Source organism: Pelmatolapia mariae, linkage group LG5 (genome assembly GCF_036321145.2).
Source record: "Pelmatolapia mariae isolate MD_Pm_ZW linkage group LG5, Pm_UMD_F_2, whole genome shotgun sequence".
Classification (NCBI taxonomy): domain Eukaryota; kingdom Metazoa; phylum Chordata; class Actinopteri; order Cichliformes; family Cichlidae; genus Pelmatolapia; species Pelmatolapia mariae.
This window is the reverse complement of record NC_086231.1, coordinates 10,618,003-10,678,950: the sequence shown is the minus strand read 5'-3', so window position 1 is coordinate 10,678,950 and position 60,948 is coordinate 10,618,003. Positions and strand designations below refer to the sequence as shown.

At 37.5% G+C, this 60,948-nt stretch overlaps 7 protein-coding genes and 1 long non-coding RNA gene across 9 annotated transcripts; 7 read left to right on the top strand and 1 right to left on the bottom strand.

Annotated features, from left to right (window-relative positions):
* The first annotated feature begins 1,910 nt into the window (after nucleotides 1–1,910).
* Nucleotides 1,911–2,654, top strand: LOC134626979 (transcription factor HES-5-like). Its single transcript, XM_063472888.1, has 2 exons — nucleotides 1,911–2,033; nucleotides 2,144–2,654. The coding sequence occupies exons 1-2, from the start codon at nucleotides 1,911–1,913 to the stop codon at nucleotides 2,462–2,464; spliced, it is 444 nt and encodes a 147-aa protein (XP_063328958.1). The 3' UTR covers nucleotides 2,465–2,654.
* Nucleotides 2,655–6,367: 3,713 nt separating this feature from the next.
* On the top strand, nucleotides 6,368–7,069 carry LOC134626978 (protein hairy-like). Its single transcript, XM_063472887.1, has 2 exons — nucleotides 6,368–6,490; nucleotides 6,611–7,069. The coding sequence occupies exons 1-2, from the start codon at nucleotides 6,368–6,370 to the stop codon at nucleotides 6,935–6,937; spliced, it is 450 nt and encodes a 149-aa protein (XP_063328957.1). The 3' UTR covers nucleotides 6,938–7,069.
* Nucleotides 7,070–10,865: 3,796 nt separating this feature from the next.
* Nucleotides 10,866–11,484, top strand: LOC134626977 (transcription factor HES-5-like). Its single transcript, XM_063472886.1, has 2 exons — nucleotides 10,866–10,961; nucleotides 11,077–11,484. Exons 1-2 carry the CDS (start codon nucleotides 10,866–10,868, stop codon nucleotides 11,401–11,403), a joined length of 423 nt encoding a protein of 140 aa, XP_063328956.1. The 3' UTR covers nucleotides 11,404–11,484.
* Nucleotides 11,485–17,100: 5,616 nt separating this feature from the next.
* Nucleotides 17,101–18,533, top strand: LOC135932939 (uncharacterized). Its single transcript, XR_010573662.1, has 4 exons — nucleotides 17,101–17,249; nucleotides 17,367–17,399; nucleotides 17,702–17,886; nucleotides 18,358–18,533. It is a non-coding gene; the product is annotated as an uncharacterized LOC135932939 (long non-coding RNA).
* Nucleotides 18,534–24,649: 6,116 nt separating this feature from the next.
* On the top strand, nucleotides 24,650–25,204 carry LOC134626976 (enhancer of split mbeta protein-like). The gene is given in 3 exon segments (XM_063472885.1): nucleotides 24,650–24,671; nucleotides 24,674–24,753; nucleotides 24,884–25,204. Coding segments are annotated over 3 exon segments (423 nt in total).
* A 6,510-nt stretch (nucleotides 25,205–31,714) lies between these two features.
* On the bottom strand, nucleotides 31,715–32,479 carry LOC134626975 (transcription factor HES-5-like). The gene is made up of 2 exons (XM_063472884.1): nucleotides 32,357–32,479; nucleotides 31,715–32,242 (listed from the first exon to the last, which is right to left on the bottom strand). Exons 1-2 carry the CDS (start codon nucleotides 32,477–32,479, stop codon nucleotides 31,826–31,828), a joined length of 540 nt encoding a protein of 179 aa, XP_063328954.1. The 3' UTR covers nucleotides 31,715–31,825.
* A 2,843-nt stretch (nucleotides 32,480–35,322) lies between these two features.
* On the top strand, nucleotides 35,323–36,122 carry LOC134627713 (transcription factor HES-5-like). Its single transcript, XM_063474061.1, has 2 exons — nucleotides 35,323–35,570; nucleotides 35,679–36,122. Exons 1-2 carry the CDS (start codon nucleotides 35,457–35,459, stop codon nucleotides 36,120–36,122), a joined length of 558 nt encoding a protein of 185 aa, XP_063330131.1. The 5' UTR covers nucleotides 35,323–35,456.
* A 3,525-nt stretch (nucleotides 36,123–39,647) lies between these two features.
* Nucleotides 39,648–54,745, top strand: pank4 (pantothenate kinase 4 (inactive)). Of its 2 annotated transcripts, XM_063473628.1 has the most exons (19): nucleotides 39,648–39,779; nucleotides 40,228–40,310; nucleotides 41,021–41,229; nucleotides 41,854–42,037; nucleotides 42,466–42,558; nucleotides 42,666–42,819; nucleotides 45,685–45,866; nucleotides 46,001–46,082; nucleotides 46,824–46,924; nucleotides 47,986–48,141; nucleotides 49,037–49,149; nucleotides 49,554–49,641; nucleotides 49,966–50,117; nucleotides 50,301–50,356; nucleotides 51,056–51,105; nucleotides 51,639–51,743; nucleotides 51,825–51,925; nucleotides 52,403–52,471; nucleotides 53,365–54,745. In XM_063473628.1, exons 1-19 carry the CDS (start codon nucleotides 39,659–39,661, stop codon nucleotides 53,612–53,614), a joined length of 2,349 nt encoding a protein of 782 aa, XP_063329698.1. In that variant the 5' UTR covers nucleotides 39,648–39,658; the 3' UTR covers nucleotides 53,615–54,745. The 2 variants fall into 2 exon arrangements, with proteins under 2 accessions (XP_063329698.1, XP_063329700.1); XM_063473630.1 differs by lacking the exon at nucleotides 39,648–39,779 and having other exon boundaries at nucleotides 40,227–40,310; nucleotides 41,021–41,065; nucleotides 53,365–54,744.
* The last annotated feature ends 6,203 nt before the right edge of the window (nucleotides 54,746–60,948 follow it).

Sequence of the window (60,948 nt, the reverse complement as noted above, 5' to 3'; positions counted from 1 at the left end):
TGCCCTGAAAGAACAGAGCTTAAAACGTCTGTTCTTTTACGACAATCGGTTTAACATCAAGCCTTTGATTAAAACTGTTACTCTAGTTTTTTATATATCATACCACTATTTTGTTCACTAAACTGTTTCATTTGCAGAGTTTGAGACAGATCTTTATTTTGGGGGTCAAACTAGCTAAAACAATTTAGCAATACATTACAGTAATTTAAAAATTCAGTTACAACATTTTTTTTTTAATGACACAGCTGTAGTGGACCCGTTGTTGTTAAATTTGTTTTAACTACAAAGGTTCCAGAGCTCATAGTAAGCACAGCGGGTTAGAGTAAAGTTGAAGTGAGGTTAAGCATTACAAGATGAAGCTGTATCCTGTTACATTTAAGACTATGTGAGGTTTAAGTTAACGGGAAACAACTTCAGTTTCTAAATAATCTAATTCCACCCACAGGCTGCAGCTGTACATATTTTTTTCAGCTGCTGCAAAATCTGACCTTCTTGTTGCTTATGTAAACTCTGAGTGACAAAAAGTTGAAGGCCATCTAATACTGTTAATATTTTTGCTTAAGTTATTTATCTCAATTTTGACAGGGCATGACATTCAGTTTTTTGTTTTATTGTTTACATATTGATTAATAGGTAAATATTTTTAAAGATGATTCTATGGGAGAATTTTCAACCTGCAACAGGGCACAAGAGTTATTTTTTTTTTGATTATTATTATTTATTTATTTATGGTTAAGTGAATACTCTGGAGAAAAGAGTAGGACACACTCACCCCACCAGTTGTGAATTAATCCACCAGAAGCACTGGACACACTTCATGAAACTGCCACCACCATCCCCCACCCCCAGGACCCTAAGAGGTGAAATTTTGATGTAGTTGATGGTCAGTAATCAGTAATCATGATTAGCATTAGAGGTATAAAATGTGTAGCTGATTGCAAACTGAAAATAATACTTTCCAAATTGTGGTACCCTAATTTGATTACTTTAAGAATGTTTTTTTTTTATTATTATTATAAATTTGAATTGTAACAACTGTCCAAGACAGCCAATGGGATTCTTTCCCTCCAGGTGGTTGGTGATGTAACCTCACGTTTCTATGACAACCCACAGCATCTGCAACAGAAGTTCTTTTGTGGTTCATTGACAATAACACGGGTGTGGGAAACTGAAATTAACTTGCTACTCATGCTGACTATACGGCACGTGTCAAAAGACATGACTGCATCTGGTCAGCTACATGATTATTTTCTAGAGACATTATGATTTAATTAATTGGTACAACACCAAAATATATTCTTGCATTTGTAAAAAAAATAAAATAGATAGATAGATAGATAGATAGATAGATAGATAGATAGATAGATAGATAGATTTATCTATCTATCTATCTATCTATCTATATATATATATCAAAATTTGTAACTCTTTATACAATAGTATAAATGAAATTATCAGTTAAAATCAAATTGATGTTTACAGTTTCCCTTAAAATTAATCTCATTATAAACAACACATGCGAAATAAACCATTAATCCCATTATTTTATTTTTACCCATAATTTGTCATTAAAACATGAATTTTTTTCCCTGACGTGTGATGGGATAATCAGCGTGAGCTCGGTCAAAACCATTGATCCCAGTATCAGGCAGCAGATCTCCTTTCCCTACAGGGTCACCCCTTTCCCATAATCACACAGAGATCTGTTACACTCGCTTCGTTTACCCACAGTCTTCCACCTGTTCCCCTGAGACCTCACTATTATCCCCCAGGCATTAACGACAGCATGCTGCTGGCTCCACAAGCCTTATTGTCTCGCAGAGCACTCTGATTGGCTCAGACTGTGGGAAACCTCAACCAGACTAAGACCCACACATTCATATGGAGATGCTGGAGTATAAATGGGAGGGATGAAACCAGCAGAGATCAGATTCTCTCTACAGAGATCTCCACAGCACAGAGATCCAGGCATGGCACCTAAAATCCTTGCAGCACTTAGCAGTTCTGAGGAGCATCTGACTCTGACTCACAAGGTAAATCAAAATTAGTGGAACTTGTTTTCTATAAAATTTTATCAATTATATTTTGTTGCTAACACAAAACTCCCGAACAAGTTTATTAATTGCATTATTCTTCTTTGCAGCTCAGAAAGCCTCTGGTGGAGAAGTTACGCAGAGAGCGAATCAACACCTGCATTGAGCAGCTCAAGTCTCTTCTGGGTCCAGAGTTCCTCAAACAGCAGCCAGACTCCAAACTGGAGAAAGCAGACATCCTGGAGATGACCGTTTGCTTCCTGACACAGCTACAGCAGCAGAGAAACCTGCTGACCCACTCCAACAAGCTGCAGACTGCCTCTGATAAGAAGCTGAAAGAGGCTGACTTCTCTCCTCTGAGCTCCACAGTCCAGAACATGATCACCAAAAACAAATGTCCAATCAACAGCGCCCTCTGGAGGCCATGGTAGACACTACAAAGTGGAGTTAATACCAAGAAAAAAAAAAAGAGCATATTGGTCAAACGTGACAGGACTGAATTATTTGAACTTTGTGTTCTTGTGTGTCTGTAAGACGACATTTCCTGAGGAAATGACAGCAATAGAGCCTTTCGTGTTAAGGAAGAAAACATCTTGTCATGCATGTAGCATGAATGAAATCCGATTGCATCAGCGATTATTATCAATGCCTAATGTATGTGTTATAGTAACATAGTTGTATATATAGTACTATAGTTTTTGTCAGGTTTTTTTTCTGTGCAAGATGACATTTCCTGAGAAAATGACATCTTTCACATTAAGAAAGAAAACCTCATGTCATGCATGTTGCATGAACCAAATGTAGTATTTTGTTCGTTTGTTTTTGACCATTGTGATCTAGGATTTAAACGTCCTTTTTCTGGACTGATTGTAATAATGAACTTGACCTTCATTTAATATCAAAACAGATCTGTTCTAAGATCCAGTTGTTTATCCTTTTAATTATAAAAGGCTTGATATGGCAATTTTAACCCCTACTATTCACTGAGGATTAAACAGTATATTAATTGTACCTTTTGATAAACACTGATCACTTCATGATTACTGAAAACCAATCTGTTTTAAGATTAATATTTATCATTTTATTGAAAAATGTTTCACACTGTCAGCTTTTTTGTGATAGGTGTTTTTTTCTTTTGGGAACGTAAATGTGATCTGTTTGAAGGTCAATATTAATAGTTTTCATATTGATTAATGTGTTCTTAAATGCTGTAAATATTTTGTCTTTCACAAAGACTGTGTCCCTTCACTCTCTCTGAGTACAGTGTGCCTTGTAGAAATCTGCAAGTTGTCGTTGTGATGTATCATCACTTCCTGTTTAAAGCATTTATGCTTTATGTGACTCTTGTTAAATAAACAAACACTGCCAAGTGAAAACTTTATTTCCATGTTGTTGTTTGTTGTGGTTTTCATAAGTAATGGCAAAGATGTACTCCATTCACTTCCAATTTAAGGGGTGTTTATCACTGATCTTTGTTTAATTTACATATCCAATTAAAAAATGCTGCAGTCTAAAAACTATTTAGGTTAGAGCATACAAAAGAAAAACAAGGTTCAATCCTTTTTTTAATGAGGGGAACTTTCTGGATATGTGTGTGTGTTTAAAGTAAAAGCTCTCACTTCCATGAAACCGTCACAAATTAAATCTAATGACATGCAGACTAAGACACACTTCTATTGTTCCTGTAGTGAAAGCACTGAAAGGACGGACTGTGGGAAACCAGAAGAAACTCACTCACAGAGCCTCAGAGGAACAATAGATCCAGACCTTTGCCCTGAAGTGACAGGGGATAAAAGGGAGCCTGACTCCCTATTTCTAATCTTTTTGTTGTTGTCGTCTTTTTGGCCATGATTTTGTCCATTCCTTTTTTTACATAAAACAGTAACACCATTTTTTTTAAAATTGTCATTTCTTATTGTTAATCTCTATTTTAACTAGAGATCTTCGAAAGTGTCTTGTGTGGATTTAAATTAAAGACACGATCTGAAGAAACTCATAAAGAAAAATTATGAAAGAACAGTTTTGTTATTGACAGTACAAACTGCACAACGTGTCACACATTTAATTGTTGTTAATCTTTTTGGGTCTAAAATCTATTCGTCATAACGCCTATTGTAAGTTCAAGCCTAAATGAAGAAGCTCCCTGTCAGAGATGATTTCATAAGTATTTGCGGATCCAAGTTAAACTGAACAAACAAGAGGTCTTTAATTAAAAGTGCACATGCAAACTCTTTAAGCAGGCATATAAAAGTTATTCAAAATGAACTGCAAAAAGCCTGAAGTTTACTTCAGCATTTCTTCTCATTCATTCACTTGACCCTTTGCCAAGTCTGTAGACAGTCTTTCTCTCTCTTGTCATGTTTATGTCTTGTTGGTGCTCAAATCAAAACCGTTTCTTTCACAGGAATATATTTTTCAAGATAATATGAAACAGAAACCAGGTGAACATGTAACAGCTTGCCTCCATGCCCCTGACAGAAGGGAATCTTGCTCAACAGGACATACTGTTTCTAGAAACATGCTATAGATACAGCTTTACATTGGATGGATATCACTAATTCTTAGGTTCTGCAAGTTATCCGGCTAACATAGTGGATTTTATTAATACCCCACCTTTCTGAGAGAAAACATAAGCTAATATTTAAAACTCACAAATCACCACTTTAAAAAACAATGAAGGTCACTGGGGATTTCTAGAACACAGCTGTCTAATTAGATAGCTAGCTGGAAATTTATTGCAAAACACTGATGTTGTCTCAGTCTGCACAGGAGAAAATAAAGCTAGAGGATACAGAAAAGTTAAATAGGGGTAGTGATGGCATCCATTCATAACATCCTAATAGAGGGGACTACGTACAAATTCTGTACATAAAGGTCTCATGTTGGATTCAAACCACTGACCTTGTTAATATCACGTATCAGTGCTGACCACCACACCAGTGAGCTGCCCTGCAGTCTTAACATATACAGCATAAGGTTTTACAAAAGATTTAGCATCTCAGCAAAAGGCCAGATGATGAAGAAATACTCAAACATTACCCATTATTAGCCGCGGTTAACCTACTGTAGTTAAATTCACTTATTACAGATCTTGAACCTCTGTATGCTTCTTCGTATGCTGCAGTATCTGGCCTCCCCATTCCTGATTTAAAGCATTCTAAGTCCCTTTCCAATTTGTTGGAGTGATAATAATTTCAACTTTCACAAATTGGGTAATGGCTATGGGTAAATAATCTTCAAGATGAAAATTAACTTGTAAATCGGGGCATGCTTATTCTAGGCAAATGATAGGAGTGTGGGAAAACCCATGAGACAAGAGTTCAGTGGCAATCACTCCACCAGCAGCGTGTGAATTCTCCAAAGGGATTTGACACACTTCATGAAAATTCTGTCACCCAGGAAGGCTCCCACCATCACAATCCCAAAATTTCAATCCAGCTCTCAGTCAGTTATCAGTCACAAATATGAACCGAGGATCAAAATGTGTCAAAGATTAAAAAAGTTGAAATTATTTTCACATAATCTTTTCAGATTTTATTATCAGTCAGAGCCAACCAGTGGGATCCATTCCCACCAGATGGTTTGTGATGTAATTCACTGTCTCTATAACAACACATAACCAGCATCTGTGACAAAAATCCCTTTGTGGCTCAATGGCCACAGCACGGGGGTAAGTGTGGGAAACTGAGATCGACCTGCTACTCACAGTGGTTACAAGGCACGTGTCACAAGACACAGTGGCATCTGGATGGACTGAGTTTGTTTTGAGTATTTTAATGTATTATATTGAGTAGTTTAAATTAAATGTGTAGATACAGCATTCAAAGATCTTATGGTAGAGTTTTCAAAACGTGTGCGTTTTTGGATAAATAAAAAAAAGATATTTAAGCTCTATGATAGAAAATACAAATTACTAAATTGTCCATTAAAATCAACAGAAGCAGCAAACGCAGAAAAATTCACCTAGTCTACCACTTTTTTTGCTTATATGAAATTCATACATTACAGCTTTGTTATTCCCGCACATGTGCACTGGGATAATGAGCGTGTGCTCAGTCAGAATCATTGATCTCAGCATCTGGCAGCAGATCTTCTACAGGGTCACCACTTTCCCAGCTTCATACAGAGATCTGTGGGCATGTCTCAGTCTCCCCCCAGTCCTCCAGCTGTTCCCCTGAGACCTAACCATTATCCCCCAGGCATACAGGAGCATGTTGCTGCTCCACATGCCTTATTGTCTCGCAGAGCTCTCTGATTGGTTCAGACTGTGGGAAACCTCAACCAGAGTAAGACCCACACATTGATATGGAAATGTAGGACTATAAGTAGGAGCCATGAAGCCAGCAGAGATCAGATTCTCGCTACAGAGACTTCTGCAACACAGAGATCCAACCATGGCACCTACAATTGCTGCACCAATGACTACTTCAACGGATAATTTGACTCTAACCCACAAGGTAAATTGAACACTGCCTGGACTTAAATTATTATTAAGTTGACAGTGTTTCTTTTCTTTTTCTAACAATAAAACAAACAAACAAACAAGTTTATTAATGACTTTGTTCTTCTTTCTGCAGCTCAGAAAGCCTCTGGTGGAGAAGTTACGCAGAGAGCGAATCAACACCTGCATTGAACAGCTCAAGTCTCTTCTGGGTCCAGAGTTCCTCAAACAGCAGCCAGAATCCAAACTGGAGAAAGCAGACATCCTGGAGATGACCGTTTGCTTACTGACACAGCTACAGCTGCAGAGAAACCTGGTGACGCACTCCAACAAGCTGCAGACTGCCTCTGATGAGAAGCTAAGGGAAGTTGACCTTTGTCTTCTAGGCTCCACTGTTCAGACCAGCATCACCCAATGCTCTCTGGAGAGAAAAGACAACAGCGTCCTCTGGAGGCCGTGGTAGAAAACTCACACTGGAGTCCATACCAGACAAGCGAAACAGACCATATTGGTCAGACATGACTGGACTGAATTGTTTAAAATTCTGTGGACTTTTTCTTCTGTATGTACAGAAGGCTTTACTGTGTGTGTGTGTGTGTCAGATGACATTTCCTAAGGAAAGTGTAGTAACAATATCTTTCATGTTGAGAAAGAAAATTTCATGTCATGCATATTGCATGAATTGAATCTGATTGCATGAACAATTTTAATTGTTTCTTTCTGTACTTCATGTACTGATGATGTTATAGTAATACTTTTTACTATTATTGATTTTTTTCAATTGACATTTGTTACCTTTTGCTGGTTTTCGATTTTTGGGATCTAAATTTTAAATGTCCATTTTAAGGACTCATTGTGATTGTACATATTAATCACACAAAATTGATCTGTTATAAGATCCAAATGTTTAGTATTTCTTTCATAAAGATTTTCTAACTATACGACTCAATGTGGGCAAGTCATGTAATTGTGATGTTTGTACCTCTTGACTGTTACTGATCAGTTTAACATTAATCTAAATTCAAGGTTCAATTTGTTATAAGATCTACAACTTTTTTCTAAAAGGTTTTCTTAATATCAAAGTTTTCTTAGTCGGTAAAAACTTGACAGTGATATTGGTACTTCATGATCATTATTGATCAGTTTAATATCTTAATTGTTCTATGTGGACATTTAGATGACTTGTATCTCAGTGTATGTCATTACTAAAACTTGATCTGTTTTAAGATAAATATGTTTGTTTTACTGAAAACATTACTGTTTTTGTTAATGTCAGGTTTGAGAAGACAAAGTAATATTTACTTTGTGAGAAAAAATTGAATTCAGCAGTTAACAACAATATATTTTAAGGTCATTTGCTGTTTAGTGAGTGAAAGTGGAAAAAGAAATCAAATGTCACTGAGTACTGGGTTTTTGAATATTGTAAATTGATTGTCTTTCATAAAGACAGCTTTTCCTCTACTCTTTCTGAGTACAGTGTGTCTTGTAGAAATCTACAAGTTGTTGTTGTGATATATCATCACCTCCTGTTTGAGCTTTCGTCCTTGTTGAATAAATAAACACTGCCAGTGTAAAACATTGTGCTTTCATATAATTTTTATGCAGTTGATCTGTTATCTTTTTACATTGATGCTATTCAGACAGTGACTAACAAGTTTATTAGAACACCACCCAGTGTAAGTGCATTGACGCATGCTCAATCATCAAGCTAATGAAATCCCAAAAAGCCGATTCCGTTTATCTGGACGTAGCGTTTTCAGAATGAAGTCGTCCATGTAAGGTCTTTTTGGGGCACCCAATGTAAGGTTTACATTTGGTGGAACAGCTGCTATAATCTAACAGAATTGGTAATTGTGTAATTGTTAATCCACCAGTAGGCTCAAACTCATTATTTAAAATTATATTTTTAATGCTAAAATATAATTGTTATCAATACATTTTTTGTTTTTTTTACAAAAAAAGAAAAAGTAAAGCACGTTATTATTTTTGCTTAAGATACCAAATTACTTAATTGGATTCCAGAACAGAAAAAAAAATGTTTTAGTGATTGATTGTAATACTCAATTAACTTCTGACTTCTCAGAGGCATCCAGTGCGCCGGCTCAAATTTGTAATGTAATTTTTAGTTTCTAACAAGTTTTTGACAGATTTCTAAGATGTCTGTTTTATTGTTTTATGACAGGTGGTTCAATAAATTTGTTGAGCACTGTATGTTCTTCATTTTCTGTCATATGTATCTATCTTTGTCTCCATTTGCTGTAGACAAATACTTCAAACCTTTAGAACCCTATTATAATTGTTTATCCAAAATGCACATTCAGTGAACAGCCAACATTTGCAATGAGAAGGGTCATCAATGTTATTTCAATTTGCTCAGTTGGAAGTCAAATCTTTAAACTTAAAGGTCAAATATGCAGTGTCTTAACTTCTCTGGTAAAATCATCAGATTCACACGTTTTAATAATTGTTTCAAAGTTAATCATTTAAATCTTAAAAGATGATACACATTTTAGCTTATGTGATGCTCAATAAGGCACACTTCTATTGTTTCTCAAGTGACAGCACTGAAAGGACTAAGTGTTGGAAAGCAGAAGAAACTCATTCACAGAGCCCCAGTGGAACAATAGATCCAGACCTTTGCCCTGAAGGGACAGAGGATAAAAGGGACCGAGACTCCACAAACTGACACATGTTTAAATCATCATGATGGCTGCGCTTCCTTTAAATAAAGCAGCGGTACCATTTCCATCAGAAAACTTTCATATGATCTTCTTAAACTAGAAGCACTATTTAAACAAGGTGTTTGAGAACGATTCAGCTGTGGACTAGAATCAAAGAGGTGATGTGGAAAATCATTGTACAAACCTTGAAAAAGAATCATTCAGAAAAAGCTAAAGTTTTTTTGAATAACAGGAAGTCTACAGGAACTACAGGAAGTCACAGTAATTTTTTAATCTTCTTATTTTATATTTTTTAAGCATCCACCACCTGAAACCTGTCTTTTGCAGGTTGGGGATTCAGTGAAAAAGTTTTGCTATAACAATAAAGTAAAGCAAACATCAGAGGATGCTATATGCCATGTGTACCAGTTTAGCTTTAGTAGCAGACATGCAACTCTTATTTAAAACTAATTATCAGAAACCTGCAGCTGAGATCTGTTTTGTTTTTTTGTTTTTTGTTGTAAGATTATTGAATTTTAATTTTTCTCAAAAGGTTTGAACAACCAGTTTTTTGTTTTTTTTTTAAATAAACTGGCAAGATTTTTCAGGAGATTTCACAACCTTTGCAATAAAAAAAACATTATGTTAACTTACATACTGGCACATGTCAATTTTTTTACTAAAGTGTGGGAAAACTCTGGAGAACAGAGCTGAGAGTGAATAACGATCAGCCGACCAGCAGCCGGCTAATTCTCCTGAGGGATTTGGCACACTTCAGGAAACCTCCCACTCTCACAGTTAAAATATTGATTACTTTGATACTCAGTAGTGAGTGAGTGATTACCACCAAAGTTCAAAATGTATTATAGTGTTAGAAAACTTAAAATGTGACAGGTTTGAACATTCTGAGTTTAGTTTTGATAAACTTTTTAACAGCGGTTTTAAATTTAAACTGTCCTTCAGAGCCAACCAATGGGAACTTTTCCCTCCAGATGGTTGGTGATGTAATTCTTTCTTTGTATAACAACACACGGGCAGCATCTGTCACAGTAGTCCCTTTGTGGTTAATTGAACACAGCGCGGGGAGTCAGTGTGGGAAACTGAGATCAACTTGCTACTCACACTGGATATACGGCACGTGTCAAATGATGACTGCATGTGTTCAGCAGCATGATAATCGTGTTGAGTAATTTCAGTGAGAAAATCACAGGCTATTGCACTCAACCATGTTATTACAGGAAAAAATTAGGTTTTTTATTGAAAAAAGGTTTGATAAAAGTTTAAATAAAGTATCAAATGAAAGATCTTGATAAATTACAAATTAAATATAACAATACATTCAATACGCAATTCACTCTTCAGTTTTTTTGGCAGAAACAAGCAAAGAACTAATGTCATCTACCTATCAGTTAGTGCTATAATTCATTAATTAGATCAAGTAAACTTGCACTTTTTTGATAGGATGTTAAGGGTGTGCTGAGATATCAGTTCTGCTCACTACAGGGTCATCCCTTTCACAGATTCACAAAGCGCCCTCTTGCACTCTCTTTATCTCCTCCACCTGCTCCCCTGGGAGCTAACTATTATACGCTCGGCGGTAATGACAGAATGTTGCTGCCTCACATGCCTTATTGTCTCAAGGAGCTCTCTGTTTGGCTCAGACTGTGGGAAACCTCAACAAGACCAAGACTCACACATTCATATGGAGATGATGGAGTATAAATAGGAGGGATGAAGCCAGAAGGGATCAGATTCTCTCTACAGAGACCTCTACAGCATAGCGATCCAGCCATGACCAGTTCTCAGGATCTGACTCTGAACCACAAGGTAAACTGAAGGTTTTGATCATGTAAACTGTCAAATTGTAGAAAATATATTTTGTTGCTAACAAAAACAAAACTCCTGAACAAGTTTATTAATGACTTTGTTCTTCTTTCTGCAGCTCAGAAAGCCTCTGGTGGAGAAGTTACGCAGAGAGCGAATCAACACCTGCATTGAGCAGCTCAAGTCTCTCCTGGTTCCAGAGTTCCTCAAACAGCAGCCAGACTCCAACCTGGAGAAGGCAGACATCCTGGAGATGACCGTTTGCTTCCTGACACAGCTACAGCTGCAGAGAAACCTGCTGACGCACTCCAACAAGCTGCAGACTGCCTCTGATGAGAAGCTGAAAGAGGCTGACTTCTCTATTCTGAGCTCCACAGACCAGACCAGCATCACCCAATGCTCTCTGGAGACAAAAGACAACAGCGTCCTCTGGAGGCCGTGGTAGAACACTCACACTGGAGTCCATACCAGACAAGCTAAACAGACCATATTGGTCAGACATGACTGGACTGAATTGTTTAAAATTCTGTGGACTTTTTCTTCTGTATGTACAGAAGGCTTTACTTTGTGTGTTCTTGTGTATGTGCAAGATGACATTTCCTAAGGAAATGACATTAACAGTATCCTACATGTTAGGAAAGGAAACATAAGATGCATATCGCATGAATGAAATCTGATTGAATCTGCAATCATTATTATATCTTAGGTGTACTTCTTGTACTGATTATGTTATAGTAATACTTTTTTACCATTATTGATTTTTTAAATCTAAAATTGAAATGTCCTCTTTCTGACCAGGAAGGAGTAATGAACTTTACCTGAACTGGACTCACTACAACTCATTGTGGGTTGAGTTGTGTAATTGGGTTATTTATAGCTTTTTATCATCAGTGATAGTTTTTATTTTTATCCTTTGTGGATAAAACCTTCTTTTTGATCACGTTTACTTCAATGTAAGTGATTAATGAAAAGGGATCTGTTTTAAGATCAAAATAAATGTTTTGCAGAAAACATTACATTTAAGTCATTCTCAGATTTGAAGAGACAATGCAGTTTATTTTAATGGTTTTACCTGACCTGTTTTAAGGTCAATTTTTGTTAATTTTTGCTTTGTTTGAGGAAAGAATTGTCATGGCTTCCTAAATACTGCAAATCCATTGTCTTTCATAAAGACAGCTTTCCCATAATACTTTCTGAGTACAGTGTCTCTTGTAGAAAACTACAAGTTGTTGTTGTGATGGATCATCAGCTCCTGTTTGAGCCTTCGTTCATGCTGAATAAACAAACACCGTAAGATGAAAACACTGTGCTCTAATATTATTTTATGGCATAACTGACCTATCTGCTGAAAGATATGCATTCTTCATTTTCCTTCATTTTAAGTCTCCACTTTTTATAAATACCTAGAAAGTCCAGCACTCACTATAATTGTTTCCCAAAAAGACATGTAAAACAGAGGAAAATAAGGAAAATAAAGCACTAAAATCTGTGATGAAGAGTGTTATTTAATTTAGTTTAGGTGTTGGTCATATTGAACCAAATAACAACTGGGGAACTGTGGGAAACCAAAATAAAATCACTTACAGAGCCCCAGTGAAACAATAAATCCAGAACGATCAGATTATAAATGGGAGCGTGGCTCAAAGTGAAAACATGGTCTGAAAGTATTTTTAAAGACTGTGATCAATGCTGTTTTACATGATTCACTACAAAGTCAAGTGCCACCATAAACCTCACTACCCCGAATGTGTTAGCTGCCGGTTTGTGAGTCCTGATGAAGTTCTTTGAGATTAGTTTTTCTGGGGCTATAGCAACTCATCTAGTCAATGATAATGTTTTTCAACGGATGTTTTCACAGCGACACACTGAAAATTAAGTATTTAGCTCTAGCTGTGTATAGTCTAATTCACAGAATGAAAAGCTCATTTCAACTCAAGCCTTCAGGAGTAGACAGAAACCTACCACACAGGACTCAGGCGCAAAGAAGTTATTTAAAACAGAAATACCTCAGTATAAAAACCACCAGGCCAAAGATTAGTGAAAGTATTCTTGTAGTATTGGTTACTTACTTAAGAAACGCTGTACAAGCATACTTTGGAAAAAAAAAATACAAACTCCAAGACGTTAGAAACACAGTCCTAGCTTGTTAGCCAGCTAGCTACACAACTGAATTCATTAGTGACATTCTTACAACTCTGCATACAGTCAAATGTTGCAAAGTTTACTTCTTCAGCACAGCAAGGAAGAGCTTGTGGTAAAACAAAAAGCTTTAGTCAACATAAACGTAAAAACTTGAGGGGACAGCGGTCTGTTCTGAAACTTCTCAGAATAATTACCTCGTGTGAATTGTGAATAGTTTGATATTAAATCTGCTCTCTTCTACTGGTTGTGCAAATAAACAGAATAAAGTTAAGGTTAATGACAACCAGACTTGTTCTGAAAAATTACCCATTATCCCCTGGGGGCTTTTTGAAATTATCCAGAAACACATTATTGCTAGATTCAGCACTGAAAACAAACCTTTGAGTTATATGAGAGATATCAGATGGTAAATGTCACATGCATAAGGCAAGGCTCTCCTCCTTTATAATCTCTGATATTTTCCTGGTTGAATTCAAAAATAGTTTTATTGATAACGACTTCCATCAAAGACGATCAAATAATATAGTCTAATTGTTACATTTTTAGATTTTAGTCGTTAGCTGAATGTCTGTATGTTCATGCTGTGTAATAAAGTGTTCGCCTAAATGTTGTGACCCAGATGTAGAGTGCAAACACAGAGACTTCTCACACTATATTTTCCTGTATAAAGAGCAGGTATACAGCTGTTTAACAGAAGGGATACTGTCCTGGGTCAGATACATATTTTAAGAGGTTTGTCACACTTTGGCCCAAAGAAAAAAAAATCCTCAAACTAAATTGGAAATGGGCACATGCCAATTTTCTGTTAAAGGAGGAAGTGTGGGAAAAATCCAGAATGTCTAGTTGATTATAAATGATTGTCTTTCCACCAGCACTTTGCTATTTCTCCAGAGGGAAATGGCACACTTGAGGAAACTGCTTGCTCACAGGAAACCTCCTACCCTCCCATCCATTTGATGGCTGGTAATCATCAGTCATATTTATGCCTTAACCTCCTAAGACCCGAACTCTTCCACGGCATGCTGTCATGGTCCTGGGTCGGTGACTCAGCGCTTTGAGTTTATTATTATCATTTTCTAGTTTATTCTGATTTTGTATTAGTTCTTTGAGTTTGGTCGTCGTGTTTATCATCCCTACCTGTGTCTTCCCTCCGTACTCCGTTCGGGTCCTCGCGTTTGTGTGGTAAAATAGTCTGTGTGTTTCCTGTTATGCTTTGTAGGTCTGTGTCTCATTATGTCCATGAGTCCCAGCTGTGTGCCCACCTGTTCCTCGTTTCCTCATGTGCTTGCCAGTGTATTTTAGTCCCTGTCAGTTAGTTCTTGTTGTCGCGTCGATAACGTTGGTTTCCCTCTCGTGCTGTGTGTTCTTTCGTGAAATTACATTCTTGGATTTCCTAGTTTAGTTTGTTGTTTTTGTATGCCTTCGAAGCCTGCATTAAAGCAGAGTTTTTGAGTTCACGTTTTCTCCTCTGAGTCCTGCATTTTGGGTCCAATTCCTGCCTGCCACACCGCACACCATGACACATGCATTTTTAATTTCTCTTTGATATTTGGGCATATTGGGGCCCGATGAATGTAAAAACAAAGAATTACCAGTTGTTGTTTTTTTTTTTTTTTTTTTTTAACCTTATTTTTGTTTTTAAGAAATATAAGAGCCACATATGAGGATATTCGTTTAAAATTTTGATAGAACAATAGCAGAATAATGTCCTCGTAAGTGGATATCAGGCCCTTGTAGATCAAAATTTAGTATTTTGGTCTAAATAACCCAAAATGTGATGTCCACATATGTGGACACCAGGTCCTAGGAGGTCAAAGCAGAAAATGTAGTGGTGGAAAACTGAAAGTAGGACCTGCAAAACATTTTTACTTTGCTTCTTATAGAGTTTTCAAACTATTTTTTAACATTTCAAGCTGTCACAGCCATCCAATGGGATCTTTTCCCTCCAGATGGCTGGTGATGTAATGCTGTCTTTCTTCAACAACACACAGGCAGCATCTGTCACTGAAGTCCCTTTGTGGTTCATTGAACACAACACAGAGAGTCAGTGTGGGAAACTTAGATCAACTTGCTACTCACACTGGATATATGGCATCCCAGATAGCAAGACGACATTGAATCTATGTTGATTTTTGATCCGAACCGTCGTATATGGTCGGGGTTGAAATGCCAATGTTGTAACAACATTGAAATACTGTGGTAAACTGACGGTCTTACTATAGAGACGTTGTAACGATGTTGATTCACCGTTGTTTTTTTGTCATTGATATTTGATCTATTTATAGTCGACCAGGTGACAACAACAACATCGAGAAAACGTCTATTTATAGTTGACGATCATTCGGCTCCGGTCACCATCAAACACCATCGATTTGTAGTTGAGCATTAAATTGCTTTGCAACTGATCGGGTATAAAGTACCAGAGAAAGTAGATTTATTGTTCATTTGTTATCAATGACTTGGTCTAGTTCACCAGCTTTAAAAAATCGTGTCTACGTGCAATTTATGTATAGTTGACCGGGAAATTAAAGCAGCGATCACTTGGACTATTCCGCAGCACCCCTCTCACATTGGTACATCCCCCCCCCCTCCCCAGGTATTCATTGTCTTCTACAGTAGAGCGGGACATTTGATTTACTCTCAGCGGAATTGACCGGAGAAGGCATCAGTTCATGCACTGCACTGGCCTGCACCACGATTAGTATAAGGTAAGAATGAATGATTTTTTTTTCCTACTCGGTATTTCCATGTTTGCATTTGAATAACATTAAAAAAAAAACTCGTTAATGTTGTACATTAACGAGTTTTTTTTTTACTGTTATTTAAATTGTGTCTACTTCTTACAATCCGGCAACAAATAAATTGCACTGCGAACAAAGTATATCAACAAAGAAAACATTTTTGTTTCATAATTTCTTCGTTATATTCCCTTACAAAGCTAGCTTTAACGCTTCGATGTTTCCTTTGTTCTTGCCGTCGCCTCGGCGCTTGACCCAGACTTTCGCTCTGTAGTTGCTTAGTACTACAAAAAATTCTAAATCTGTGATATATGATTGATAAACGTAAAGTTAACTGTATAAACGTGTTCAATGACTTTGTTACTTTTGATGATTGGAGAGCACTCGCTTCAATTCGCACACGAAAACTTTAGACTCAGTTTGAATGCTCACGCAGCATGCGTGACTGTACGTTGCACGCTCACCTAACTTTACGTTGCACGCGTACATGACTTTCCGTTTGTGCCTTGAATAATGAATAAGGCTACGTCCACACGTACCAGCGTATTTTTGAAACCGCTGATTTTTCTATGCGTTTGCACCTTTTGTCCACACGTAATGTATGTCTGGCCGTACATTGTGTTTGTATTTCCAGGCACATTTCACGAAGCAGAACGCAGTCTTCAGAGATATCCACGTGAACGCTGTGATACGTCTGACCTTCAGTCCGAAGAAGAAACCCAGACCAGTCTTAAAAGAAAGCACAAGTAAAACCTTTTTATTCACAAACATATCTTTGATTGTTAAGAATTTATGATCTTGTCTTTTATACATATCTGTGGTGCTTGCATACTGCAATATCGCCACATAATATAGTCCAAAAAGTGGAAGTTTGTAAACTTTTTAAAAATGCAAAGCCTTGTACACTTGTGCACTTCAAAAATTCATTGTATACTGTACCTTCTTGCACGTCTCTGTTTCCTGTGTGTGTTGTTAGAAATCAAACTAACTTTAGGAAACAATATGCCAAAAGCATATTTACAATTACTTAAGACCGTTTTTAATTTATTTTCTTTAGACCAAATCCCCTGTACACATATACGGACTCAGAGGATGAGCAGCCTACAAAAAAACGGTTTCCCCAGGCCCCTCGAGTGAAAATACCAGGTAATAAAATACTGTCTAGTGTCTGTGTACATATCTGTGTCTGACACGAGGAAACTTTTTTGACAAGTTGTCTGTATTCTTAAATACTTAAAAAATTATCTTTTTCTAAACAGCCCTCATCACTCCGCAGTCTGCCCCCCAGCCCACTGATAGCAACCATCATAATGCCCCACCCAGCTTCCGGCACCTTTCGCCACTCCGGCACAAACCGACACAGCTTTGCGATCTCCCCAGCATGCAGAGTCTGATGTCTTCCCTATAGATGGTATGCTTTTAAAAAAGCTTTAAAGCTGCATCACAATGTCATTGTACTCTTATCTAAAAAAAAAACCTAATTTATACTCCTGAATGTCATCTTGTTGTGATTTTTTTTTTTCTGTAGATTCCAGAGACTCTGTGAGGCCACTATTACAAGGCAAGTTTGAAAATCTTGGAATTTCAGTTTACATGGTATAACAAATATATGTGACAGGCAAAAACTAGTAAACACTTTTAGCAGTTACAAGAACTAACAAATGAATATCCAACAAAAGGGAATAGAAATACATTGCACTGCCAATACTTTGGTTTATTCTTTGTATGACTTGAAAATCAGGCTTTAGAGAAAACCAAATGACATGTTTCTATCATCAATTACATGAAGTAAACACACAGGCACTTGCATACACATTTAAGACATGAGACTCGCTAATTCCATCTCATAAAATGTGTCTATAGGTGAGACGCTTTGCGTTGATTGGTGCTGCTGGACCACACTGGAGGTGCGAGTCCGCCGTGTAATGGTTTATGCCATTACAAAGGAGCTGGCCTCTGTACTCAACTGGACAGGGGAAAAAAAACCAAGGACCAGACAAAGCAAAAAAGGGCATTTAAAGAGACAGCGCTGTGCAGATGCATATTTGGTAAGTTTTAACATTTATTGTAGTTTTATGAGCCTAAAGTGAACAATAAAGGGATCAATTGATGTGCTGGGTGCGTTTCACATTTCCTATGTCTGTTTTTTGCTATATTACTTTGTCTTTCTTAATAACAAGACTTTCATGTCCGGTTAATCTGGAGATGGAGTCTTTGGTCTTCGGCTTGTTTTGTCCTCGGGTTGTACACTTTGTACAGCCCGAGGACCCATGTTTTCTTTTTTTTTTTTAAAGGATACACGGCACACCATGCTAAGACATATCGCATTTTCAGCTTATAGCTCTTTGGGAATCAAATGCGGCAGTTTGCTGATTTCCGCCTGGTGACTTTCATGTTCATCAGCCTAGGAGTTTACATACTTTCTCCCTGCTGAAGACAATTAACAAGAGCTTATTCATGTGCTCTAATTCCCTTTTTTTGTGTTTGTTTTTTTGTGTGTGTGTCTATTTTTGTCCTAGATGGCCTGGCGCAGCAGGTAGGGGCGAACTCTATGTCTGAGTTGGTCTTTGCTCAAGCAGTCCAGAAATGGCTCAGATATGCTCCAGATCGTACGGGTGGCGCGCAGGACGCACATCATCCATCCCCATCCCGGAGTAAATAATAAAAAGTGACGTGAAACATAGAAATGTAAATAGGAAACTTTGTTTTTTAATAAAGTATTTTGCAAATGATACATGTCTATTGACCTTTTTTGGTTTTTTGTTTTTTTTCAATAAAAAGCAACTGTGCGAAAGAGGTGGAAAATCAATACCATAGCTCAACAGTGTTTCAATATCAGAATCTGACATTGTTTCAATGTCAACAGTGTTAGAAAATATAACGTCGAATCAATGTCAGGTTTCAACATTGATTCAACATCAAAACCTGACGTTGTTTCAACATTAAAAATGGGTGCAAGAGTGACGTTGGGTCAACGTCACACTTCAACGTTGATTCAATGACGTCGCCTGATATTGACTCAACATTGTTTCAATGTTTCCTTGCTATCTGGGATGTGTGAAAAGACACAAAGGACACCAGTAAGTTTATTGCACTGAGTAATTTAAACTAAAACAATGGGAAAAACACTTAGTTTACTAATGGTGCAGTTGCAAAAAATATGTTTAGTAATACTATAAACCAGCCCAGGTCTAAGCACTTTTGCCTTCTTTACATCTTCCTTTAATATTTATTACATAAATGTGCACGATAGATGTTCTATTATTCAACTATTGTTTTATTTTGCCAATATAAATGTGATAAGGATGGTTCTCCCTTACACTTACACTTGGAAGCCTATGTGAACTTATAATGATGGAGCCAAGTCTAATTATTTTTTCTTTCTCAATCACTGTCATGACTTTTAAAAGGAGTTTATGGGAAAGGAGTGTGCCGTTTTTCTGTACTTACAGGGTAAGAGGAGGAAATATTGTTTGTTTTCCCAAAAGATTAGAGAAAGAAATTTCATACTTAAAATTACTAATTCTGTACTAAAGATTTTACAGCATAATCTGAGTTACCTTGCCTGCAAAACACACAGAATTTAGGCACTATTTAAATTGGCTTGAAATATAATTATTTCTTCTTTCCTCTAAAACAAAATTACTTATGCACTACCTAAAATTACTTCTACATATTTCAAATTACATACAGACTACTTAAATTTACTTAAAGTATAATTAATTCCTTATTTCCTGTAAAAAACTGGCTTGTTACCCCCTTATTCTAGTGTATGTTCCCTACCTATTTGCAGGTAAATATAATTACTTTGTAATTTGACATAAAATGTGCTAAAATTTAACATAATTACAGGGGAAGTACACCCTTAGTCGTGGGACATGTTAAAAAGTGCCACCAACTCATACATTGAAAGTCTGTCATTCCCCACTCACGCAATGGGATCATGAGTGTGGGCTTAGTCAAAGTTATTGATCTGAGCATCAGGCAGCAGATCTGCTTACTATGAGGTCACCACTTTCACATAGAACTCTGTAAGTACCTCTCCATCTCCCTCCAGGTCTCCAGCTGTTCCTCTGGGACTTATTATCACCCAGGCACACAGGCGTAAGATGCTGGCTCCACATGCCTTATTGTGTCAGAGAGCCCGCTGATTGGTTCAGACTGTGGGAAATCTCAGCCAGACGTAAACCCACACATTCATATGGAGATGGTGAAGTATAAATAAGAGGGATGAAGCCAGCAGAGATCAGAACACAGATCTCCACAGAGATCTCTGCAGGACATAAAACCAGGAATGGCACCTAGAATCACTGCAGCAATGACCAATCCCCAGGAGCATCTGACTCTGGCTCACAAGGTAAACTGAAGATTTTATTTGAACCAGTTTTGATTATAGGCACTTCCATTTTTTAAATTTTAACAAGTTTATTAACGACTTTGTTCTTCATTCTGCAGCTCAGAAAACCTCAGATGATTACGCATAGAGCAAATCAATAGCTGCACTGAGTTTAAGTCTCTCCTTGGTCCAGAGTTCCTCAAACAGCAATATGAGAAGACAAACATCCTGGAAATGAGAGTTTGTTTCGTGATGCAGCTATAGCAGAAGAGAAACCTACTGACTGACTTCAAGAAGATGCAGTTTTCCTCTGAGAAGAACTCTCGAGAGGTTGAGTTCCCTCATCTGAACTCCACAGTCCAGACAAGTGTCCAGTCAACAGCGCCCTCTGGGGGTGTGGTAGACACCTACAGACTGGAGTTAATAGATGAGCTAAAAAGGCCACATTGATCAAACATGATGGGACTGAATTCTTTGAAATTCAGTGAACTTCTTCTTCTGTATGTTCAGAAGGCTTTACTTTGTGTGTTCTTGTGTGTGTGTGCAAGACGACATTTCCTGAGGAAATGACAGCAACAGTACCTTTCGTGTTAAGGAAGAAAACATCTTGTCATGTATGTAACATGAATGAAATCTGATTGCATCAGCAATTATTCTTTATCCTTACTGTACATGTTATAGTAGCATTCGTTACCTTTTGGTTTTGATATTTGTGATTTAAGTGTCCTCTTTAAGGACAGATTGTAATAAGTGACTTAACAACAATGTAATAATGATTCAAAGCTGATCTGTTATAGGATCTAAATGTTTACGAGGTTTTTTTCTAAAAGGTTTTCTTACTGTCACAGTTTTCTTGATCCTTATTGTGGGTTAAAAATGTGATTGTGATATTTGCACCTCTTGATCAATATTGATCTGTTTAATATCTTAAATGCTCTTTTTGTGGATATTTTGAGTTCATTTTGAGTTTTATGATTAATATGTTTATTTTTAATTGTAAAACATTTTTGTCTCACGATCAAATTTAAAGTTTAAGTAACATTTACCTACACAAGAGTCAATTTTAGTGATTATTAAGAATACCATGATCTGTCGTAAGGTCAGTTTTTGTTTAGTGAGTTTTTAATTAATATTTTTGTGTTATTTCAAATTAATTTGTCAAAGACACTGAGTACTGTAACTGCTGTAAACTTTGTCTTTCATAAAGACAGCTCTTTCTGATTACAGTTTTTCTTGTTGAAATCCACAAGTTGCTGTTGTGATGTATCATCACTTCCTGTTGGAGCTTTTATCATTGTTGAATAAACGGACTGCCTGCTGAAAACAATGTCTACTCATTATTTTATGTCATCACTAACATCTTTATAAAGATCAAAGACAAATGTTCTTCTATTTCTTAACTGTTAAGTTGACTGTAAATGCCTGTAAAAAGTGTTGTTCCTGTTGTAGCCAAACATACATGTTTAGTGCAAAACAAAACACTTTTATGTGATTATGAGGAGTGTTATTAATATAATTTTACTCTGTTTAATTATAGTAAGTCATGTCATCAAACCAAATAAAATTCAAACACATGTTGTGCATATCTATTTATTTCACCTTTAGGTGAATAAGAAGTTTAAAGTTTTTGGAGTCTGGATTCACGTGACACTGTGATGTGACACTCAATAAGGCACACTTCTATTGTTCTTCCATGGAAAGCAGTCAAAGGACAGAGTGTGGGAAACCAGAAGAAGCTGACTCACAGACCCCCAGAGCAACAATAGATCAAGACCTTTGCCCTGAAGGGACAGAGGATAAATGGGAGCATGACTTCAAAAACTGATGTTTTTAACTGTTATATTGGCTATTCCTCTTTTACCCAAAGTAGGATCACCATATCATTATCTTACACTACAACTACAATTTTTAAAATAAGGTGTAAAAATTATTTCATATGTAGGAAAAATGATGTGATGTAAACAGTGTTGGGCAAGTTACTTTGAAAAAGTAATTCAATTATAGTTACTAGTTACTTCCTCAAAAAAGTAACTGAGTTAGTAACTGAGTTACAATATTCTAAAAGTAATTAATTACTTGCAAAGTAACTATTGCGTTACTTTAATAAAAAAAAAAAAAAATTTAAAAAAAACGTTTAACCCTCTGGGGTCCAGGGTATAATTGGCCATTTTTTTACTACTTTTGATTTTCCCTCCACATTTTACCTTTAAAAACTATTTACTTTGCCTTGTTTGGTATCATTGTTTTCAGCACAACCTCACGTGTCTGAATTTACAGTTATGTTTTCATGTTGACATACTGTATTAACACAATTGATCTAAAATCAGACAAAAACCATAAAATCAGAGTAGAAAAAGTTGATTTTTTAAATAACCATTTCAAACTATTTACAGAACAAACAGCTGTTCTTCAATAAGGTGCCACACAAATTATTTGTGCCACTCCAAATATTTCTGTCCACTATAAAGGAGAACATCACAGCCTGATACCTGCAGGTCTGACAGCAGCAGGTGTATCACTCCTTTTTCTACCTGGAGACAGCAGTCGCCTCATTGTTCTGACACACAACACAAAACACAACACTACACACTAACTACACAAGACAACACATTAACTACACACTCCAAACACGCTAAATGTCACAAATCTCTCACATCTCAAAACTCGCTCTCTCTTTTTCTGCTCTCTCTCTCTCTCCGTCACTCCTAAAACTTCCCTGTGCTTTGTGTTTTTTTTTTGTTTTTTTTTGCTCAATAGCAGAGAGCGCTTGCTAGCGCTAACGTGGCGAAACTATTGAGGAAAAAACGCAGCGTATATATTGTTTATCATGACTCTGGTTTTACGTGGCCTATCAACACAATTTAAAACTGGTATATATCACCTTGTTGCTTTGTCTTTAAGTGGTCATGTGATTGACTACTTTATTCTTCCTCAGTCAAACAGCAGCACTCATGCGATTGTTTTGCCCCCTTAGCTCCAGGTGTTGTGCTAGACAGTGATCGTGATTACCGTCCGCGGGAGCGCGCGCAGCTGCTTAAAGCTGTACTTACGTAGTCAGCAGTCCGTGCAACTGATATAAGATGCGGTAAGCTTCAACCGTCTGTTTGTTGAAAAATAGTAACGTACCACGTTTCCTTGTTAGAAACTGTAACGGCGTTGTAACGATAGGAATAGTAATTAGTTAGATTACTCGTTACTGAAAAAAGTAACGCCGTTAGTAACGCCGTTACATGTAACGCCGTTATTCCCATCACTGGATGTAAAACAAAATTTGAAGACAAAACATTTTTAAAGTGTATGCAATTTTTAACAGAATGGACAATTCAAGAATATTTGGATATTTTAAGAGATATACCGCTCATTGTACAAAAAAAAGAATCCACTTGCAGATGTGCATGTCCATTTTCTGCTAAAGGAGGAAGCGTGGGAAAATTTTGGAGAACGGCGTTGACTGTAAATGAATATCACTCCACTAGCAGCTTGATAATTCTCCAGAGGGATTTGGCACACTCCGGGAAATTGCTCCCTCCCAGAAAACTTCCCACCCTAACAGCTGAAACTACAGTCAATTATCAGTCGTGATTGTAAATTTAAGTTCAAAGTGTATGACAATGATAGAAAACTGAAAGTAGGACAGGCCAAAATATTTTGATCTTACTCTTGGTGGATTTTACAGTGTAATTGTAAGTTTAACTATCTGTCACAGCCATCCAATGGGATCTTTTCCCTCCAGATGGTTGGTGATGTAATGCTGTCTTTCTTTGACAACACACAGGCAGCATCTGTCACAGACGTCCCTTTGTAGCTCATTGAACACAGCACAGAGAGTCAGTGTGGGATACTGAAATCAACTTGCTACTCACACTGACTTTACAGCATGTGTCAAAAGGACAGCAGAATGGTTCAGCAGTAATTTTAATAAAATCAATAGGCACAACACTTATAATGATTTATTAAAAGATTAGGTTGTAATAAATTAAATATTTGATTAAATTTTCCATTAAAAGTACACCAATTTCATCAGATATATTTTACATCTGGGCTCAGTAAAAACACAAAGCAATCAAAATGCTACAAAACTATAAAATGTACATATATATATATATATATATATATATATATATATATATATATATATATATATGTATATATAATTTCCCCATAGGTGCAACAGGATGATAAGCGTGCGCTTAGTCAAAGTTACTGATCCCAGCATCAGGCCACAGATCTCTTCCCTGGGAGGTCACCACTTTCCCTGATTCACATAGAACTCTGAACGTATCTCTCCCTCTCCCTCCAGTCCTCCAGCTGTTTTTCTCTGAAACCTATTATCCCCCGGGCATACAGGAGCATGTTGCTGGCTCCACATGCCTTATTGTTTCACAGAGCCCGCTGATTGGTTTAGACTGTGGGAAACCTGAATCAGAGTAAGACCCACACATTCATATGGAGATGGTGTAGTATAAATAGGAGGGATGAAGCCAGCAGAGATCAGAACTATCTACAGAGACTTCTACAGCATAGAAATCCAACTGCAGCAATGACCAGTACCCCAGAGCATCTGACACTGACTCACAAGGTAAGTGGAACATTGATAGAATTTATATAATATTCACAGCATGTCAGTAATCATGAGAGCTTGTGTTTTGTTAAGGCTAACTTCATCCTCCCAAATGATGTTATTAATGATTTTGTTCTTCTTTCTGCAGCTCAGAAAGCCTCTGGTGGAGAAGTTACGCAGAGAGCGAATTAACACCTGCATTGAGCAGCTCAAGAGTCTCCTGGGTCCAGAGTTCCTCAAACAGCAGCCAGACTCCAAACTGGAGAAGGCAGACATCCTGGAGATGACAGTTTGCTTCCTGACACAGCTACAGCAGCAGAACCAGCAGCAGAGAAACCTGCTGAACAGCTTCAGCAAGCTGCAGACTGTTTCTGATGAGAAGCTGAGAGAGGCTGACCTCTTTCCTCTGAGTTCCACAGTCCAGACAAGCATCACGAAAGGCAACAGCGCCCTGTGGAGGCCGTGGTAGAGACTCACATAAAGTAGTCACTAATACAATAGTTTAAAAGACCATATTGGTCAAAGATTACTGGACTGAATTCCTTTAAATTCTTTGTACTTTTTCTTCTGTAGTTACAGAAGTCTTTACTTTGTGTGCTTAATGTGTAATTTCCTGGTAAATGACACCAATATTGTTTTTCATGTTAAGAAAGAAAACAAAACTTGTCATGCATGTTGCATTAATCAAATTGATTGCATCAGCAATGATTATTATTTCTCAACATGCTACAAGCATAGGTTCTCTATAATGTTATAGTAACATATCTTTTAAATAATATGGATCATTTGATAAGAAGCTTTAGCTGTTCTTATTTTAATATCACTCTGTCACAGTTTTCCAGTGACTGTTATCTGTTTGTAAATGAACATTTTTTATGTAGATGTTATTATTACATTGTGATTAGAACCTTTGATCTGTTTTAAGGTCACTTTTTATTTTGTTTAGTAATTTGTCTTTTTGTCTTTCATAAAGACAGGTGCTCCTTTACTCGCTTTGAGTACAGTGTTTCTTGTAGTCATTTACAAGTTGTTGCTGTGATGTATCATCACCTGCTGTTAGAAGATTTATATTTTATGCGCCTCACTTTGTCTCACTGAATAAACAAACACTGCCAGATGGAAACGATGTCTCCTGATATCTTTGTTTTTTTTTTAAGGGCATTTGATCATTTTTGAGTAGAAGCTGAAGTTTCACTCTGCACATGTAATCTAGCTCTCTGCTTTCAAGACGCTTTATGGTCAACCTTTCAAAGAGAAGAAGCAGTTTCTGATAGGTTACAGCTTTTGGAACCTTTTGAATTCATTTTGAGGTCTCTTTTACTTATTTGTAGTTTATATTTTATATTTAAATGAGATACAGTTAACACGACAACTCAAAAGTCTACATCAAGAAACACCATCATTCCTATGGAGTATTATCTATGCAAGGTTTTATGCTTGTAGCAAAGAAAAGTTAAGATAAAAAGCTGGTTTACAGTGTTTTGTTTTTTCAAAAAAGCGAAACTTTTGTTGTTCAGATCGAGTCCATGTGAACTGTAGACTCAGGGTCTTGTTCTTAGCTGACAGGAGTGGCCCTCAGTGTGGTCTTCTGCTGCTGTAGCCCATTTTTTTTCAAGGTTTAACATGCGCTTTCAAAGATGCTCTTCTGCATAACTTGTTAGTTGTACTAATTGGTTTCCCCTCCTCTCAGCTCCTCTGAGAAACACAGATTAACATATAAGGGATCTAAGAGGTGCACAGAAGTGAACTACACAATTTGCAGAAGGGGCAATTTGAGATAGGAGACTTAAAGGTACAGTAGTGGCAGAGGAGAATGTAGCATCTGATGGTATCCTGTAAGATGGCTTTGGAAGTGATGCTACATAAAACAGCGCTCACTTCAGGAAAATTAGTGAAAAAATTAAACAGTGTAAGTTGAAGAACATTGTCCAGAGTTTTTGTGGAATGAGTAAGTACAGGAAACATTTCACTGTGTGTTATACTTGTATAACTATACATGTGACAAATAAAGAACCTTGAACCTTGAACCTTGAAAGTATTCAAAGGTTAGGGCGATTAGGGACAGAAATAGAAATGGGAAGAACAAGTGAAGAGTGTGTGTTGACAAAATGGAAGGAGCACTTTGAGAAGCTGATGAATGAAGTAAATGAGAGAAAGAGAGAGGCAGAGAGATGGAGAATAGTTAGTGAAGAAGAAAGTTCAGAGAATTAATAAGGAGTAAATGAAGGCAGCTATGAAAAGTATGAAGATTGAAAAGCCGGTTCATCCAGATGACTGGATGCCTGGAGAATGGAGAAGAAGTGTACTGGTACAAATTTTCAAGGACAAAGTGAAAAAAAGGTTAAAACAAAGATTAAACCAAGGTTAAAAGCAAAGGAGAGCAGCAGAGATGATTCGTGTGGATTCATTCATTTGGAGAAAGAGCACCACAGATACAGTATAATGCTTGCTTTGTGAGTGCTGGGGTTGCACTGTGTCTTTGCGGATCTAGAGAAAGCATATGATAGGGAGCCAAGAGAGGAACTATGGTACTAATGAGGAAGTAGTTGTAGCATATATATGTGAGGCTGGTGAAGGACATTTATGAGGACAGGAAGACAGAGATGTGGTATGCAGCAGGTGAGAGAAAAAGGTTCAAGATGGGGGTGGGATTACATCAGGGATCAGCTCTGAACCCCTTCTTGTTTGCAGTGGTGATGGACAGGTTGACAGACGAGGTCAGGCAGGAGTCTCCATGGATCAGTAGAATTAATTTTCCAAGTGGCCACATGAGAAACTGGGACTGTTTTGGAGGCTCCCACCAATAAGTTTATAAAGAGATTAAATTAATATTGAGCAGAGCTGAGTTCAGCTTATTGGGGTGGCCCTCCAGAGTCCTATTAGACAAATTATAAAAGTTAAACTTTTATACTTTGTCTAACTTTACCTTCACACAACCATAAAATGTAGAGGGACCCATTCGATAGTTATATCAACTGGGCTCCTTCTGTCTTTCAGGTACTGGGGTACTGCATGTCTACTTTTTGGTACTTTTTCTTTTTTGATAAATAGCAAGCGTATTATTCTGTCAGTATTGAGCAAAATCACTTCCAGCACTTTGTTGAAATAACATGTAAATAGATAGATAGTTACCCTGAGAAGGTATACCTAGTAAAGTAGCCGGTGAGAGTATCCTGATACACGTGGACACACCAACTAGTTAAAAATCAGTGGCCACTTTCAGTCTTACAATACTACTATTGTAGTCTGTCAAAAGAACATTTTCACTATAAAACCTTTGAGAAATTTCTGTTTTCTGTTTCTGTAATGACTGATGTAATGTCTTTTTATCTTTATGTTGTGCTTTTAAATACAGTGAGCACCCTAAAAAAAATTCCAAAACTGACATATAACCAGGCTCAAGTGGGTATACATTCTCTGCTTATCTCCTCTCCATCTGTTTGTGTCTATCTGCTGTCTGTGTAGGGGCTCAGGTTTCTCATTTCCCTGCCTCTGAGCCCCCCACAGCTCCATGCACAAGGCCGAACGTGCCCCAGTCACACGCCCTCCTCTTTCTCTGCTGCTGGGAGCCACAGCGACACACGGCTTCCCACACTTCTGTATGCAGCCTGCTCAGCAGCACACACAATAGAAGTGTGTCTGCTCTAACAAAGCCTCGGGACCGTTCTCAGGCAAGGAAAGCACAGAGGCCCACTTCACAACCATCTGGTTTTGCTATAACTGGCTGCTGAGAAAAAGAGACTGAGAAAATATTAAACATTAAAAATATTAATAACACTTTTAGTTCATTTTGAAGCTTATTTAATATTATTCATTTGAGTTGTCTTTCTTATCATTAGAAATAATTAAAGACAGAAACAGTGGTGCTATTTGAGAATAAAAACCCACGTATTTAAAAAATGTGGTAGTGAGTATTTGCTGCTGCAGTTGAGATGTTAATAATATGTTAGTAATAAGTTTTATCATCCACGCAGCACATTTTAAAATCTTAGATTAGTGTCGTTAAAGTGTCTGTCCTATGTCCCATCATGGTCCATGTGCAGAGTCTAAGCTTCACAGAAGGAAACAAAATTTTCCCGTGTCCACTTCAGGAAGAGCATTTTCCCACTGACCTCACTTATGTATGGCATACAGATAAAGCATCCCACCTGTTCTCTATGACAGCCATTAAATTCGCTCTATTGTCCTGAGCTCTGAGGCCCCTGATTGGCCAGAAAGCAGTGAAAGCGCAAGATGAGCAGCATAAATAAGGAGCAGGCACACAGACATAAACAGAGACATCGTCTGAACCTTTGCAAGCAAAACCAGAACTTCCCACAAGAAGAAACAGACCTCGTCATGGCTCTCTACGCAGACCTCACTCTTCAGGACACCATGAAGGAGCAACTGTTTAGGTGAGCTGAAGTTCTGCTTCTCTATTCCTAGTACGAGCTGTCCACTAGAAATGTACTTTTCACCAAAAGGACAAATATGTTAACATAGTTGTGACTTTTCTTTCAGGTGTAAACTTCACATGCTGGAGAAGAAATGCAGCACCGGAGTGGAGAAGCTGAAGGCTCTGATTGCAGAACATCTGCAGAATGGTCTCCCTCTCTCAGACTTACTGGAGAAAACAAAGTCATTGCTCACGTTAAGAAAAGCCCTGCTGACACACAACGGCTACTCCAAATATTCAAGGGACATTTTACGTCTGTTTCCCGATGCAGAGGATGACGTGGCTCCGCTGTGCTTTTAAGAACAAAACACGAACTACAAAAAGTCATCGAAACTGGATTCAAACCGCTGCATTTTTAATGGCAGTGATGCAAGCTGGATCTCTGTGTTAAAAATCTACTGACTGTTAAAAGATGCATTATTTGCATTACGACAAGGAGACTCTCAAGGGCACCTGCGGCACATTTCAACCATTTTACTGAGTATTTCTTTTTTTAAAAGGAAACATTTATTTTAGCTCATACAATATGATTTCAGTCTAGCTTTAACAGGAGCCTGTGAAAGATAACTGAATTCAGGGTCAAAAGTGGTTGTTGACTGTGCAGAAGATGTGTTTTGCTGCTATTTGTGGGATTTATGTTTCTTGTGGTTGTCAGATTTTTATGTGAAGGCCACAGAAGAAAAATCCAGCCTCGAAACTATGCAACAATTAGTTGTTGTTTGTGTAATTACTATTTTTTTTTCACCAGAATTTTAGCGGTATAATTTTTGCATTTTATACCAACAGCACAGTTACTGCGAAAATACTGAGTAGACTAACACTGTGTGATTATATTTTTGCATATGTATTTCGCTGCCTTGTTTCAAGGTATATTTGATAAAATCCCTTAATACAAACCTTTCTTTTGAAAGGAGATTCATCTCTGTTTATGCTGTGTATGCATATTTTGTTTATTCATCAGTTTCGTTTTTATTCATCCAAAGTGGATTTTAATTTGTTTTTATGTTTTTTTGCATATTTCAAGAAAATAAATATCTGAAGATCAAATTTTTGTCATGTGACTTTATTTGAATTAATTTGGGAGAATCAAACTATTTAAATATTTTGTGTTGATTCAATAAACTTTATTATAAATTTATTAAATGTATTATATTTTCACACTCCCTTGAGTGAAAATTTTAACCACCATGTTTCATGAGAAAGGCTTGATCAGTGTGAAAAGATGCTAATCGTAGACTATGATAATGTCTGAATTTGATGACATAGAGCAAGGGTGCCAATGGCAGCCCTTGACAACCATTCGTGTGTGACTGACGGGCACATCCAGAAAGGAATGTAGTGCTATGCATTGCCTTTATCCACTTTATTTCATGCTATGATATAGCAGCTTGGAATGAGACAAAAAGAGATTTTCATTCATTTCTTCGATTTCAGCTCCTCTGTCCTGGTCATTATAGCAGACCTCACCTTCTTAGCACTGACAAATATTGTGGTTATCATGAAAAAAAAAAACCCATAAGCCAGCACAACAACTTGTGTGCAGTTTTCTTGTGCAATTCTCAGTAACATGCTGACTCCCTAAATAGACACTCAGTCATCAGAGCACTGGGAGCATCTGATCTACAGTATCATACTTTAACAGGAGGACAGGACAGGACTTTAACACTGCTGTTAAGCCATCATTCAAACACTAAATTTGCTTGTGAAAAAGGGCTGCTAATCCTATCAGCATATGCAGTCGCTATATGTCATACTGTTTTATATAACACCACATTTTAGAATGATGAAATATGGTGTAAGCTATTAGCTCAAAAGAGAAGAGTTTTACCAGCATCTCTCTGTCTGTTCTACGGTCCGTCACATTTTTATGTGAACCTAACAAAAACAGTCATAGTCAAGTGAGAAATAAGCAGTTTTGCCAAAAGATGTTTATATTAAAACCTTTTTCTCAGTAAACAGCAGGTAAAGTTACCCTGTTGTTTCAGATAATGTTGCCTATTAAAAAATACGTTTTTAAACATGCAGAGCAGATTTTCAGTTTTATAGAATTTCCATGATTAAATAATCAAAAAAAGTCAAGCAAAATGTGTTGTTTTTCTGATTGTTTTATTGCGCATCACTTGGCTTGAAGAGATACATTCATTTTGAGATGTTTTACAAATAACAGCGCCTTCATTGAAGGTATGTGTGCTGTCACTCACAGAGTCAATAAGCAGCACATTTGTCTTGAAGGTTATCTGCTAAAAATGCAGACAGTTAACACATTTGAAGACCAGAAGGGACATTTCAATCAGTAAAGTATGTGGATATCACATAAAATTTTACACATGTTCAACATGCATACATACATCACTGTCAGTGCAACCAACAATATATAGGAATTCAAACTGGGAATAATAACGTCTACCTCACAATGAATCGGAATACGACTACTTTTGAATCCCAAAATAACAGCCAACCCGTTGTCTGCAAATATTGCAGAAACACAGAATCTGACCTTTACAAAAGGCATAAATATAGATTAAAGGAAAATGCTGCACAGGCAATAACCCTTCAAAATAAGATAACCCCAGAAACAAGTACAATTACAGGTACTTCTACGAAGATAGAGTTTTTACTTCCAAGCACACTTTTACACAAGTCCTTCCAAGGCTTCTACCAAGGTCTCCATAGAGCAGTGCTGACTGGACTTTTGTCTTTGATGAAGCTCGTCTGGACTGTGGAGCTAGGTAAGTTGGCCTCTCTCAGGTTCTTGTTAGAAGAAGCATTCAGGTTGTTGACATGGTTCAGCAGTCTTCTCTGGGACTGAGTCTTCACCTCATCTTTGGACAGGAAATGGACCATTTCTTGGACACACCTGGAGTAGCCCTGATCGACTGTTGCAGAGTTCACAGCTTGACGCTGCTGCTGCAGTCGTCTCAGGAAGCAAACTGTCATCTCCAGGATGTCTGCCTTCTCCAGTTTGGAGTCTGGCTGCTGTTTCAGGAACTCTGGACCCAGCAGAGACTTGAGCTGCTCAATGCTGCTGTTAATTCGCTCTCTGCGTAACTTCTCCACCAGAGGCTTTCTGAGCTGCAGAAAGAAGAACAATAATATTACTAAACTTGTTCAGTGGCACAGTTTTTAGCACAAAAAAAATCAGTTGGCTGTATGTGATATTGAAATATCTATGAGTCTCCAGTTTACCTTGTGGGTCAGAGTTGGATGCTCCTGAGAACCGGTCATTGCCGCAGTGACAGTAGGTGCCATGGCTGGATCTCTGTGCTGTAGAGGTCTCTGTAGCGAGAATCTGATCTCTGCTGGCTTCATCCCTCCTATTTATACTCCCACATCTCCATATGAATGTGTGGGTCTTGGTCTGACTGGAGTTTCTCACAGTCTGAGCCAATCAGAGAGCTCAGCAAGACAATAAAGGATGCAAGACACTGAATGGTGTTATTGCCTTAAGGATAATGGTTAGATCTCAGGGGAACAGCTGGCGGGCTGGGGGGAGGTTGATGGAGAGAGACTCACACAGCTCTGTGTGGATCTGGGAAAGTGGTGACCCTGTAGAGAAAGCTGATCTGCTGCCTGATGCTGAGATCAATGACTTTGACTGAGCACACGCTCATCATAACAACAGAAAACACATCTGAAACAGTCATGAAAATATGTTAGGCTTAGACAATCACATATTTCTGCCTTATTTACAACAAACGTGTCACAATTAGGTGTCATTTTAACTTGACTAGAATGCATCAAAGTAATACTCTTGCTCTACAAGAGATATTTTTGTTGATGCTGTTATCGCACAAAATTTTATAATACTATCGCAGATACAACAGAAACTTTCCTCAACACATATCCCTATCAACAGCTGGATTAATGAGATTTTTAATAAAGTTTGATTATTGATACAACCTAAACTCATCAGACCACAACCAGCACACGATCAATTCAGGAGTGAATTCCCTTTATCCTATCAAAATCATTATCATCATCATCATCATCAAAAAAAAACTTAAGGAAAAAGAAATTAAGAAAAAAATCCTGGAATGCAGAGAGACAATCTGAATCTGAAGAAGGAGAAAAAGAGCCTTTGAATGTTCATTAATCCAAAACATGTCTGCATTCCTTATAGCAGTTTTACAAAAGCCTGGTAATGACGAGTCTTGATGGCTGGAATTTCCATTCACAGGCAATGAGACAAAACTCGTAAACTGACTCCATAATTAATGTGATGTGCAACCAGACACACTTCTTTTGTTCTTGAAAGCAGTAAATGGGGAGAGTGTGGGAAACCAGAGAAAACCCACTCACAGAGCCCCTGAGGGACAATAGAGGCAGGCCAGACAAAGATGTCTGTGAAGGGGGAGGAATTCTTTACCACTGAATTTAAAATTTTTACATAATTTACTCACTCAAGATGAGAAAATGTTAATTTAGGGTTCTTACTAATTATATTTTTTGTATATTATATTAAATAAATTCTTTGAAAACTTTTGTTATGATCTGTGGTTTTGTTTAAATAAAATGTAAAATATTTTTTGTAATAAATTTTATTTCTAAATACAATTTAAATTAAAGAAAAGTGCCAAATTATCACACTGTTTTTAAATTACATTTTTATTTGTAGTTCTACGTTGTTACCAATGACCAATTTTAAACTCCCGACAGCTACACCATTATAACAATGTGTATTACCTGGCTACCTTTTCATGACAAAAGAAAAAGTAAGTAATATAGTAACAGCTATAATAATGTACAATTAAAAAAAATAATAAGACAAGGCATACTTTATCTAGTCCAAAAATAGCAGCCAATACATTAAATAGCTCAGTAAAATACAATATGACAAATCAAAAAAGTTTAATAAAGTTAAAAAAGAGCCTAATTAACCTGAAAAATAAAGTAGAATAAAATAAATGAGATTTTTTAAAGTAAAAATATAAAATAAAACAAAGGAGAATGTCATATTTATTACATATTTTTCTTAATAAATACTTATAATGTCCTTATATATCTGTGCAGGTATAGAAAGTAAATGCACATACATAAAATTTAAATATAAAATACACATCCAAATATACTTTGTTGACTAACAGTTAAGTTACATCCCTAATCAAAATATTTGTGTTTATACTCACTCTCCTAGCTTAATTACTGACAGTGTCTACACAACAAACTCTGCCCTCATGGGAGAGCCGGGAGCTGCTGGTGTGTAGATGAATTAGCATTTAACAAGGCACATGCCCATTGTTGAGTGAGAGCTCAGTCAATGAACAGAGTGTGGGAAAACTGTGTGAGAGTGAGTCACAGTTCAGTGTGATTAGCATCTTCAACCTCACCAGCACCTGACTATTCTCCAAAGGGGAATTGGCACACTTCAGAGGAAGATTTTCTTCACTGCTTATTCTCTTTTTCCTTGTATTTCTTTCTCTGCTGCTCTCTCTTTGGTGCCAATTCTGTAACTTTTGCCAGTTTCATTTCCACTCTGTGTAGTGGGTCATTATTTCAATCTAAACCTCTTTACTTTTTCCACTGATGGATGCCAAACTACCATGGCAATGTGATCCTTTTTAAACAGGTTATAAAGGCTTTTTTCTGCAAAGTACATTTTGATAGACAAAGACTTTTTTAAATCAATGCCACAATATATAATTTGACAAAAGATGGTGGGTAATAAATACAGAAAGGGACTCTAATAGCTAATATCTCAGGTGATATCTTATTTCTTGACTGAGAAAGTTAAACTAAATTTACATTATGTAAGTTTGGTTTAGCTAATGCACTCTATTAAAACAAAAAAGGTAATAATCAAGCTTTAGCATGGACTTATGCTATGTCTCAGATTATTGCTTAATCTTAAAACAAAAATCTACCTTTCAATCCTGCTATTTTATTTTAACATCAACAACTAATAATTGAAATGATCACACAAATATGACACTAATTTTCAGATATGGGATTTTTAATGTGAAAGGTGAATATGGCGTGCTCTCACATGTGTGATGGGATGATCAGCGTGTGCTCGAAGTCATTGATCCAAGCATCAGGGGGAAGATCTCCTCTCTACAGGGTCACGACTTTCCCAGATTCATACATGCCCCACCCATTACCCCCACCCCCAGTCCTCCACCTGTTCCCCTGAGACCTAGCTATTGTTCCTCCAGCAATAAAACAGCATTCAGCATGTTGCTTCATCCTTATTGTCTTGCTGAGCTCCCTGATTGGTCGAAATGGTGAGAAACTTCAGCCAGGCCAGAACCCACATATTCATATGGAGATGTGAGATTATAAAAGTGAGATGAAGATGAGAGAGAGAGAGATAAGATTGCTACAGCACAGATATCCAGGCATGGCACCTACAATCACTGCAGCAATGAGCAATTCTCAGAAGCATTCAACTCTGAATCACAAGGTAAATTGCCCAGCAATATCTAAACATATCTTTACAAATTGTCTCATATAATGCTTAAGTTACACTCTGGATAAAGTTTATTTATGATTTTTTTCCCTCCTTTTGCAGCTCAGAAAGCCTCTGGTGGAGAAGTTACGCAGAGAGCGAATCAACACCTGCATTGAGCAGCTCAAGTCTCTCCTGGGTCCAGAGTTCCTCAAACAGCAGCCAGACTCCAAACTGGAGAAGGCAGACATCCTGGAGATGACAGTTTGCTTCCTGAGACGACTGCAGCAGCAGCGTAAAGCTGTGGACTCAGCAGCTGTTGATAAGGGCTACTCCAGATGTGTCCAAGAGGTGGCACATGTTCTGTCCAAAGAGGAGGTGAACACTCTGTCTCACAGAAGACTGCTGAACCACATCAACAAACTGCAAAACTCCTCTGACAACCTGAGAGAGGCTGATATCTCTCGACTGAGCTACACAGTCCAGACCACCATGACCAAAGATAAGACTCGAGTCAACAGCTCCCTCTGGAGGCCGTGGTGGACACCAACTGTCAGAAGTTGTTAACAATATGACCATGTTGGTTAAATATAAATAAGATTTTCAATGTTAAATGAGAAATCTGTGCCAGATTTTTTATTTAGCACAAAGTTCTGTTGCACTGATAGTTTCTTTCTTTTTTAGAAACACAATATTGTTTTCTATGATAACATACTTTCTCTCACTGATGCATGATATGATAACTACCATAAAAACTGACCTAGCTTGGTTAGGAATGATCATACTTAACTTATATTCCTGTTGACAGGAGTTGTGAATTTTCTACCTACTTTTTTGTTTTGATATCACCCTTTCTGATGCACTTTTATGCATTGCTTTCTTATCTGGAAGATTTGTTGACCCATATTGGGTACTGGAATCATGTGTTCTATTATTAACATATTTTGCGGTGCAAAAAGCATAAATGTGTGCATAACTCAAAATATATTTTCTCTGATTGAGAGTTGGGTCACTTTCTTTAGTTTATATTAAATTACCCTGCTGTGCCTTTTATATACATACTGGAGCTGTTCATTCTACTCTGATTAAGGGCATTGACTAGAAATACAAGTTTTTGTTGCGATGCATCATCACCACTTATGCCTCAGTGAAAGTACGTAAACATGATGTGACCTCTTTATTCTTCACGATCAAAAATAAATAAATAAATAACTAAATATATTGAGTTGTGTCACTTCATCCCTTCTACTGACAAAAGATCAGTGTTGGTCAAGCTTTTAGTGGAGCAGAGTTGTCATTGTTTACTGGAGCATTACATTGTTGAGGTACATGAACCACATCTTTCAGTGAGGACACTTTCTGTTATGGCTGCTGCTGAAACACACAGAAATCGATTCATTTCTTAAAACATATGATGACTTGTAAAATAAAACTGACAATTTGATCATTCCCACCTGTTGTTGTGCCTTTATTAGTCTTAAGGTTGGCAAACTCCTCTTATTTCACTGTCTAGCATCACACTTCAAACATGTGGCCCTTGAGCCAGAACAGGCCATTTAAATGGTTGAATAAAGCCCTGAGAATGGCTTTTCAAAGCTGATAACTACAGAACAGAAGGTTTTCATGTTTAGACTACATGCTGCATTTGTAACAGGACTCTATTACAGAAAAACTGCAAAATGACAGTTCTGACTAAACTCCCAATTCTGTCCAAGCTAGAAGTCAAGCTAATCATCAGTTTTGCAGATTTCTGACTTCTTAAGGAGTTAACTCAACATGTTTTTTTTCATTTACTAAAGTAGTGTTTATTTTTAATGACAGTGGACTGGATGTGAAAAAAAGAAAGATCATTAGTTCTTGTACTTTGTAACATATACATAAGTACAAGTTGTGCAAATATGTCACCACTCTACTGTGGTATAAGACTCAAACCATGATGCTCAGATGGGAGGAAACCAATCTGGATGTTCAGCAACCATGCAGGGACCACTGATGTTCAAGCCTGCCATGAACTGGAACCAGAATCACTGTTTACAGTGAAGCAAGTTTTAAATCACCAAGAAAAAAGCTGACCACATGGACATACTAAAAGTGTCTGGTCCAGGTGTAGGTTGCTAAAGGACATCATATACGGGTGGGAGTGCATGTATTTGAGCCTGTATGTCTACTTTTGATCGTGCGCGGACAGGCACGATTACATTCAAACTTTTAGGAAGGCTCAGCTCCCAGTCGTCTCATATATGCAGCGCACTGTAATTAATATTAATGGAATATGCTCTTTACAAATCTAATCAGCGTAAATAATCAGAGATTCCAATCTAATCCACCCATTTTAGGGTGGAGCCTTTAGGTATCAAACCCGAGGCAAAGACTCAGTAATTAGAAGTGAAAGAAATGTGGCAAAGCAGATAAGATGAGAAACAAGCACATTATTTCAGTCCACGGAATCATCAAGCACTTATCCAGTACAGACACTGGAACATCACCTTGTCACTCCATAGACCTGTACACAAACCAAACTGGTAATACAGTTGTTTTATATTAAAGTTTTTGAATTCATACAATACAAACCCTCTATTTAATATGCAGTCACAGCACAGAGCATCATGTACTCCAATTTCATGAGTGGAGAATAGATTTGTAGTCCCTCACATCAATGTAGTGGCAGCCGTCCTGTTCAAGACAAGTTTAGAGTGGTATGAATCCTGCAAAATGCGACCATTCATATCAATATGGGATCAATATGATGTGAATCAACAACAGTACAAAACACTGCTTATTTATGAGAAATCATCAATGTATGTGAGAAAACAGAAGCTACAGCTTCATAATTTCTGGTGAATTTGACTACATGTCCACTCTTTATTGTTTCTTTAAGCTCTCTCGCTCTCTTTGCTGTCTCCATCCAGCCCTCTTTATCTTCTTCTCTCAGTCTTGGTGCTGGCACAAAGTTAAATATTACTGGGAACAAAAAGCATTAACAGATTCATATCTATTTACAGCAACATTCAAACTGAATGCAGGTTGCAGAAGGTTATTGACAGTCAACATCCTTTTGACTTGCTGTCACCTGGATCTGGAGCTGTACTCTAAACAAACACTGAAGCCCAATTCAATAAGAACAGGAACAGACAATTTTTAAGAACTAAAATAAAAAATCAGCTCCTTGGCTCGCAACTTGTGACATACCAGCAGACTACTGGCTCAGACGGTTAAAATTAACTAATAATCTCTAGTGATTTAAGCTAGATTAGATAAAGTTTTTAACGCTATTTATGGGACAAATAAAAAAGCAGACATTTTATAAGTCACAGCAATGTCCCCTCAGTTTGAACGTTTGCTATATGTCAGTTAAAGTGTGTTTTAAATCTGCATTACTGATTTGTGTCATGAAATTACCTCTTCATCTTCTTGCTGCTGCAGCAACCAAAGTCTTATTCAGTCTATTAAAATCAAACCAGCAACGCCTCTGTGTGAGCACACTGTAACATCATGATATCAACAACACTAGACATAAAACCTGTTTTCATGCTATCCTGTACTGGCGTCAGTTGACAAGTTGGGAAAATAAAACATCTGAAGATAATTCCAGAAAATAATACTAGAATGCGCTGTTATTACTACTATTAATATTGTTACTTTTAGGGGTGCTCTGATGAAATTTTGGGGTGCCAAAGGGTTTAAACTCGCCTATGTGCCTGGATTACAAAAAATCCAAAATAAATTCAAACTTGTGCGCTCAGTTCTTAGTTTAATTCTTTCACCCTGGAAAAAGAATACTTCAAATAAGTCATCAAAAGCCTCCCAAATATCATGCCATTCACGTCTGTGACGAGTATAAGTAAACTTCTGACGTCAACTGTACATCCACGAATTCTTAAATTATCCGTTTATTTAATTAGTTAATAAGTTTTTTACATAATAAAATAATTATTAGTGTGGAATGGGGGAAAAAAAACCCGCGTTACTACCTGTTAACGTTCACGTCGCTCCAGAACTTGTTTACCAGATGACGTGCACGCTTTGCACTGGGCGTGGATGCTGATTGGACGTCGCAGGGCACGCACGTACAGCACGCACACAGCGTCACGTAATTACCGACCATGGCGGAATGTGGTCGAGTTGACAGCAACACAAGTCACACCATGGATAAAAGCATTACTCTTCCTCCCGATGAAATCTTCCGCAATTTGGAAAACGCAAAGCGCTTCGCCATAGATATCGGTACTTGGAAATATGAGCGCTTTCTTTCATTTTGCGGCCACTTTTGCACACACTGAGCTAATCTTCGTGTTTGTAGACCAGCTCTACCGCAGCCTTAATACTCTGACAAACACTAGACTTTAGGTGAAAGAAGACAAAGCTAATGGTAGCGGCTTAAATTTACACGCGACGTTAATTTGTTTGACAGCTAGTCAGTTTATTCTAAAGATGGAAGTCTGCTGAGCTTTAGGGATTATCGTTTTACCTCATTAAGCGGATGTGTGCCTAACACAACCTGGCCAACTTTGACAAGTGCACGAGCCTGCACGTTAGCTGTTAGCTACTCCGTTATAAGAACTTATCTCTTTCAAGACAATATCAGAGTTTGTCACTTTACTGGTCGTTTTACATTTCGATTCGCCCTGCTGTTTTCTTATCGGACATTATCGATGCTGTTTTGCTTTAACAGGTGGCTCTTTGACAAAGCTGGCTTACTACTCAACCGTCCAGCACAAGGTGGCCAAAGTGCGATCATTCGACCACACTGCAAAGGTACGGATAAAAAAATACACTGTTTACACTTTTAAAATGCAAACACCCAAAAATATGGAATCAGCACACTTGTAGGATGTTCGTTCAGCCTTGTTTTGTTTTTGTTTGTTACTTAGAATAACAAAAACAAACAAACAAAAACAAAGCAAAATCAGATCAAGTATTGGGAAAAATATGCTGACCCATCCTTACATCATCAGCTAGTACTCTGTACTTTTCACGAAGTACATGTCAGTACTTTCTTGCACCTCCTCTGGGTGTTATGATGTGCAGGATTTTTTGAGGTATATGCTCCACAATAAAAACCAAAGCTCTCCATCAAGCTCCTTCTAATAATTTTAACTATAATTTTCAATTAGATTAGTATCTGGGTTGTTTGCTGACCATGTCATGGGGATGAAGAAAAGCTTTAACTGTAGCTTTGGGACGTCCGTAAAAATCACTTAATCATAATGATTGTCATCTCCCTTGGTCCTTTACATTAGATGCATTCCTACACCTTGAAGTCAAACTATTCAGCTACTAAATATATTTCTGATTTTTTTTTTTTTTTTTCAAATCTGATTTGCTACAGAGTTTAAAAAAAAGTGTTGGCCGGACATCGTTCAAGTGTAGTGATTCCACAGTTTTTGTCAGGGCTTGTGGCAGAAGCCAACATCTGGACTGCTTGAAGTACTCAGACATTTCTCTTCCGTATGTCTGTTTTCTAGGAGGCTGCTGGTGACAAGCTGTATGAAATATCAATGCAGGAGGAGGTGACAGCACGCCTGCACTTTATCAAGTTTGAAAATGCTTACATCGAAACATGCTTGGACTTCATTAAAGACCATCTAGTTAACACTGAAACCAAAGTTATCAAAGCCACAGGTGGAGGGGCACACAAGTTCAAAGAGCTAATCGAGAGGAAACTGGGACTCAAGTCAGTATATACAAATCAATGTTAGATATCACCAAAAAAAAACCTTTACCTGTGCTGTATCATTCAGCATTTGTGGCAGTGTGCTAAAGTGTAGAAGCTGTAGGTATAAATGGAAACAAAGGGAGCTACATTTCTAGCATATTCTGGATGACCAGCCTTGAATTAACAATAGTCCTCCGTTCTTGTTGTAACCAGTGCACAAAGCAATATCCTGTCCTCTTCCTGTAAAACAGGAAATTGCAAGACAAATTGTATGGGGTTTTTTTTTTTTTTTTTTTTACAGAAACCTTTGGAAGACCTTATAAAGACTCCTCTGGAAAATATCTACTATTTGATGGCTTGCCAAGTTTGGCAGCCATCTTTTTTTTGTATCGGCTAATTAAACAGACGACAAAAAAATCATTAATGTGATCGAGAGCAAGATACAGTTTCAGTTTTCCCAGTTTGTTACTCTAGTCGTTTAATACAAAAAAGTAACGTATTTGCATCAGCTGGTGCTTGTTTGTAATTATAACCTGTGTAGCCCGTGTAGCTTGAAGAGTGTAAATTTGAAGTCACATTGAATTAGATCGCTTGTTATTGTTGGTGATGATGCTCACCTGTCTTTGTGCTGTACTGTGGCAGAGTGGACAAAGAGGATGAGATGACATGCCTCATCAAGGGCTGTAATTTTGTACTGAAGAACATACCACACGAGGCTTTCGTGTACGCCAAGCATGCCGACTCAGAATTCCGCTTTCAGACGACTAATCCAGACATCTTTCCTTACCTGCTGGTAAACATCGGCTCCGGGGTGTCCATAGTTAAGGTAATACAATAAATAAATAAGAGAATAAAGAATGCTTCTTCTTGTGCTGCTTCTTGTTCTTGTGCTTCTGCTCCCATTCATTACATTGGATCATGTTTCCATTTCTTCCCATCCTTTGCATTTGCACAGATTTTAAGAGTATACTTTGTTATACTTTCCAAATACCCTGTTTTTCCACATGTCTTTGTGTCCTCTTAAAAAGCTCAATTATAGAAACAACAGACAAATACTGGCTTTTTTAAAGGACTTAAGATGCAGTGTTTTTTGTTAAATAGAACATGCTATCACTTCTCTCAATGATGCAGTAAAAATATAATATATAATAATAATATAATAATAGAGGTTATATGATCGCTTTCTTTTGATTTACTAGGTTCTTTTGTGAATAACGCACTACGCTGTATCACTTTTTTTCTCACTTTCTCCAGGTTGAATCAGAGGACAAATTTGAGAGAATAGGAGGAAGCTCAATAGGTGGAGGGACATTCTGGGGACTTGGGGCCCTTCTCACCAAAACAAAGGTATTCTGAGTAATGTAGACTGGTTTTATTACAAGTCATTTATCAGCAACTACTTAAATCGTGTATTTAAGGTTGTCTTGACTTTTCTTATAAAATTTAAACTGTAGAGATTTGACGAGCTGCTACAGTTGGCCTCGAAAGGTCAGCATGCAAGTGTTGATATGCTTGTTAAAGATATCTATGGAGGATCATACGGATATTTGGGCCTGACTGGAGATCTTATAGCGAGCAGTTTTGGGAAGTCTGCTACTGCCGACAAAGGTGAGTCATGGACGAACGGGTTTTATTTAGCTAACCTGTAGTGTTATGTAAGTGTTGAGTCACTCCTCATTTCATTACATTTTGCTAAAACATAATGGGAAAAGGTGCAATAATTTATGTATTATTATTTATTTATTGTAATTTCTGTAAGTAGTATTAAAGAGGACTTTTCCAGGCTTCTAGAAGGACATTTAAAGCTCTTTTTTGGATGTTGGCTGTGTTTTTGTTCTCACACTGCTTCAATGGGAAGGCCAATTAATGGCTGATAATGAATCATTATATCTCGGTTTGTTTTCACTGCATTGTCAGTGTGTTTGGGTTCACACCCATGCTGGACAATTAAGTTGTTGCCAGTCAGATACTTTCCATATTGCACTGCATGGTGGATCAAAATCTTTCTGTGATTCCCAACACCATTGGCTGAAACGCAGCCGCAAACCATTACAGAGCCTCCTCTGTGTTTTAAAGATGGCTGTAGACACGGACTGCTGTATTTCTACCCTGAACTCACCTGTATATATTGAAAATGAATTTAAACAAAAAAAAAAAATAATATCATATCCGTCACTCCATGTGACCTGTTGCCACTAATTTTCAGTTCAGTTCTAGTGTAATTTGGCATACCTCAGCCTTTTTGCCCCGTTTCCCCTCCTGAAGAGTGTCTTCTTGACAGCCACCCTTCCATTGAGACCGTTTCTAATGAGGCTTCAGTGAACTGTAGATGGATCAACTGAAGGGCCATATTTATCTCTGGATTTTTTCCTTTTTCTTAAGGCAGTGAGTTTTATATACTGTTCATCTGCTATAGATATTTGGCATGCCACTTCTTCTTTTATCCTCCAGCTTCCTCAAATATTTCTAATGGGTACACTGCACAGCATGCTGCAATATGCCAAGTCAGCTAATAGCTCTTTGGGAATCACCTGGTCGTTGCAAAAAAGTATTGTCTTATGCCTGTTAACTGTTATCTTTAGCATTTTCGTGGATTCAACTAAAGAAATGGGAGCAAATTATATTTTAAGTGGCAGGCTGCTAATAAGAAAGTGCCTAAAGGGTCAATTTAAAATTGTTTCTTTTTTTAAGTTGTCTGTTATGTGTAGACACAACACTGGTTCATCCCATTAGTTATATTGCATTTTTGTTTAATTGCGAAAATAGTACAAAGACTGGGCTGAAAATGAGCATAAAGCAGTTAATGTCCAAAGAAAACTCTCAAAGACCTTCAAAAGGCTCAAAGAATGTTTTCCCAAGAAAAAATTAGAAACTTGCAAGAATGTGCATCTCATGGAAGCAAATTATAAAGAAATTGTGGGTGGTTAAAGACAGTACTGTGCATCCTTGTAATGTCAGACTCTAACAACATGGTTATATATTGTGTTCTGTATTTGCAGTTTATTCATTTATCATGACAAAAAAAACACCTCACATCCTTTTAGTATGTTTTTAGTCCTAAAATGAAAGAGGCTTGCTCTGAAGATCAACAGCTGCAGGGCAGCAGCTGCAGTAAGCTCAGATTATTCATGGTAAAATGTATTCCAGTGATGGCCTAGTTTCAAAGCGTAATATATCTGAATTTGCATTTAAACTCAAACCACACTAGTCCACCTCAGATTATTACATTTGAGTAGTTTCTTCCTCAGTATGTGGAAAAATGGCTTCTTCCTTTTTAACTGTCATATAATGTTTTTGTGTGTTTGTAAGTGTAGCTACTGCAGTTTAAAGGCTTAATTGATTGAAATAAATTGATTATAACCAGATACTTTTATTTCTCTAACAAGGCAGGATCCCTGTTCTTTTTTACCTTGTTAACTACTTCATGTGATGTTTTTGCTCAAAGACATATGAGCATGGCTGTCATGGCTGAGCATTTCTATTGGAATTGCAGCCCAGTTTAATGCCTAACAATCCTCTCACATACCATATCTTTTAGGGAGGGGTTAACTTGTCAGAACTTGCAATTACAAACGAGTTTGAGCTAACATTAGTGACACCCTATATATTAGGTAATGTCAGGAAAAAAAGATCCTATATAGAGTTTTTCTACTTAGTTTTCTACACATGCTTTCTATCTAACATCAACAGCAACTTGGGGTTTAGGATCTTGCCCAAAGATACTTTGGCAGACTGAAGACTGGAGACACCAACCTTCTAGTTAGTGAATGACCTGCTCTACCTCATGCTGGTTTACTCATATATTACATATTGACCATACATATTAAAGGAGGAAATTGTGTTGAGTTGCTTCTAAGCTATACTTGGCACTGTTGCCTCACTGCAAAAAGTTCTCAACCTGTCGGGTTTTCTTTGTGTATTCCTGCTTCGTTCCATAGTCCAAAGACATGCACTTCCTGGGGTTAGGGGTTAAGTGATGATTCAAATTGCCAATAGGTGTAAATGTTACCATAAATTGGAAAAGTAGAAGAGAATGGATGGATGAGAGCCAAACTCTATCATGATAAATTGAATTTTGTTATTGTCTCCAGGAAAAAAAAGCATCTAATATTTTCCAGTTTTATTACAAATGCAGAATCAAATTGATGCCTCTTCATCCGGTGTTGTATTGGTGAATATTATGGAATAAAGGGATGGTGTTATACCAGAAAATTCAACATCTTTTATAATTTATTGAAGTGAAGTCTGTAACTGTTCAGCTGCTACTGTTGAGCAATTATTGTAGGTAAGTAGTTATTCTAGGTTATAGTTCCAGTTTGAAAAATAAGGAAGTGTTTTAATATGGCTTTTTTTTGTTGTTGTTTTTTGTCTTATGGAGGCTATCACAGTGCCATCCCGGTGCTATTTATATACTAATATAAAGTCTTACCTCTTTTATGCCTTTATGTTCATATAACCTGCTCTGAATTTTAGAGTTTTCTAAAGAAGACATGGCCAAGAGTTTACTCCATATGATCAGCAATGACATCGGGCAGCTGGCCTGTCTTTATGCCAAGCTTCACAACCTGTCCAGAGTGTATTTTGGAGGCTTCTTTATTAGAGGACACCCTGTTACCATGCACACAATCACCTATAGCATCAACTTCTTTACCAAGGCAAGCAAAACTTTGTGCTCTGACACAGAAACAACTTTACAAAAGGCAGTCGTCTATTTGTTTCATGTCAGTGTAGTTGTGAACTGTACAATATTTAAACCACAGCCTTTTGACCTCCTCTTGTTTTGTTGTAGGGTGAAGTTCAGGCCTTGTTTTTGAGACATGAAGGTTATTTGGGAGCCATTGGAGCCTTTCTTAAAGGAGCAGAGGAAGACAGTAAGAAAGAAACAGCTAATACCTGTTGTGGTTTTCAAACAACGATGATTGCACTTGACTGTTCTGCTTGGTATAGACAACAACCTGATCTAGTTGGTCTTTGACAGGGCCCTTGTTCTTATCTTATCATTTCTGCTGCTAACTAGTAGCTGCAAACTCCTTTATATCAAGTAGCTTGCTAGATTCAACCTGTGGTTGGACAGACTCTCTACTCCGCCGTCACGGACTGGAGCTGGACAAAAGTAGTCTTTTTTTTCCTGCCCTTGAGATCCACTGCAAGTTGAAGGGCCACTCTAACCAGAACCTGCAGCACTAGTGCTCCTTCACTAAGCTGTTCAAGACTGCACAACAGGGACTGCCTTTGCTAGTTGGAGTCCAAGATGGTGAAGTTAAAGTCCATCCACAGTGACCACTGGAACAGTTATGGGTATTCTGTGGGAAACATTAAAAGAATAACTGAAAACTTAACAGTATTACGAGAATTTTTTTGGAAGCAGTTTTCAGTGAGATTAAGTATAAATAAAATCTGTGGAGGTGGTTTTTGACAAAAACACATTTCATAAACTGCCATAATAGTATATTAAAGGAATGGTGTATCATCAAAGACCAATAACAGTAACGTTTAAATACGTTAACTTTGCAAAAGACATGTTTAAATATTAACTGTAATGATTATAAAATTCTCCGTAATCCAAACATTGTTTGGTAAATGTATTAACGTTTACATTTTTTCTCCTCTAGATCCAAACCAGTATAGTTGGGGTGAGAATTACGCAGGTAGCTCAGGTCTGATGAGCGTTTCTCCTGACATGAATCCTATGCAACGTGCTCGTAGTGGAACGGTGAGTCCACAGTGAGTTAGAGATTTGTGGTATCTGAAGACCTGAAGCTGGGCCACGTAGCACAACATGGCACATCAGCCCTCATTTGCTAATGTTTTTTTTCTTTACATCCTTTTCCGTCTAATTATTGATAAGTTTGTCTATAAGCTTCAATTAATGTTTTCGTTTTTGATGGAGATGCCATCATTATTGTTCTCGCTGAATACAAAGTCATAAAAAGATTCATTCCATTCATCTTTGTATTCTAATTTTTTCCCCATTTTCTGTCCACACACTCTTCTAACTCTCTCCTTCAGTTTCCTGTAAGTACCTCTGCCTGCTTTGCTTGTTTGGTGGTTTGATGGCACATTGGTTCTGTTCAACACGTCGTGTAACTGCAAACACTGAAACACTTGTTGTGACAGGCATTCATTTGTGTGTTCACATTAGATGAACAATAGAAAATAATATGTTGTTTGATGGTTTTAAAGGATGTGAAGTGTTTCAGGTGTGCACTTTGCTTTTTTTGTAATACCTTGAGCTTCTAGGTCACTGTAGTAGCAAGAGCAGCTATGTGCCCTCCCCACTCCCAGTCTCCCTCCCTCAGCCCACAATCACTGAAATACCCTTGTGCCCAACTTGCATTCACTAGTTTTCATTACTGCAGACTTCTTTGCTTTTCTTTCCTCTCAAGAAACCATCAGCAGATGTACTAAGTTCTTTAAAAGGAAAGGACTTCCTCTAATGGACTATTGATTGTGTCCATTTAATGAATCTGTTGGCTTTCATTGGCTTTTAGAGTTAAATTCTGCTTTAACCTCTCCTCTTTACTACATCTCACGCTCATCTTTTTTGTTGACGCACTGAAGAAACAATACTGACATGAGTGCCACGAAAAAGGGGAAATATTTTAAAATACATCCTGGAATGATGGTGTTTAAGAAGGGTAGCGGGAATAGGCTTGTACAGTTTAACAGCTGGAATAAACGTCAAGTTATCTGAGTGGTTAGGCTTTTATCCATAAAAGCCTTTTATGGGCAAGGCTTGATAGCGTGAATCTTTTCTGTCTCTTTGTTGTACAGTTTGACATGTTGGAGATGGACCGTCTGGAGAGGCAACTGGTGAACCTGCCTCTGCTGCAAGACCCTTCCTCTTACATCCCTGACACTGTGGACCTCACAGAGGATGCTCTGGCCCGTGAATACTGGCTATACTGCTTCGAAGAGGCCTTAGATGGGGTAGGATGGCGTCATAGCTGTAATAGCATGACTTAAATGTGGTAAATATCTGCAAAATTATTCATAAAAGAAGGGGAAAAAAACACAATGACAAAAATCAAGTCGGAGCCCAGCATTCGGCTTTGAAATCAAAGGTATGAATTCTAAGGTGTCTGTTTCTATTAATATTTTAACTCTGTCAGATTAGACAGCTACAAAGTAATGTTGTCTTCTCATTACTATAGACATGACTGACTGCACGTTCTTCCCACGTTACTCATGCATGCAGCATCAGGAAGAGCTGCTAGCTAGTAATTTCCACTAAAGAATGTAAACACAATGGGAACCAAAGCAGTGTTTGTAATGCTATCTGCCAGTCTAGTCACAGTTCCACCTGACTGCACTGGCAGCATCGTTGGCTGTCAGACTGCTCTGTGTTTATTTTGGTCAACCTCAATTAAATTGCTCAAAATAATTCTAACATGCCAGTCTTTCTGTTAGGACGTACTGAGGAATCTCAGATAAGGCATAGGTTCTCATAGATTGTGACACAGCATGCAAGACAAAAAGAAAATGTTGTGCATGACATCCATTTGTTTTCTTCTGAACCCAAAGAAATTATCCCAGTTTTGCTCATAATCGGGTTGATATAGTGGAGTTTGAACCCAGCATACGATTTTTGGGACACTGTTGGGGAGATCTGTCTCTTATGTGGTGGGATCTTTTTTTTTTAACAAAGGAATGAATTTTGACCTGATCCTGGTCTGACAGTAAAGCTTCACGTTTCCCTTTTGGATATGGGAAAAGTTCTAGTCAAAATATTTGCCATTTACATGGTGATATATACACATTTCTTTTATTTCTTTGCTCAAAAGTTGAAGTGTTTTCTGATTACTTTTTTTTTATCCTTGAGCAGGTGGTTAAGAGAGCTGTAGCGAGTCAGCCTGACATGCCGGAGGCAGCCCTGCGTGCTGAGAAGTTCCGTCAGAAATACAGACACAAGCTTCAGACCCTTCGTCAACAGCCATTGTAAGGACTGCTAGTGGCTCTGCTACTGCATCTAGTTTACTCAGAGGTTACTTTAAGTCTAAACTAAAACTCTTTCTTCACCGTCTGCATTAGTTTCATCTCTTTATACCTGCAAAATCTTGATGTTGATCCTGTTTACTCTTTCAGTTTTTAGGACTGGGCTGCACTCCATAAGTGTGGATTAGTAATAGAATCACTGCACTAGGTCTGTAACAGTCTATAAAATTAAAGAAGAAATACTTCCAAATTCCAGATATTTATATATTTTAACTTTCTAATAGTTTATTTCAGAACATTAAAAAAGGGGGGAAACTGTGGAAAAGTGCTTTGCATTTATTATCCCAGCCCGGTTGTTTCTATATGTTTCTCTCTTGCTAATGTAGAGTGCTTCTCTTCTCACCTAGTGCTTATGGATCCCTCACTGTCAGAAGTCTGTTAGACACGAGGGAACACTGTTTAAACGAGTTCAACTTTCCTGATCCCTACTCTAAGGTCTGAGTGAAATCTATCAAATGTGTTGTTTTGCTTTTATGCTCTTTTCTTGAATTTTACAGCTGAATTGGCCTTTAGTGACCAATCTCATGGCTCTGTAGTTTTCTTTTTGTTGACTTTGTTTTTTTTTCTTTCCTTTCATTTTTGGTCATGCTCATGCTGATGTGGTTTCCACCTGCTGAATTTACCCTGTACATGGGTCTTAAACACACTCTACTGTTATTTACTTTACTTTTTTCTTTGTTTTTTTCCTTTGGTGTGACTAGATAATCTGTCCTTTGTTTAATATGAACTTTTATTTTATTTTGTTTTTTTGTATTTCAGATTAAACAGAGGGAGAATGACGTTGCTCTCAAGTACTATCAAAAGGCAGTGAAGTCCTTGGATGAGCTGAGCTGGGAGGAGAAACAGTTTGCCCTAGTCCGGGGTGTCCTGGCTGGGAATGTCTTTGACTGGGGAGCCAAGGCTGTGTCAGAGTGAGTGGACTTTTTTCATCTCTTGCATCTGGGTTCATAGATTACATCAACCCAGCTGCACAAGCTTTTAGAGACACAAAACATTTTAGCTTCAGTCTTGAAGTTTTGAAAGTTTTGTTATTTTTTTGGTAAACTGTTGTTGGTTTGAGCTCACTTTAGTCTGTTTCGTTTTGACACTTACAGCGTCCTGGAATCTGACCCCGAGTTTGGGTTTGAGGAGGCTAAACGACAGCTGGAAGGTATCCAAGTACTTTATTACAATTGCAACTGCACTGCAGATGTATTGTTAACTACATGTTAGCAGGGCATAAGCACTGTCAGAGGTCTATCTGTGTCTCAGTCCATGCAAGCACATTGTGTGTAATGTGAGGGTCAACTGTGTTTCAACAGCAGTCAGACAGACAGAACGTTTAGGCTTATTTTTATTATACTAACATGTCTCCTTGCTTCTCTCACTTTCTCTTGCGTCCTTACATTTTATCTCCTTCCAGTCAGGATGTGAGAGATGAGAAGACCAAACTTTTGTTCCTCTTAAGTAACTTGGTTAGTTTTAATGTCATCGCATGGGTACACCTTGGGTTGATTTGATTGGATTTCCAATCACATATTAGTTTAAGGAGAGAGAAAAAACGTTAAGCCTTAAGATGGCATATTGAAAATCTCCCAGCATCACATGACAACTGAGGCATGAAAATGAACTTTTAAGTGCAAGTAAACATTGTTGTACAGCTGGTGTGGAGACAGATTGATATTTTCAAGAGGAAGGTATCTGTTTAGTTTGACATCACTTCAAACATTTCCTATAAGCTGTGTGCCTTTTTGCTTGCTGTTACACCTTCTGATGTCTGCTGATGATACACTGTCAGGTTTAAGACCTGCTTTTATGCCTCTTGGTGGTCAGACTGACTTTTGTATTTTCTTTTTTATTCCCCTCTCAGAGCGGCCATGGCTCGTTGATTCCTATGACCAGTGGCTTGAAAGACTAAAGGTCAGATTCATTCTGTTGGTCTTCACACTCACAAGCTGTTTTCACATGTGATCTTAGGGCAGTATCTATAATATCAGGCCTGGATCTTGGCTGAAGTTGTGCATTTTTACATGCATCACACAGCAGCAGGCAGTTTGATTCAGACATGTTTTCACCTCTGTGTTGGATATAAGTGTATTCTTTCATTGGAGTTCTCATTAGAAATTAAGCAAACTTTGTTTCCCTCTGGATCTGACTATGTGATTGAAGCTTTTTCGCATATGTACTGCAGTCATGTACCTTTCTAGACATTTCCCTGGAGGAGCTTCGTGTGAAAACAGAAACTGAGACAATAAATGATCTTAAACCTACCATAAACACCTTATGTTCAACACTTTTTGAACTAGGGATAAGCATGTTTTGATGAACCACAAAGAGATAACATCTTCTGGGTGGTCATTAGTAGTGTTTTGCATACTTGCAGGAATGTTGCTGTGTTTTATTTTCTTGATAATTAATGGCTGAATGTCATCCATCCTGGTTTTCTCTTGCAGGGTCCTCCTCATAAGTGTGCCTTGTTTTTCGTAGATAATAGTGGAGTAGACATCATTCTAGGGGTGATGCCTTTTGTAAGAGAGCTTCTCTCTCGAGGAACAGAGGTAGGAAATTGACAGAATAATTACAAAAAGAGAGTATTTGGTCAGATGTTCATTAAACTCTGCAATGATTCTACTGTTTAGGTGGTATTGGCCAGCAACTCTGGTCCAGCTCTGAATGACGTAACGAATGGTGAACTGCAGATACTGACAGAAAGAATTGCTGCTATGGATCCCGTCATTGAGTGAGTGTATATAAGTGATTTTAAATGGGGTTTGATATTGATGAGACAAACTCTTTAGGGTATAGATTTTTATTATTGACCTAAAGGACTAGATACATTTGCTTTAGTTGTTTGCTATAAATTAGTTTTACTTGTCATTTTAGTTTTACACATATTCATCACATCTGAACAGTGATAAACATGAACATGTTTTTTTTTTTAATCTTGGACCATAGTGACCATATTGAGAACAAAACAACAAATAGTTGTGGAGATGTGAATGACTGATTAAAAACAACCTTCACCCCCCCAAAAAATACAATAAATGACAAATAGCTTGTACTAACAGCTCATTCTTAAGGGTGAGCTGCCTTGTATTGGCAACAAAAACATTACTCATTAGGAGCTAGCATGAGCAACAAAATACTTGTAAATAATACTGTACATATGGCTGATGTCTACAAAGCACTGAGCTGTGGTGTGTTTGTTGTTGTGTAGGGCTGGTCTGAGAGAAGACAGGTTGCTGCTGGTGCAGAGCGGTTCCAGTTCTCCGTGTTTGGATCTGAGGTTAGTTGTTTTAGTTTGCATTGAACTTTTTTAATATTTTTTTAAATACTTTAAGTAAGCTTTCCACAAACTGCAGCCTGAAGCTGACAGAAACAATGAGCTCCTCTTGCTCTGAATGCATGCATACAAGCTTCAGTCCATGTCTGTCGAATGAATGAATAAATAAACACATTACATTTGACCTCCACAGCACTGATGGATGAACTGACTATTTTTTTTCCAAAACGCCAAAAAGTCCTGTGAAGTGATAAGAACAAGGTTAATCTGCTTTCAGACCTATAATACTAATATTCTCTCATACAGTCCATTCTGGATTCACTTTAAAATGTTCTCACTACTTTTAAAAACCTATTTGTTTTTGGTTGTTTGCAGGTATAGTTGACGAGAGTACCTTGACTTTTTGTTATGCAAACACAGTCTTATTCACTTTGTCTATTTGATTTTTTCTTTGTATTTATAGTTGATTTAGTCACTAATATGTATAGTGTATATTTTGTATAACCTGTACAGCACTTTGATCAGCTGAAGGTGTTTAATATGTGATGTAGACTCTGACCTGATTTGACTTGACTTCTCTTGGCTCTGTATGATGAGATGAGAAAGTCAATCCCTAATATAATACTGATATTAAAGTAATCAGCATAAGATAATAATATCACATTAGTGATGGCGGGAGAGCCGAATACTGATAAGACAGTTCTGACTTTTAAGTTCCTTTTTTTGGACGGTGTGATAGTCGTGGCTGTGCTCCTATAATGATAAAAATAATAGTGCAAAGTGTGGCTAACATAAGCTGTTAATTGACTCCTTGGGGAGGAGGAGTAAGATAAATCTGATTAAAGCCCCTGTCCTGACAAGAAATCAGGTGATTCTACGTCTTTGTTGTTTCCCAGCCGTCTGGACAAAGTTTTGGCGATGGTTGTGCGGGAGCGGCAGACCGACCTGGTGATCATCGAGGGAATGGGTCGTGCCATTCACACCAATTACTACGCCATGCTCAGCTGTGAGAGCCTCAAGATGGCAGTTATCAAAAACTCGTGGCTGGCCGACCGACTGGGGGGAAAACTGTTCAGCGTGGTCTTCAAGTATGAAGTACCAGCCGGGAAACCAAACAAGGACTGCGGTGCTTTTTCTCCTTCCTGAATGTGACAGAAGCGGTTTGAGTTGAAGCTCTGAATGTAAGGAGGATGATCGTATACTGCCACTGAGTGAACAACCGATTTTAACGCTGACTGTTAAAAATGTATGTGGGTTTTTAAGGGTGATCATTAATTGGGAGATTTGTATGTTTCATTTTAAAGTCGACTTTTGGCTTCATGAACATATTGCTTTCTTGCACATCCATCAAGTTTTCTGTTTAATCATATCATAGCTATCAGTACTACCAGTTTATCTACAAAGCTTTTATTTTGAAAATGTGAGCCTGTCATTCCCAACATGGCTGTGTACATCTAAGGGATTTGACTTTTTGGCTAGATAGAGACAGCAGCAGGAATAATTACAGCTTTCAGTGGTGAGACGTATTTAATGTGCCTTAAGGTTGATGTGATTTCACTCACTCAGTTTTGCATTTAATTCCTGTTGTAGGTGTCATGTTACACAAATGTCAGTTTTTTCCAGCACTCTCAGGCCATAGTCAAAGAAAAACTCACGTTTCTTTTTATGACATTCACTCCACTAATCGAATTGAAATTAAGAATCACTGTCATTGTCATTTATGTAGCTGTTGATGTGGAATCAGGGAAGATCAGCTTGATCAGTGGGAGAAGCAGCACTTTATCACAGCAATTCAAGAAACCTACAGTGTTCCTCCACAAGGTGGCAGTATTCTACTGTGATGTAGATTTTTAGTCTTTAAGTCTTTCCAAAGGTGCTTGGTGTCAAAATTAACACAGCATATTTCAGGTTCAGTAAACTGTAAGCATCACATGGAACTTGATGTCACTGAGCTGGCTGTGGCATGAGTCCATGCATTCACTGTAATTACCTGGCATGTACAAATACACACTGCAATCCATCCCAGAGTCAAAAGATATTTGTTTTAAGGCAATAATATGGCAGCTTCTAGTTGTAACAAACATCAAACCTGATGTGAAGTGGTTTATTGTATTGTTAACTTCATCACAAAGGTCTAAATTCAAGGCAGGCTCTGATTAAAAAAATTCTTGGTATGAAAATATCTCCCAAAGTCACAGTTGCTTCACTTGTGTACTCATATTGCAATATTGTATTTTTCATTTGTACATATATGTGATATACAATTGTGTGTGTGTGTATATAGTTCATATATATATATATATATATATATATATATATATATATATATATATATATATGAAATTACATCACTTCAGTTAAGCACACCAAGCACACTTTTGAGTATTATTATTCTCTTGACAATCAATTTTAATTAAATGGTGAAAACCTATATTTTACCTTTTTGTGTGTGTGTGTGTGTGTGTGCACGTGCGTGTGTGTGTGTGTGTGTTGCATTCTCTTTGTGGATGTGTCAGAAGAGTTTTGAACTGAGTAGAGAAATCGGGAAAGTTGAAAGTTGCCCCATATTAAAAAACCAAACCTGCCCCTGGCAGTATGAAAGCTCAGCACCCTAGTATGTGGCGGTTGATGCCTGCTGGGGAGCTTCGAGCTGATAATGCATGAGGAGGCCTGGCAGGGGGTCCTCCTGCTTTTCCTCTTGCTCATCACTCCCACTGCCAAAACCCACACACAACCAGTTCTGCAGCCTGCCCTTATGGATGTGGTGACATCTGCTTATAGCCTATGAAAGGTCTGCTCTGGTGGGGGTTTTGTTTTTATTTTTTTGCTAGTTTTGAGGGTTTTTTACACTTTCCAGTGCAGACAGGGTTGTGTCTGTCCATCAGTGCAGTCATGCACACATCATGAGATAATGGGCACCCGTTGCCTCCTACAAGCTGTCTAGGTCCTACAAAGGACCTAGACAGCTTGACAAAGTTTGGCTAGCTTGATCCATGGAACTGACACACCTGATGCTGTATGACTACCATCAGTGTTTGATCATAATCTGTGTGCATATACACCACTCTGCTGTTTTGTGCCCAGTGATCAACTCACATAATGAACATTTATTTCCACCATCTTTAAAAATGCACGTGATTAACAGAGAATGATTTTTTTTTTTAAAGAAAAAATGTCTCATTTATGCCAATTATTTAGTATTAATTGAAATATTCAGATGTAGTCTGTTAATAATTAATTCCTTCCATAAATCATTACATTTATTTTAATCTTGCATGATGCCATTAGCTTTTCACAGCTGTTTTTAATAACGGCTATGAATGAAATTTATAAATGTCATTATTGATGCTGATGGTCCTGACAACTCCTGGTGTTTCAAATCATACCAGACTCGTTGTTTGTAGCCATTTGGTATTTTTATAAAAAGCAGGGGTTGTTGGTTCCAAATCTGCCGCTGAAAAAAGTAGTTTGTGTAGAAAAGAAACAGCCTCACCTTGCTCGATGGCTATACAAAATCTTACTCTTTACATTTTTATAATGACTACAGTTTTTGTTTTAAAGAAATGTCAGTGTTGTGACAGCGTAACGTGCAGCTGTAACATTTTGGACTGTATTTGGTTAGCGGTCTAATGGGGGCAAACTGGCAATCAGGACATCCTTAAGCTGTTTGACTTTACAGTGAACTGCTCAAAGCCACTTCAAACATAGGCTCTGGCTCCAGGGAACAGGAACTCCCATTCGGTAACAGGAAGGCCTGTTAGATAATCCACTCTGGATACACACAGTATCTGGGTGAAATGTTGCTGCATACAAAAAAATAAATGTTTTCCCCAAACAAGCAGATGACTAACATCTAACTAATAAAATGCTAAACTAAAAGATCTATAAGTATAAGATGGACTGGCATCAAACATTCACGGTTAGCAGAATGTTACAAATTGGTTAAAAGGAAGTGAAAACTAGCATGTAAGAGACCTGGAGGTTAATTTCCTCCTGCAGATTAATTGGCATTCATGGAAAGTCAAGAAAACAAAGCAAACATAAAGAGATGTGAAAAAACATGTTAACAATTACTGAAACAAACTTAGTGAAATCAGAGACTTACAATGACACTACTTAAAATTATGCCAACATGTTTGATCACCTAGAAACCTTTTTTTATAGATCTGGAGAAGGAAATAAAACCTGTTGTGTTTCTTAATTCTGTGGGTATAGTATTCTAAGTATGTGCCACTCTATAAGAAGAAACTCACTACCATCTTTACAAAGTTCTCTAGTAGATATGCACGGATTGATTTCTTTTTCTTAATGAACTCATTAAGTGAAGGAGAGCATACTATGAACAATTGTAGACACAAATAAAATGTCTATAAAGTTAATCAAATTTGGAAAAAAACATGTTTATTTAAAAATGTTCAGTTATGATTTGACTTTTTGCATAATGTTTTTAAGGCCTGCTTATAAAGTCTTTCTACTGACTGTAATGTGGCCCAACTTGTAGTTCATTTAAGTGAGAATCATGGCCTTGATGCACATTTTGATACGCTAATGATTCCTGCTTAAATGACACTTAAAACAGTTTGTAACTTTTCAAAGCATACAATACAAATGCAACAGCTAAAAAGAATGCCAAATAATTAAAGATGATGAATATTATAATTTAAAATATTAGAACTATTAGAGACATCAACATTTTAGCATTTTCCTCATACTGCAGACTGACAGAGATGGTGGGTGGCTGTAGGTTTCGAGATTCAGCACATTATACTGGGGGAACAAATCACACATGCATGCATACCTATGTTAGCATTGTATTTTCTCAGCCAGTCATCAATAATCTGACCTAAATGAGTAGTTGGTTTGATGTTGTGAAAATCATACCAACTACTTCACCAAACACTTGACAAGGCACAAAAACGACTTCAAAAAACCTCAGCAGCTGCAGTGGAACAGACCATTTGTCACATTTTTTTTTGTACAACTTTCCAATTATAGATAAGGCTCATAACACACTGATACCACAGCTCCAGTGAGACAGTGACGCATTGACTGTTACTGTTTGCATAACACAAATCACTGTAGTTACAGTAAACACAGTCGTTTCAAAAGAAGTTTTCTTCTCAAGTTTGAATTTCAACACGCTGTGGCTGAACCTTTTGTGACTCTGAGCAACAATAACATCAATTAAATCAATCACATGACCTTAAACATACAACATGATAATGTGGGTACCGCCACTGTTTTAGATAAATGGCTTTTCTGGTTTTACCCGTGGAAGTGGTAAATAGAATTTTTTCTCACACATCTGAGTTTTTTCACTCAAATGTTATCCACTACTGACTTATTCTTTCCTTTAGAAAGGTGGAATTTAGTGTTCAAGGAGGACAGTGAGTTTGCAGAGGAGTGAAGTGCTAAAATGGCCTTCAAAATGGTCGCATGTCTCAATTTTAAGCAACTTCATTGGTAAAAACAAAAACAAAAAAAAACAAGATAGTTCAGTTTTTGTTTATTTTATTGAGCTTGGCTAACTTCTCATTTGTTTTATTGACACTTTGGTATTAATTATACAACACAGCCTTGTATCTTGTATTACTTTTAGGTGCCTTTTCAACTCCTTGTAATTTTTATGCATACTCAATCACAACACATCGTTATTCAAAATGATGGGAGGTACATCATCATCATTGGCAGCTTGTAATTTAGTTCCTGCTGTGACAAAAAACAGTGAAAATATCATCAGCTGTTTAATTTGTTACTGCAGTTGTGTTTCATCTGGTATATACATCAGTCTGACACAATATTGAAAACCTATGACAGATTTTTCTGTTACACTGCAATGTGTTCTGGGAAATCTGGGTTCCTGTAACATCCTCCTTTGTTCACATACCACCCACTGCACACCTTACAGTGGTTGGTACTGAACGGGATGATGTGCGCACCATACAAAACTGCTTGGGAATGGCTCAAGCATTACAACAAAGGGCTCAAGTCCTGCTTCCAAACTTGCCAGATCCAATTCAGCTGAACATCAGCATGTGTTGTAATAAGCTTGTTACCAACAGGCCTCACTCTCAAACCACAGGGCCAAAAAGAGCTAAATAGAAGAGGCCTTCCCAGCAACCAGTGTCCTTGCTTTATTGAGTGAGAACTGTTTGGTGGAAAGTTAATGGCCTACACAATATTAGGCATATGATTTTAATTTTATGGCTGATCACTGTATGTATATGTTATTAGTTGAGAAAGTTTATTTCAAGCAGAACTGCTGTAGAAGTATTTTTAAAAGGGAATTACAATGCTCCCCCAAAAAACATCACCCTCCTATATTTCCATTGTAAATCTGCAGCTGCTCTTCAGAATCCACACTGCTGTAAAATTCAAGCCTGTGAGAATACGTTTTGATTCCAGCATGTGCGCCACCAACTCCCATCATGAGCTCTCAAAAAGAATTTTTAGTCTCACAGAAGCCACACAGGAGCTACAGGGGTCCCATTAAAATACTATCTTTGACTGCTCATATCATTCTTTGCCTGACATAGGCTGTAAGTATGAAGCAATATGTGGAAATCTAAATCTGAAGAAAATACAGTCAGTGTTCAAATGTTTTTAGGTAGTTTCAGCGGTAAAGTACCTAAAAGTGTGTCAGTTGTTGTCTGAACTGATGCTGGAATCTGTTTGTGGAGAGGTGCTGGCCAGAACTATTTCTTGTGTCATTTGGTGGAAAAGTAAATGTGCTTCAAATTTCAGAACTCCGCTCCAACTTGTGATTTCTGTTTTCTGCCTCTCGGGCTGCTCGATCAAGCTTACACAGAAATAGTCACCGTGGTATGTACAGGCAAACTAACCTCCTTAGAAATGTTACACCAAGTAAAGAGATTATGAAATGATATGCTAAATAAAGATGTTTGCTTCATATGCCCGTACTAAGCATAACTAAACCCAAGGATTGGGGATTTTATACACAGCATGTCTTTTTTTTTGGTTAGTCAGAATTGGACCCTTCACAAAGTAAGATGTTTAGGCACTCAATATTAATTTCTAAAGGCATGTTGGAATTTTCGTCTGTTATCTGCCTTCTGCAGACTCAGTCCCTCTGTGCTGCACTCACAGTTTGCTAAGTGGCTTGTCACCATTGTTTGCATTCACACCAAATGACTATAAAGCTTGTTCATTGGTTTCAATAAAGCTAACAAGTGCATTTTTCAGTGTGGATGCACAAAACAAAATAGCTGACTGTTTCTAAATGTCAACCTATTCCCCCAAGTGATTTATACACAATCATACTGCAAATACAGAGAATTGAATTTGCCAACACATAACAGGCTCACAGTGTAGATTTAGAATGAGACTGGGCTGGATGCTCTGCAGACTTTGTAAGATCGATTTGCGTGAGAACAGTCCATGAAAGATGCAGTCCCAGAATTCACTGCAGAGGATATATAAAAACCGAACTTGCTGCTGAATGTTATTAAAAGTATTGCTGGAATCTTCTTGAGCCATGTACTTCGAAAAGATAGATTTATAGATGATGCAAGCAGTTATTTTTGGCATAAGAAATGTTTCACCTCAAAAACCTAAAACTACAGGCATTGTTGTGCTGCAATAGCCATCTCCACCACCCTGTGAATGCTTTTTACCTGACTTCTGAACCTGGCGGCAGGAATCTGCTCTCATTCAGCCACAACAACTTTAGTGAGATTGGGCACCAATTTAGTTGATAAAGCTGAATTTAGAGCAGTTAGCCTTTTTAATGTCCTGGCTATAGTTGTATAAAGTCAGATGGGTTACATTATTTTTACTCTGGAAAAAAGTACATTGGAAGTCTATTTCTCTCTTTGCAGGTGCAATTTAGCATACTATATCTCCAAAGCAAACTCCATAAGTGGCACATATTTGCACCATTTCTTCTAGATTTTAAATCTGCGTGCAGGCAAATGCAAATAGAAAATAGGCAAAATATTAATTTCTCTTTTTTTATGGATTTAGCTGTTTATTTAAGTTAAATAAATGCTATTTAATGCATGCCAAGTTTCATTCTGCACCCGTCTTATATACTGGTTAGCACTGCACAGTAAGAAGGTTCTTGCTTTTCTGGGACCTTTGTGCTCCCTGTGCCAGGTGGATTTTCTCAGAGTGCTCCTGTTTGCTCCAGCAGCCAAAAGACATGTTTTTTGTTTTTGTTTTTTCTGTATTAACTGGTGTAGTTTAGTTTGCTGCAGGTGCAGATTTGATATAACCTATAAAGCTTTGTGGTGTCAGTAAAACTGGAAAACTTATTGGAAACTACAAGTAGTGCTGCAGTGTCAAGCTGTTGTACCCCTAAAGGTAAAATAGCTTATTTTCTGAGCGTGTAGTTACATCAGATTAGGAAGCTCGTGTCTTTATGCTCGGGCTTTGTCCACAGTTGAATTTTGGAGAAAAGAAACAAGCGCATGTGCTGACTGGAAAGCCAAAATAATCAGAAACTACGTAGCTTTGTTCAT

What these genes read in the sequence shown, in the direction of transcription:
- LOC134626979 (XM_063472888.1), top strand. Translation starts at nt 1,911, where the DNA reads ATGAAACCAGCAGAGATCAGATTCTCTCTACAGAGATCTCCACAGCAC. An exon ending in ATCTGACTCTGACTCACAAG is followed by an intron (nt 2,034 to 2,143) that starts GTAAATCAAAAT and finishes TCTTCTTTGCAG; the next exon opens with CTCAGAAAGCCTCTGGTGGA.
- LOC134626978 (XM_063472887.1), top strand. Translation starts at nt 6,368, where the DNA reads ATGAAGCCAGCAGAGATCAGATTCTCGCTACAGAGACTTCTGCAACAC. An exon ending in ATTTGACTCTAACCCACAAG is followed by an intron (nt 6,491 to 6,610) that starts GTAAATTGAACA and finishes TTCTTTCTGCAG; the next exon opens with CTCAGAAAGCCTCTGGTGGA.
- LOC134626977 (XM_063472886.1), top strand. Translation starts at nt 10,866, where the DNA reads ATGAAGCCAGAAGGGATCAGATTCTCTCTACAGAGACCTCTACAGCAT. An exon ending in ATCTGACTCTGAACCACAAG is followed by an intron (nt 10,962 to 11,076) that starts GTAAACTGAAGG and finishes TTCTTTCTGCAG; the next exon opens with CTCAGAAAGCCTCTGGTGGA.
- LOC134626975 (XM_063472884.1), bottom strand. Translation starts at nt 32,479, where the DNA reads ATGAAGCCAGCAGAGATCAGATTCTCGCTACAGAGACCTCTACAGCAC. An exon ending in ATCCAACTCTGACCCACAAG is followed by an intron (nt 32,243 to 32,356) that starts GTAAACTGGAGA and finishes TTCTTTCTGCAG; the next exon opens with CTCAGAAAGCCTCTGGTGGA.
- LOC134627713 (XM_063474061.1), top strand. Translation starts at nt 35,457, where the DNA reads ATGAAGATGAGAGAGAGAGAGATAAGATTGCTACAGCACAGATATCCA. An exon ending in ATTCAACTCTGAATCACAAG is followed by an intron (nt 35,571 to 35,678) that starts GTAAATTGCCCA and finishes CTCCTTTTGCAG; the next exon opens with CTCAGAAAGCCTCTGGTGGA.
- pank4 (XM_063473628.1), top strand. Translation starts at nt 39,659, where the DNA reads ATGGCGGAATGTGGTCGAGTTGACAGCAACACAAGTCACACCATGGAT. An exon ending in GTCTGCTACTGCCGACAAAG is followed by an intron (nt 42,820 to 45,684) that starts GTGAGTCATGGA and finishes TCTGAATTTTAG; the next exon opens with AGTTTTCTAAAGAAGACATG. An exon ending in TAAAGGAGCAGAGGAAGACA is followed by an intron (nt 46,083 to 46,823) that starts GTAAGAAAGAAA and finishes TTTCTCCTCTAG; the next exon opens with ATCCAAACCAGTATAGTTGG.